At 32.0% G+C, this 71,150-nt stretch overlaps 2 protein-coding genes and 2 long non-coding RNA genes across 5 annotated transcripts; 2 read left to right on the forward strand and 2 right to left on the reverse strand.

Moving 5' to 3' along the window:
* Positions 1-647: 647 nt before the first annotated feature.
* On the forward strand, positions 648-47,224 carry LOC139785232 (uncharacterized). Its single transcript, XR_011721863.1, has 2 exons — positions 648-986; positions 46,875-47,224. It is a non-coding gene; the product is annotated as an uncharacterized lncRNA (long non-coding RNA).
* Positions 47,225-53,601: 6,377 nt separating this feature from the next.
* On the reverse strand, positions 53,602-56,052 carry LOC139785233 (uncharacterized). 2 transcript variants are annotated; one of them, XM_071724403.1, is made up of 4 exons: positions 55,893-56,052; positions 55,312-55,490; positions 54,261-54,375; positions 53,602-54,163 (listed from the first exon to the last, which is right to left on the reverse strand). In XM_071724403.1, the coding sequence occupies exons 2-4, from the start codon at positions 55,478-55,480 to the stop codon at positions 54,049-54,051; spliced, it is 399 nt and encodes a 132-aa protein (XP_071580504.1). In that variant the 5' UTR covers positions 55,481-55,490; positions 55,893-56,052; the 3' UTR covers positions 53,602-54,048. The 2 variants fall into 2 exon arrangements, with proteins under 2 accessions (XP_071580504.1, XP_071580503.1); XM_071724402.1 differs by having other exon boundaries at positions 54,565-55,490.
* A 5,988-nt stretch (positions 56,053-62,040) lies between these two features.
* On the reverse strand, positions 62,041-64,889 carry LOC139785230 (kelch-like protein diablo). The gene is given in 7 exon segments (XM_071724401.1): positions 62,041-62,678; positions 62,856-63,198; positions 63,301-63,998; positions 64,080-64,295; positions 64,297-64,326; positions 64,328-64,397; positions 64,518-64,889. Coding segments are annotated over 7 exon segments (1,866 nt in total). The 5' UTR covers positions 64,835-64,889; the 3' UTR covers positions 62,041-62,486.
* A 2,516-nt stretch (positions 64,890-67,405) lies between these two features.
* On the forward strand, positions 67,406-69,684 carry LOC139785231 (uncharacterized). Its single transcript, XR_011721862.1, has 5 exons — positions 67,406-67,464; positions 67,966-68,065; positions 68,517-68,643; positions 68,927-69,001; positions 69,601-69,684. It is a non-coding gene; the product is annotated as an uncharacterized lncRNA (long non-coding RNA).
* The last annotated feature ends 1,466 nt before the right edge of the window (positions 69,685-71,150 follow it).

The raw sequence follows: 71,150 nt of genomic DNA on the forward strand, positions 1-71,150 counted from the left end.
AAAAATACAAGAATCAAGCTCAAGCGGATCATTTTCCTTTTCTTTTATCATTTTCATGATTTTTAATATCTCCTTAAATCATCATAATCTATCGCAACTTAACAATTAACTTCAGCAAAGCAAACACTCCGCTTACTTGTTATTATATATTATAGAAAAACACAAAAATTCGTCATTTTTGCGTCTACAGCATTCGAAAGTCGAACTATCTAAAATTACAATGCGTAAGCACGGTAAAAGTATGTAAAATTGAAATATATGAATATACAAATTGTTTAAGTATGTCTATAATAAATAGCTATACTTCAATAATGCATTTTAGAGCATACAGGGTGGCCCACTTAATCCGATATTCAATTCAGAAAGTGTATTGAATTTAAATAGAAAATTAAATGTATCAGTATAAGCACAGAAATACAGGATTCAAATCTCCGGGGTATTCAGGGGAAAAGCTGGAAGTAAAGAAGGATTTTGTGGGAGGAATGCCGTAACAGAACGGTGAGGGATTCGGGGGAAAAAAAGGGATGCTACTCCATCCGTAAAAATGGTGGAGGGAGAGCGAGGGGGGAGGGACACTCAAATATTTTGTGGAAACGGGAGATAAGAAAAGAGGTCCCCTGCTGCATTTCAGGGGCATGTGAGAGGGAGTGTTTTCACGTCACCCGTTGCATGACGTTATGCCTGGCGACAGCAAGAATGTCGGGTCGACATCCTTGAGCCTCGCTTGAATTTTATATTTCTATGCTGAAATACTTGTATTTTTAAAAGTGCATTGAAGTAAAATATTCGTCGAAAACGGCGAGTACTTTGCGAGATGTAGCTCGCGCATTTAGAAACGCGCTCTCGCGAAGCCATTGTCAAAATTCGCGGGTCACCCGGTACAGGGCGACAGTAGAAAATGGCGGATCCACATTCTATCGAGCGATTATCGCGCGACAGCGCGATGTCCAGCGGTCTCGAAAAATCGCCTGGCGAGTCGCGAATCCGTGAGCGTCAAGCTTCCCGCAGCAGAATCAGATAAGAATAGATAAGCACGCGTCCGCTGATAACGGCGATACGTATTACGTACGGGGAGGTGTTCGGTCCAGCGTAGATTCGGCGTAACCTCGAATTCTCCTCGTCGATTCGCGCTGCCAGATAGCGCGCCGATAGCGGGATAATTGCTGCGCACTTCGCGGCAGTTCGCGGCATATGCATGCGTCGAGAGCTCGACCGAGCTTGCGCGATGCGCAACGTGGTCACGACGTCACGTGACCAAGCGCGCCGTGCGCGAACCGATTATGAAAGATGTTTTCCCGCTCCATATAATAATAGCAATAATAAAGAGAAATTATATTGATGACCCGATGGAAATGCCCATTATGTCTATTTCTATCTAATGTTGATCGACTTTAATCTAGATTTAACTTAGTTTTTATCTTTTTCTAGTTCTGAGATTGACCTGCATTGATAGAACTATATATTGTTTATATATTAGAGCGACTCTGACCAACGACAGCTCTGATTGAGTTGACCGACGATTAATTCAATCCGTCTAAATTGCCTAAGGCAAAATTCTTAATTATATAACTTGTTCCTTGATTTAATCTCTTATCCATGTTAACAAAATAACATATTACGTGATAAGTTAATCGTCGCGATTGACGGATTTTGACGTACAAAAATGATTTTTTATTTTTGGCGGCCTTACGATAACAGCTTACGATAACGTACGCTTCTGCTATGAAAATATTATTGAATGGCGGGACTATTAATATATAACGTCAATAGTCTAAGACGCAATAAACGTGCAAACGCAGCGCCAATTGAGGAGACTTGAATCTTGAATCGCAAATTGGTAGAATAAGAGGAGGGGGAGTATCATATATATATTCCCTAAGTTCCATACTTAAATTCTCGATATATATTCCCGATACATGTCTCGAATATTATCTCAAGCATGATATGCAAGAAGGTGAGGCTAAATCAACGGAAGCTTCTCTTACCTGACATGATAACGACGTTTCAATCGGTAGTATCCACATCTTGGAATGACGGCTACGTCTCGCGATAAACAGGTCAATAAGCACCGACGATCTAAAAAGGCCTATATACCACGTGCTCCAGCAGCTGTCATGCACTATTTACGTTTCTGGAGGATCCGCAAACGGGAACCACTCGTTGTCATGAGTTCTGCCGCCCGATGGCCGATCGATAATCGGGCAGATAAAATACAAACGCGGAGTTCCGCGCGTTCCGAAAACTATTTTCCTTCGCCGTGCAGGCAATTTCCAGAAATTTTTAACTATTTTAATCTTTTTTGTGACCCAAAATACACAAAATTTGAAAATTTTAAAGAAATCAGGAAGGGGGTCGTTATACTCAATATTTAAAAATATTTCAAAAATAATGCACCGGCATACATTCGGCGGTAAAGTATCAAAGAGAATATGATCAAATAATTAAGAAATATAATCAAGGAGTTTCGGGAATCATTGAATTCTATTATAAGAATTCTTAAAATTCCAAATCCAAGGGTTCACAAATTTCGAGAATTGCCGAATTCCAAACGGTCGATCATGTTGAAAAGAGTGAGTATTACAAAAGTGAGGAAATTCACTAGAGTATCTGCGATTTCATTGGTCGAAATCACGTCGAAATCTAGTAAGACGGTTCACTTTTGTAATTTTTACCTTCTTTCGAAAGATACATGAACGACCCCTTGAATTCCTAAAATTCTTATTTTTCTTCTTTTTTAAAGGAATCAATTTAAAACGTTGAAAGTTTTAATATAAAAACATATTAGTTGCATTTGCATATTTGTGAACGCAATCGATAGAATAGAGAATTTTCTTCTCGACATTGATAGCCGTGGATTGATTTCTCGCTTTCCGACGGTCAAATGTAAAAACGTGCAAACTACAATTTGATTATATTTTATTGAATTTAAAAAATAACTTAAATTACATTTTATGCATAAATCTTTATTTTATATTTGACACAACTTTTTACGCTATATTTATAGAAAAAATAGTTTTGAATAAAATGTGCTTAAAATAAAAAAAAAATGTTTTTTCAATGAATTCATACATGCGGCGTCTTTTCTTTAAATCATTTTCTCAATCGTTTATCTTCTTTTTAAATCTTAAATTTATATCTATAAGCGAAATTAAAGACTCAAACGAATTTGTAAATATTTTTTTTATTGTTCCTTTTCTTATAATTTTAATTCTATGATTAGATTATTTTATATATCACACATTATTACATTAACACATTATACTTATTTCTACTTGCGATTTACAGTTTACACTTGATAAGGATGTCTCTTGACATAGTCAGCCAAGACATTCTCCAGATACTAAACTCCAGATAGACACATGTTTTTCCTTGATCTGTGCAAAGAAGTCGCAATTGTGATGCATCACATGAATTGCTCTCAATTTAGGATGCTGCTCAACAATTGCGGAACTAGCTAACTGTCGCAAGTATAGTTCTTTTACATCTTTGCACAGTGTCAGCTCGTTGAAATCATCATGGTGATCTACCAAATTGATTTCTTCCAAGCGTTGACAGGAAGAAAACAATCTATGGAACAAATGTCTGTCGAGTGTGCCATCGTTCCTGTAACAAAAACCATACTATTACTACGGTTCAATCGCAAAGAAAAAAAAACAACAACCGTTCATGATGTTTGCAAGAGATGTAAATTTCGAAAACATACAAATTTCAATAAAGAATTAAAGAATATGATAATATGCATTTAAAAAAATATAGCGCACACTTACATCCATAAAATATACAGTTTTCGTAAATTTTTGCATTCACAGAGGTCATCAATATTTCGCGACGAAATAATACCTCCCGATATATCTAAAATTTCCAAGTCTGGACACGAATTTCTCGCCTGCATCGTAATTGCGTCTGCATCTAGATCTTCTGTCACGCCGGGCAAAAGTAAGACACGCATTCGTGGAGTTTTTTCCAATATTTTGCAAACAGATTTGGATGTTATAAACGTCATTCTAAGGTCCAAATGTTCTAGACCTTTTAGATTTCTGACGTACGAGAGGCCTCTGTCTGTTAATACACCTCGACATGCAGCGAGATCCAATACTAAAAAATAATATATACACACATATATATATTGATCATATCCAATTTACCTGTAATCTTAACAATTCACATTTATTTAATTACCTCTCAAATTTTTACACATTCTCGAAATTTTAAATAAAATATGTTCATTGACAGAATCGCAGTCTCTTAACCGCAGGTGAGTTAAAAACCTGCCAAATTTTTTCATTAATCTTAATAAATGATCAGTAGAAATCCCACTTGATGTCAAATCCAATTGTTTTACAGATTTACATGTGGATGCGAAAAAAGATATAATGTTGTGGACGTGAGTAAAATTTTTATATTGTATATTACGTAAATTTAAACATTTAAATTTAAAGAGACTATGATCCCGTGTTATTCTTCTGAGGCGTTTATCTACTGCGTAGATATGGCTCAACGAACTCATATCTAGGTTTTTAAAAATTTTTAATATTATTTCGTCCTGCAAAAATAAAAAATAAGATTTCAATACATGAGATTACATGTGGTGGCCGCGTGTGCTCCTACCAAAGATGGCACCACACTAATCAACCACGTTTTCTCGCGAGCGCTCGACCGCGACGACTTAAAGATATAAACAAATTCGACAACAATATTCATTGCCCCGATCGACGCTCTCACCGACGATCTCGTCGGACGACAAGAGCTGTCGGCGGGGCATGTACATACGTGTGGAGAGTCATACCATCGCGATCCGCAGAGAGTCGCATGGTATTGTTGGGGACTCATATTCTACACGTTCAACATTACTTACTACTCTCCATCATCAGCCACGACAACTATATATTATCCCCAACTATACATTTAAATAAATATACAAAAAATAAAATTTCTTTGAGTGCTTACTGGCAACGCAGAAAATGTCGTACAAAGTGACTGCTTCTTTGCTATAGACTCCGTAGAGAGTTTAATGGATTTCAGAGAATTATTTCTCTCAGATTTAGATGTTATTAACGTCATTCTAAGGTCCAAATGTTCTAGACCTTTTAGATTTCTGACGTACGAGAGGCCTCTCGTACAAGATGTATTGCTGTAAATAAAATTAGAACAAATTATTCTTCTGAGGCGTTTATTTGTTGCGTACATATGGCTCAACGACCTCATATCTAATTAAATTAAATTAAATTAAAATTGTGAATATTCTGATGGCTTTTTCAAATGGTTCGTGTAATGGTTCGTGTAATGCTTAGATGTATTAATACACGAACCATTTGAAAAAGCATTTGAATAATGCAGAATCTAAGCATTACACGAACCATTACACGAACCATTTGAAAAAGCATTTGAATAATGCAGAATCTAAGCATTACACGAACCATTACACGAACCATTTGAAAAAGCCTTCAGAATATTCACAATTTTAATTTAATTTAATTTAATTAGATATGAGGTCGTTGAGCCATATGTACGCAACAAATAAACGCCTCAGAAGAATAATTTGTTCTAATTTTATTTACAGCAATACATCTTGTACGAGAGGCCTCTCGTACGTCAGAAATCTAAAAGGTCTAGAACATTTGGACCTTAGAATGACGTTAATAACATCTAAATCTGAGAGAAATAATTCTCTGAAATCCATTAAACTCTCTACGGAGTCTATAGCAAAGAAGCAGTCACTTTGTACGACATTTTCTGCGTTGCCAGTAAGCACTCAAAGAAATTTTATTTTTTGTATATTTATTTAAATGTATAGTTGGGGATAATATATAGTTGTCGTGGCTGATGATGGAGAGTAGTAAGTAATGTTGAACGTGTAGAATATGAGTCCCCAACAATACCATGCGACTCTCTGCGGATCGCGATGGTATGACTCTCCACACGTATGTACATGCCCCGCCGACAGCTCTTGTCGTCCGACGAGATCGTCGGTGAGAGCGTCGATCGGGGCAATGAATATTGTTGTCGAATTTGTTTATATCTTTAAGTCGTCGCGGTCGAGCGCTCGCGAGAAAACGTGGTTGATTAGTGTGGTGCCATCTTTGGTAGGAGCACACGCGGCCACCACATGTAATCTCATGTATTGAAATCTTATTTTTTATTTTTGCAGGACGAAATAATATTAAAAATTTTTAAAAACCTAGATATGAGTTCGTTGAGCCATATCTACGCAGTAGATAAACGCCTCAGAAGAATAACACGGGATCATAGTCTCTTTAAATTTAAATGTTTAAATTTACGTAATATACAATATAAAAATTTTACTCACGTCCACAACATTATATCTTTTTTCGCATCCACATGTAAATCTGTAAAACAATTGGATTTGACATCAAGTGGGATTTCTACTGATCATTTATTAAGATTAATGAAAAAATTTGGCAGGTTTTTAACTCACCTGCGGTTAAGAGACTGCGATTCTGTCAATGAACATATTTTATTTAAAATTTCGAGAATGTGTAAAATTTGAGAGGTAATTAAATAAATGTGAATTGTTAAGATTACAGGTAAATTGGATATGATCAATATATATATGTGTGTATATATTATTTTTTAGTATTGGATCTCGCTGCATGTCGAGGTGTATTAACAGACAGAGGCCTCTCGTACGTCAGAAATCTAAAAGGTCTAGAACATTTGGACCTTAGAATGACGTTTATAACATCCAAATCTGTTTGCAAAATATTGGAAAAAAACTCCACGAATGCGTGTCTTACTTTTGCCCGGCGTGACAGAAGATCTAGATGCAGACGCAATTACGATGCAGGCGAGAAATTCGTGTCCAGACTTGGAAATTTTAGATATATCGGGAGGTATTATTTCGTCGCGAAATATTGATGACCTCTGTGAATGCAAAAATTTACGAAAACTGTATATTTTATGGATGTAAGTGTGCGCTATATTTTTTTAAATGCATATTATCATATTCTTTAATTCTTTATTGAAATTTGTATGTTTTCGAAATTTACATCTCTTGCAAACATCATGAACGGTTGTTGTTTTTTTTTCTTTGCGATTGAACCGTAGTAATAGTATGGTTTTTGTTACAGGAACGATGGCACACTCGACAGACATTTGTTCCATAGATTGTTTTCTTCCTGTCAACGCTTGGAAGAAATCAGTTTGGTAGATCACAATGATGATTTCAACGAGCTGACACTGTGCAAAGATGTAAAAGAACTATACTTGCGACAGTGTTAGCTAGTTCCGCAATTGTTGAGCAGCATCCTAAATTGAGAGCAATTCATGTGATGCATCACAATTGCGACTTCTTTGCACAGATCAAGGAAAAACATGTGTCTATCTGGAGTTTAGTATCTGGAGAACGTCTTGGCTTATCAAGTGTAAACTGTAAATCGGAAGTAGAAATAAGTATAATGTATTAATGTAATAATGTGTGATATATAAAATAATGTAATCATAGAATTAAAATTATAAGAAAAGGAACAATAAAAAAAATATTTACAAATTCGTTTGAGTCTTTAATTTCGCTTATAGATAAATTTAAGATTTAAAAAGAAGATAAACGATTGAGAAAATGATTTAAAGAAAAGACGCCGCATGTACGAATTCATTGAAAAAACATATATTTTTTTTAATTTTAAACACATTTTATTCAAAACTATTTTTTCTATAAATATAGCGTAAAAAGTTGTGTCAAATATAAAATAAAGATTTATGCATAAAATGTAATTTAAGTTATTTTTTAAATTCAATAAAATATAATCAAATTGTAGTTTGCACGTTTTTACATTTGACCGTCGGAAAGCGAGAAATCAATACACGGCTATCAATGTCGAGAGGTAAATTCTCTATTCTATCGATTGCGTTCACAAATATGCAAATACAACTAATATGTTTTTATATTAAAACTTTCAACGTTTTAAATTGATTCCTTTAAAAAAGAAGAAAAATAAGAATTTTAGGAATTCAAGGGGTCGATCATGTATCTTTCGAAACAAGGTAAACAAGTAGAAACCTGCACATTGCTTCCTCTATGAGGAAGCCTGTTTTTTTATGCATAATTATTAGTAAATATTTATTAATTTGGCTTTCTCATAGAGGAAGTAATGTGTAGGTTTCTACTTGCACACTTAAAAACTATAAGGAAGCAATGTGCAAGTTTCTACCTGCTCGCTTAAACAAGTTTCTACTTGCACACTTAAAAACTATGAGAAAGCAATGTACAAGTTTCCACTTGCACACTTTAAAACTATGAGGAACCAATGTACAAGTTTCTACTTACACATTTAAAAACTATGAGGAAGCAATGTGCAAGTTTCTACTTGCACACTTAAAAACTATGAGAAAGCAATGTGCAAGTTTCTACTTGCATACTTTTTTTTATGGATAGAATATCATTAAAGATAGATTGGTGTTGAATTTGGCAATGATCGGTGAAGGGGTCACCAATTTTTGCCTAAAAAGTGTACAAGTCATACACGTAATCTTATATATAAAATATCATTAAAGGGAGGTTGTTTTGAATTTGGCGAAGATTAGTGAAAGGGTTACCGATTTCTGCCTAAAAAATGTATAGGGTAGACCGAGGCAAATCGGATTACTAATTAGCACGATAAAATAGCTCATTTAAAATAAAACACTAACGAAAATTGTCTTAAAACTTATATTAATCCGATTCGCCTCAATCTACTCTTAGTTATTTGATGGATAGAGTATCATTAAAGGAAGATTGTTATTTAATTTGGCGAGGATCGGTGAAGGGATTACCGATTTCTGCTTAAAAAGTGTATAAGATGTACATGTAATTTTATATATAGAGTATTATTAAAAGAAGGTTGTTTTGATTTTACGAGGTAAATGGGTTACCGATTTCTGCTTAAAAAATATGTAATGATTTCTGCTTAAAAAATGTGTAAGTTATTTGATGGATAAAGTATCATTTAAGAAAGGTATTGAATTTGGCGAGGATCGGTGAAGGAGTTACCGATTTTTGCTTAAAAAGTTACTTCATTAGTTATACATGTAATTTTATATAGAGTATCATTAAAAAAAGATTGGTATTGAATTTGGCGATAATCGGTAAAAAGGTTCTTTCTTTATACTGAATTTTTCAAAATTTTAAATGCCTTTAACTCAAGAACTGATCAATCAAATCTTAAAGAATTATATATGAAATAAGGGTAAAAAAGACTGAAGAATATAATAAAATTAGAAATAGTCCAATATTTCAAAATTTACAAAAGTTAGAGCAACCAGGGGCATTTCTAAAAAAATTCAAAATTTTATAAAGAAAGAACCTTTTTACCGATTATCGCCAAATTCAATACTAACCTTCTTTAATGATACTCTATATGAAATTACATATACAACTTATACATGTAACTTTTTGAGCAGAAATCGGTAACTCCTTCACTGATCATCGCCAAATTCAATACCTTCCTTAAATAATATTCTATCCATCAAATAACTTACACATTTTTTAAGCAAAAATCGATAACCCTTTCACGTACTCTCGCAAAATTCAAAACAACTTTATTTTAATGATACTCTATATAAAATTACATGTACGTCTTATACACCTTTTAAGCAGAAATCGGTAATCCCTTCACCGATCCTCAAAAAATTCAAAAATTTAAAAAAAAACCCCTTTACCGATCATCGCCAAATTCAATACTAACCTTCCTTAAATGATACGTACTCTATCAATTAAAAAAAAATTCAGCCCGATATCTCAATATTTGCGAAAGTTAGAGCAACCACGGACATTTCTAAAAAAATGCAAAATTTTTTAAAAAAGAACCCCTTTACCGATCATCGCCAAATTCAATACCAACCTTCCTTGAATGATACTCTATCGATTAAAAAAAAATTCAGACCGATATCTCAATATTTGCGGAAGTTAGAGCAACCACGGACATTTCTAAAAAAATGCAAAATTTTTTAAAAAAGAACCCCTTTACCGATCATCGCCAAATTCAATACCAACCTTCCTTGAATGATACTCTATCGATTAAAAAAAAATTCAGACCGATATCTCAATATTTGCGGAAGTTAGAGCAACCACGGACATCAAGTCCGCACATACACACACACATACACACATACGGACATTTTTTTAATGCAATATTTCGACGTTTTAAAACACTCTGAAGATATTAGCATCAAAAACTCACAAAACAATCTTTTCTTTGGTTTCTTCTACCCCCATTTCATATATAATTCTTTTAAATTTGGTTGATTATACCCAACTTTATACGCAATCAAAGATTCATATACGAAATTTACGAAAACAAAGCTTCCTCTATGAGGAAGCAAAATTACAAAAGTGAACCGTCTTACTAGATTTCGACGTGATTTCGACCAATAAAATCGCAGATACTCTAGTGAATTTCCTCACTTTTGTAATACTCACTCTTTTCAACATGATCGACCGTTTGGAATTCAGCAATTCTCGAAATTTGTGAACCCTTGGATTTGGAATTTTAAGAATTCTTATGATAGAATTCAATGATTCCTGAAACTCCTTGATTATATTTCTTAATTATTTGATCATATTCTCTTTGATACTTGATACGGCGAATGTATGCCGGTGCATTATTTTTGAAATATTTTTAAATATTGAGTATAACGACACCCTTCCTGATTTCTTTAAAATTTTCAAATTTTGTGTATTTTAAGTCATAAAAAAGATTAAAATAGTTAAAAATTTCTGGAATAAATGTTGATTGTCGATTTTTCCTACGTTTTTTCCTCTTCAGCGAGTTATAAAAAGCAGAAAAAAATTTCTTTTTGTAAAAAAGGTGTAAAAAAAGATATGATATTATGAATAAATCTTAGAAGATGTATTGCGGCAAATAATATTGGAACATTCATTATTAAGGGCCCTTAATAATGAACATTATTTTGTTCCAAAATTATTCGCAGTGATACATCTTCTAAGATTTATTCATAACATCATATCTTTTTTTGCACCCACATGTAAATGTTTACAGCCTTGTTTAGAATGCTGTTGGTACCAGAATTGAGTAAAAGAAATTTTTTTCTGTTTTTTATAACTCGCTGAAGAGGAAAAAACGTAGGAAAAATCGACAATCAACATTTAGTATAGCGTCAGTTCGTAAAAAAAATTTATTTTTTGGCCGAATCTGGTATTAATCTTCACAACACTTATACAGATTAAGAATATGTTTGGTTTTTTTCTCTTCAGATACACACAACGTCCGCAACACTGGTCGTCAATCAGAGGCGCATCATTATGCCCGAGCGTACAAAACCACATGTTTTTCTTTATTTTCCAACAAAATTTAAACATGTTTTTAAAGCAACAATAAATATGTGTAAAAATTTTCAGAAAAACAACTCGAACAGTTTTAAATTTATTCTATTCTAAAAATCACCTTTAAAAACAGCTTTCTAGACAAGAATACCCCCTAAAAAAATAAAAAAAATTGAATATTACTTAATGATTATAATACCTTCTACAGATTAATTTTGATGTCCCTATCAATTGCACGGCATCTAGCCGTGATGAATATTTTAAAACGCTGGACATAAATTTTAGCCTTATTGTTTTGGTTTTAAAGTTGCACGGATGCGATAAGGATGGGGAAAATAATCTCGATGTCGGGGGTACATTCTGAGGAGGCCCATTCCACAATTGAAACCACTTATTATTAGAATCTTGAGCCGAAATTTGAATTACGCTTCCAGGATTATATACTTCATTAGACACTCTGATTGGATATACAGCTTCTCGAAACTCGAGATCTTCAAAACAAAAAAATTTAATTATAATCCTTTCTGAACACAAACGTATCTTTTTGAACAATATCTTATTTATCAATTCAAATTATGTATACATACAAATATAATTATAACGGCTGTTCCTATGATTTTGTGGTACATAATTATCCTGCCATGGCGATCCTGAGATATCGAAACCATAAGTTCTCTGTGCAAGAAAGTTGTGCATAAGTTAGATTACGATTACATTCTACTAAACAATAACACACGTAATAATATCATCAGAAAACACGTACCATGACTAATGTTTCCAAAAAATCTCCATAATTCGGAAAATTGGTAGGTGCTCCAATTACGTTTCTAGATGTTTCGGCTAAACTTCTATTATTATCATTATATCCTGCATAGGCATCATTCACAAATTGATAGATGAAATCAACGCCATCCATTATATGCTAAAAAAAATAACTACATTTAACAGTAATTAACAACGATTCTTAAGATTAGTAATAAATAAATTTTATGTTTTTATATTTATTATTAAGGAATAAAGATGACTTTGTATTATACCTTGACGGAAGTATTTTACTGAAAATACTTCCGGTCGGTACAAAAGTAATGCCTTCAAATTTTTTTCTCAGAAAATTTTATTCCTGGCAGGAACTTTAATATCTTACAACTTTATGGTGCACATTTATTATTTTTTTACATAATCATCTTTTTTTATACACTTTTACCGTATATGAATAAGACGCTGTATACCCGCGGCGGTAAAAATCTTTGCTTTTATTCTTAAGGGCTCAATTAGCACTTTTCTTTAGCTCATCGTCCTTCATCTGTAGAATATTTAACCTGATAAAAATCTGAATAAGGTTTTTCTTCTTCATGATAATTAGCCCCAAACACAAGTTTTAGGTTTGATCGCCACCATCGGTCAGTAAGCAGTCCGGGTGCATTTCCAAGGTATTTTCGGGCTCACTGCATATGGAATATGGATGAGACGGGAATTACAACCGTTCAGACACCGAATAGAGTCATCGGACGTCGAGGAGTGAAACAAGTCGGGCGAGTGACTTCTGCGGAAAGAGGAACCCTTGTAACTATTTTTTAATAATGTTTCGCATAAAAATTTTAAATAAATTTTTATATTTTTCTCTTAAAAAACAATTATTGCATGTATCCTATTATTTTTTAGGATTAGATGTACGTATATGTATTGAAAATGCAGTGCAGACTGTTATACCTCGGCATTTTTGAGATTTCAATTTTTCCACCGTTGTCGTTTTTGCTCTATACCGGTTAAACAAAGCGACGTAGACAAAAATTTCCTATATACATTTTGTAGCTAAAAGTTCACTCTTTACAGTGGTATACCACTTTTAACTACAATTATTTATTTTGTTGTTAAAAATCGGCACCGAAAAAAAATGGTTTGTTTAGCCCCGGTCTCCCCTACCATAAAGATGTAAGATTAAACTTATGTAAACGCCGAAGTTTTCCAGGAATAAAATTTTCTTAGAAAAAAATTAGAAGGCATTACTTTCATACCGACCCTCGTATGTGTCTGTGAAGTTGGCATATCATTTTCCAGCAGATCAAAAATAAAAGGGAGTTCTTGTCGCGTGCAGTCGAGTTCTATAGTTCCTGATACTTTTTAGTAATAGTTCTGGTGATTTTACCCAAAAAACAGTCGATTCCTTCCTTATAGTTTTTAAGTGTGCAAGTAGAAACCTACACATTGCTTCCTCTATGAGGAAGCCAAATTAATAAATATTTACTAATAATTATGCATAAAAAAACAGGCTTCCTCATAGAGGAAGCAATGTGCAGGTTTCTACTTGTTTACCTTCTTTCGAAAGATACATGATCGACCCCTTGAATTCCTAAAATTCTTATTTTTCTTCTTTTTTAAAGGAATCAATTTAAAACGTTGAAAGTTTTAATATAAAAACATATTAGTTGTATTTGCATATTTGTGAACGCAATCGATAGAATAGAGAATTTACCTCTCGACATTGATAGCCGTGGATTGATTTCTCGCTTTCCGACGGTCAAATGTAAAAACGTGCAAACTACAATTTGATTATATTTTATTGAATTTAAAAAATAACTTAAATTACATTTTATGCATAAATCTTTATTGTATATTTGACACAACTTTTTACGCTATATTTATAGAAAAAATAGTTTTGAATAAAATGTGTTTAAAATTAAAAAAAAAATATGTTTTTTCAATGAATTCGTACATGCGGCGTCTTTTCTTTAAATCATTTTCTCAATCGTTTATCTTCTTTTTAAATCTTAAATTTATATCTATAAGCGAAATTAAAGACTCCAACGAATTTGTAAATATTTTTTTTATTGTTCCTTTTCTTATAATTTTAATTCTATGATTAGATTATTTTATATATCACACATTATTACATTAATACATTATACTTATTTCTACTTGCGATTTATAGTTTACACTTGATAAGGATGTCTCTTGACATAGTCAGCCAAGACATTCTCCAGATACTAAACTCCAGATAGACACATGTTTTTCCTTGATCTGTGCAAAGAAGTCGCAATTGTGATGCATCACATGAATTGCTCTCAATTTAGGATGCTGCTCAACAATTGCGGAACTAACTAACTGTCGCAAGTATAGTTCTTTCACATCTTTGCACAGTGTCAGCTCGTTGAAATCATCTTGGTGATCTACCAAATTGATTTCTTCCAAGCGTTGACAGGAAGAAAACAATCTATGGAACAAATATCTGTCGAGTGTGCCATCGTTCCTGTAACAAAAACCATACTATTACTACGGTTCAATCGCAAAGAAAAAAAAACAACAACCGTTCATGATGTTTGCAAGAGATGTAAATTTCGAAAACATACAAATTTCAATAAAGAATTAAAGAATATGATAATATGCATTAAAAAAAACATAGCACAAACTTACATCCATAAAATATACAGTTTTCGTAAATTTTTGCATTCACAGAGGTCATCAATATTTCGTGACGAAATAATACCTCCCGATATATCTAAAATTTCCAAGTCTGGACACGAATTTCTCGCCTGCATTGTAATTGCGTCTGCATCTAGATCTTCTGTCACGCCGGGCAAAAGTAAGACACGCATTCGTGGAGTTTTTTCCAGTATTTTGCAAACAGATTTGGATGTTATAAACGTCATTCTAAGGTCCAAATGTTCTAGACCTTTTAGATTTCTGACGTACGAGAGGCCTCTGTCTGTTAATACACCTCGACATGCAGCGAGATCCAATACTAAAAAATAATAAATACACATATATATATATATATTGATCATATCCAATTTACCTGTAATCTTAACAATTCACATTTATTTAATTACCTCTCAAATTTTTACACATCCTCGAAATTTTAAATAAAATATGTTCATTGACAGAATCGCAGTCTCTTAACCGCAGGTGAGTTAAAAACCTGCCAAATTTTTTCATTAATCTTAATAAATGATCAGTAGAAATCCCACTTGATGTCAAATCCAATTGTTTTACAGATTTACATGTGGATGCGAAAAAAGATATAATGTTGTGGACGTGAGTAGAATTTTTATATTGTATATTACGTAAATTTAAACATTTGAATTTAAAGAGACTATGATCCCGTGTTATTCTTCTAAGGCGTTTATCTACTGCGTAGATATGGCTCAACGACCTCATATCTAGGTTTTTAAAAATTTTTAATATTATTTCGTCCTGCAAAAATAAAAAATAAGATTTCAATACATGAGATTACATGTGGTGGCCGCGTGTGCTTCTACCAAAGATGGCACTACACTAATCAACCGCGTTTTCTCGCGAGCGCTCGACCGCGACGACTTAAAGATATAAACAAATTCGACAACAATATTCATTGCCCCGATCGACGCTCTTACCGACGATCTCGTCGGAGACAAGAGCTGTCGGCGGGGCATGTATCATGTGTTGAGTCATACCATCGCGACCCGCAGAGAGTCGCATGGTATTGTTGGGGACTCACACTCTATACTAACTCTCAACTTATACTTACTGGAAGTGCAAAAAGAGTTGTGCACTGTGATTGATCTTTAATTTCTGAAGAGACTTTGATAAATTCTGCATTCAAATAATTTCTCAAATAATTTATCCCCAAATTTTAATAAATTAACGGGAAATAAAACTCTTCAAATTATACTTACTGGAAGTGCAAAAAGAGTTGTGCACTGTGATTGATCTTTAATTTCTGAAGAGACTTTGATAAATTCTACATTCGAATAATTTCTCAAATAATTTATCCCCAAATTTTAATAAATTAACGAGAAATAAAACTCTTTAAATTATACTTACTGGAAGTGCAAAAAGAGTTGTGCACTGTGATTGATCTTTAATTTCTGAAGAGACTTTGATAAATTCTACATTCGAATAATTTCTCAAATAATTTATCCCCAAATTTTAATAAATTAACGAGAAATAAAACTCTTTAAATTATACTTACTGGAAGTGCAAAAAGAGTTGTGCACTGTGATTGATCTTTAATATCTGAAGAGACTTTGATAAATTCTGCATTAGAATAATTTCTCAAATAATTTATCCCCAAATTTTAATAAATTAACGAGAAATAAAACTCTTCAAATTATACTTACTGGAAGTGCAAAAAGAGTTGTGCACTGTGATTGATCTTTAATTTCTGAAGAGACTTTGATAAATTCTGCATTCGAATAATTTCTCAAATAATTTATCTTCAAATTTTAATAAATTAACGAGAAATAAAACTCTTCAAATTATACTTACTGGAAGTGCAAAAAGAGTTGTGCACTGAGATTGATCTTTAATTTCTGAAGAGACTTTGATAAATTCTGCATTCGAATAATTTCTCAAATAATTTATCCCCAAATTTTAATAAATTAACGAGAAATAAAACTCTTCAAATTATACTTACTGGAAGTGTAGAAAGAGTTGTGCACTGTGATTGATCTTTAATTTCTGAAGAGACTTTGATCAATTCTGCATTCGAATAATTTCTCAAATAATGGTGATTCATTCCCTTAGATGTAACACTGCGAATAATATTATACCAAATTAATTTTCATTATTAAGGGCGGAGGGTATTCTTGAAATGCTGAAAGAACTGTAAAGGCGGAGAAAATATCCGTGATGTCGCAGTAACAATCTAGACATAATTTAGTCTAATTGCTTTGGTTTTAACGTTACGTCGTTGTGAGAGTTGGTACCAGAACTGAGTACAACAAAATTTTTTTTCTGCTTTTTATGACTCGCTGAAGAAGAAAAAACATAGGAAAAATCGACAATCAACATTTAATATGGCGTCATTTTGTAAAAAAATTTTTTTTTGCCGAATCTGGTACCAATCTTCACAACACTTATACAGATTAAGAATATGTTTGTTTTTTTTCTTTTCAAATACACACAACGTCCGCAACACTGGTCGCCAATCAGAGGCGCATCATTGTGCCCGAGCGTACAAAACCATAAGTTAAATTTCTTTATTTTTTCCAACAAAATTTAAACATGTTTTTAAAGCAACAATAAATATGTGTGAAAATTTTCAGAAAGAAAACTCGAACAGTTTTAAATTTATTCTATTCTAAAAATCACTTCTAAAAACAGCATTCTAGACAAGAATACCCCCTTAAGAAAATAAAAAAAGATTGAGTATTACTTATAATTAATGATTATAATACCTTTTACAAATAATGCAATATTCAAGAAATTTCTTTTGAAGATCGAGTATATCCATGTGTGCATTTTTATAATCAGTTATCATCGGTGTTAAATTATGAATATCCTGATGACAAGGATACTTGCAGTTGATGCGTTTTAATAGATCAGTCAAACTCTGTTCAGGTTCTTTTGGACAGATTAATTTTGACGTCCCTATCAATTGCACGGCATCTAGCCGTGATGAATATTTTAAAACGCTGGACATAAATTTTAGCCTTATCGTTTTGGTTTTAAAGTTGCACGGATGCGATAAGGATGGGGAAAATAATCTCGATGTCGGGGGTACATTTTGAGAAGGCCCATTCCACAATTGAAACCACTTATTATTAGAATCTTGAGCCGAAATTTGAATTACGCTTCCAGGATTATATACTTCATATATAGACACTCTGATTGGATATACAGCTTCGTGAAACTCGAGATCTTCAAAACAGAAAATTTAATTATAATCCTTTCTGAACACAAACGTATCTTTTTGAACAATATCTTATTTATCAATTCAAATTATGTATACATACAAATATAATTATAACGGCTGTTCCTATGATTTTGTGGTACATAATTATCCTGCCATGGCGATCCTGAGATATCGAAACCATAAGTTCTCTGTGCAAGAAAGTTGTGCATAAGTTAGATTACGATTACATTCTACTAAACAATAACACACGTAATAATATCATCAGAAAACACGTACCATGACTAATGTTTCCGCAAAATCTCCATAATTCGGAAAATTGGTAGGTGCTCCAATTACGTTTCTAGATGTTTCGGCTAAACTTCTATTATTATCATTATATCCTGCATAGGCATCATTCACAAATTGATAGATGAAATCAACGCGATCCATTATATGCTAAAAAAAATAACTACATTTAACAGTAATTAACAACGATTCTTAAGATTAGTAATAAATAAATTTTATGTTTTCATATTTATTATTAAGGAATAAAGATGACTTTGTATTATACCTTGACGGAAGTATTTTACTGAAAATACTTCCGGTCGGTACAAAAGTAATGCCTTCAAATTTTTTTCTCAGAAAATTTTATTCCTGCAGGAACTTTAATATCTTACAACATTATGGTGCACATTTATTATTTTTTTACATAATCATCTCTTTTTATACACTAAATAAGTGGATATATGTGCATAAATAAAATAATTTATTTTGTGCAATAATTAGTATACAATAAAAATTACCCCTTAAAGTGTATACGTTTTTTTCGGTACATTCTAAGCGTATACGTGGGGCTGTCACATTCAACGCTATTTTTCCTTACCCTAAAGTATTTTAAAAAATCTAAAAAAATTTATGAAATATCTGTCTACATTGTAGTTGACGATTGTATAGTTATTTTGAGATAAACATCGTTATATTTAATATCTTCTAATAGGCTTGCAAGTTTTACAGTTACGAGCAGATATATCACTTTGGCTCGGACGCTGTAGACCCACGTATACACGTTAAGGGTTAAATGTTTCAACAAAGGCTGTGAAAGCTATTATTTATATAGATAAAGCAAATTATAATTTTAAAAGGAAAAATTTAACAATAGTATATTGTGCACCAAGGTGCACACGATATTTTTCACATCTTTACGGAAATGTTCGACTTTTGAATGCCTGTAGAATGTGTGCGTTTGGTGTTCCATTCGTACAGTTTATACGCGCTTATCGTTAAATAGAAAGAGAAAAATAGAGTGATGCGGGGTCCAGGGGCAAAGCCCGGCCCTTGGGAAAATATACTTTAAATTTAATTAAAGTTCTTAAAAGTAATCTTAAAAATTTAAGAGTTTACTTAAGAAATTTTTAGGTAAATTAAAGTGTGTAAAAGGTTAATCTAAAGTAATTTAAGAAATTTTAAAGTATTTCAAAACTGACTGTAAAATAATCTTAGAAAACCAAAGGTTTTAAAAACTGACTTTAAAATAGTATTCTGATACTCTAAAGGAATGGAAAAGTAGCTTTAAAGTAATTTTAATAAATCTTAGGTAATTATAAGAAAACATTAAACTTTAAAGTTTTTTTATAAATCTCGATCTTAACTTAAAAGTTACATGAAAGCAAACTTTTAAGAAGATTTATTTCATGTGGTTAAATCTTCAAGGTTTAAAGTTATAAAGTTAAAGTTATAAGTATTTTAAAGTTATAAGGTTTACAGTTATAGAGGATAACTTTTAAGTTATTTTCTTTATTATTATTTCTATATTGCATCTGGAATTTTTAAAGTGCTTTAATACTTACCTTAAAATTTACTTATCCCTGAAATAATTATTAAACTAAATTTGTTTCTTAAGATAATTTTTGAAAAATTATATATTTGCGCTGGTTATGACATATGTAGACTATATATAACACTTACATTAAATTAAGAAGTAGTCTACCACGTAAGGCAGTTGGCTCACGATCCCCAGAGGTCCCGAGTTCGAATCCCACCAAGGTAAGTGTTTTTTCAAATACGAGAAAATATTTATAATCATAGACTGCATCTTAAGAAACAAATTTAGTTAAAAAATAGTAATAAAATTTCGAAATAAATAATTTTTTTTTGTCGGGTGAATATTCGTTTTTCCTTTAGCATTTTAAGAGCAGGACTGCATCTTAAGTCTAGTGTCTCATGGTTGGAGGATATTCCTCTAGATTTTAAAATATCTTCTTGAGACCGTATTTAAGAGGAAAATCCTCTAAAATCAAGCGGAAGCCATTAAACGACAGAAAATTTTTTTTGGGGTGTTCTTTGAAGTAAGTTGCCTTAGGGCCGATATCACAGTCTCCGATTAACGTGATTTTCTGATTAAACTCACTCTGCATCTCTTTCTAACTATCTCCCTAGAAAGAGATCCAGAATGAGTTTAATCGGAAAATCACGTTAATCGGAGACTGTGATATCGGCCCTTATAGTTATAAGATTACCTTAAACAATAGTTTTAAAGTGTCCAAATTTACCTTTAATTTTTTTTAAGTTTTTCTTTAAAGTAAGTTTTAAGATTTTTTTAAAAGATTTCTAAGGTAAATTTTCCCAAGGCCCACACATAATACAAAATTAAAATGACAAAAATTTCAAACAACCACCCGCTATGCCTTATGGAAAGTATCAGTTTTCTTCCCTAGGGAGGAGAGTAAGCCCTGGCGTAAAATTGGCCACTCTCGCCTCTCTCTAGGCATGGAAGTCGAACATTTCCGTAAAGGTGTTGTGAAAAATATCGTGTGCACCTCGGGTCGAAAGCTTTTTCAGACTCGTCTGAATAACGCTACTTTCTCCCCTTGGTGCACAATATACTATTTGTTCAAACGTTTCTTAATGAAACTATGTATACATTCAAGAAACGTACGTGAAACTAATATGTACTACCTGGGCGTCTTATTCACAGATGGTAAAAGTGTATAGAAAGAGATGGTAAATATGTGGAAAAATAATAAATGTGTACCATAAAGATGTAAGATTAAACTCATGTAAACGTCAAAGTTTCAGAAATAAAATTTTCTTAGAAAAAAATTAGAAGGCATTACTTTCATACCGACTCTCGTATAATAAAATTTACTGAAATTCTTTCTCAATTGATCTCATTTTATTGTTATTCATCAATATTTCAGTAAAAATCTAGTTTTTTTTCAGTTAAATTCAGTAAATTTTATGATACCTAACATAAAAGAAATTTTATTACTTTTCAATAGTATAATTTGAATTTCCTTATATTTCAAAATAAATAATAATTTTCTTTATAAAATGTAATATGTAACACTGTGAAATATAAGGAAAATTAAATTATATTATTGAAAAACAATAACAAAATTTCTTTTATGTTAGGTATTATGAAACTTATGGAATAATAATGAATTGGGGTCAATGGAGAGAGAATTTCAGTAAAATATTTCTATCAGGGTAGGGGGAAATGGGGCACATTGATACATGGGGAACATTGATACAGTCATCATATCTCTGCATGAGAAACATCTAAGAAGGTCGCGTATTCATGCATATATGGCGTTATGATACACGAATAACCTAACCAAATTTTGTACGCGAGCAGTAGCCACTTGATGAATGACAGGTATAAACGTGTTTTGCGTACTCTCAGGTAAATATTTTCAAAAGTCTTTGAAGCGTGATTTTTCACATTAATCTGATTAATACTAAATAAATATTTCGTCAAAAGTAAGAAACAGTATATCTCTTACTAATTTGTTGAAAATATTGACATGACTTTGTATTATTTTCGGCTGAGAATATATTTTATTATGTATGACGCTGTGGGGCACATTCGTACACTGACTCATGGAGCACTTTGATACATATCAATATGTATCTATGTAGTTTATAATATTAAGTAAGATATTTTTATTTTATTTTAGACGTAAATGGTAAGAACGTACTAAAAAAAAACCGATAGGGTCTATATTGATGAAGATGCCGTAAAATTGTTAATTCCGTATAAATAAATATCTCTATATCTCTATATACAATAAACATAGCTTGTTTTAATAATAATCCAATTTATTTCTGAATAATATTAATATAGATCACTGAGAATCAGTGCCCCATGCCCGTATCATTGTACCCCGCATATGAGACACATTGATACAAATTTCATTTTTTACAAAAAATGTTATAACATTTCTTATTATTAACCTACAGCAAAAAGGCAATCAAAACACGTAAGTAGAAGGACAAGCCTTTAAATTTAACCTATTACATTTATCTTAATCTATCTGCAAAGTTATTTATTTAACTCTTGAAAAAAATCGTATCAATGTGCCCCACTTCCCCCTATATATGGTAGAACTAGCTGTAGGGTACTTTTGTGGAATTTTATCATTTAGATTTAAATATGCCTAGCAGCATTCGTTATAAATCGCATTATATTTTCGCATTGTGTAATATAAACAATTAGAAAATTGAAACAGTAGATGTTAATCGGATTTTGGGTAATTTGAAGATTTTAATCTACCAATAAAATAATTATAAGACATATTTTACTTAAAATAATTCTAAGGTAACAGCACACGTAAAGATTCGTAGGGCGCGTTCCGTTTCACGCATAATATGCATAACCCTGCTTAAAAGATCCGATAGAATTAGATTTAAAAAAGTCTATATAACCCTATCGTGTTTTTGGTTCATAAATATCAGATAACAAATCTGATATTTTTGATAAATGTTCTATCATTTTTTATAATATTTAGCATATAACCTAGTAATCGTTCATCGATATAAATAAAGATACAGTTAAGAAACGATAGGAATAGATAAGTTTTCTAATGTCTGTGAAGTTGGCATATCATTTTCCAGCAGATCAAAAATAAAAGGGAGTTCTTGTCGCATGCAGTCGAGTTCTATAGTTCCTGATACTTTTTAGTAATAGTTCGGTTGATTTTGCCAAAAAAAGTCCATTGAAAAAATTATCTGCTAGTTTTTCGAAATCTCGGAGTTCCGGTTTATTTAAAATATTTTTCGAACAGTTCTGAGCATACTGAAGCATTTTCTAAAGAGTTCCCGACACTAGCAATGTTGTATAATTGTTTAAAAAATTAATACCGCCCAAAAACCGAGTACTTAGAGAGAAAAGAGTGATATGCTGTACGAAATGTAACAGTTCCGGTTTATCTAAAATATTTTTCAAATAGTTCTGAACATACTAAAGCATTTTCTAAAGAGTTCCCGACACTGGCAATGTTGTATGATTGTTTAAAAAATTAATACCGCTCAAAAACCGAGTATTTAGAGAGAATAGGGTGATATGCTGTACGAAATGTCGCAGTTCCGGTTTATCTAAAATATTTTTCGAATAGTTCTGAATATACTAAAGCATTTTCTAAAGAGTTCCCGACACTGGCAATGTTGTATGATTGTTTAAAAATTTAACCGCTCGGCTTTCGAGCGGTATTAATTTATAAGAAAATCATACAACATTGCTAGTGTCGAGAACTCTTTAGAAAATGCTTTAGTATGTTTAGAACTATTCGAAAAATATTTTAGATAAACCGGAACTGCGACATTTCGTACAGCATATCACTCTATTCTCTCTAAATACTCGGCTTTCGGGCGGTATTAATTTATAAAAAAATTATACAACATTGCTAGTGTCGGGAACTCTGTAGAAAATGCTTCAGTACGCTCAGGACTATTCGAAAAATATTTTAGATAAACCGGAACTGCGACATTTCGTACAGCATATCACCCTATTCTCTCTAAATACTCGGCTTTCAGGAGGTATTAATTTATAAAAAATTGTACAACATTGCTAGTGTCGGGAACTCTGTAGAAAATACTTCAGTACGCTCAGAACTATTTGAAAAATATTTTAGATAAACCGGAACTGTTACATTTCGTACAGCATATCACTCTTTTCTCTCTAAGTACTCGGTTTTCGAGCGGTATTAATTTTTTAAACAATTATACAACATTGCTAGTGTCGGGAACTCTTTAAAAAATGCTTCAGTATGCTCAGAACTGTTCGAAAAATATTTTAAATAAACCGGAACTCCGAGATTTCGAAAAACTAGCAGATAATTTTTTCAATGGACTTTTTTTGGCAAAATCAACAGAACTATTACTAAAAAGTATCAGGAACTATAGAACTCGACTGCATGCGACAAGAACTCTTTTTTATTTTTGATCTGCTAGAAAATGATCTGCTACGGGAAGTTAGCAGATCATTTTTTCGATCGACTGTTTTTTAGGTAAAATCACCAGAACTATTACTAAAAAGTATCAGGAACTATAGAACTCGACTGCATGCGACAAGAACTCCCTTTTATTTTTGATCTGCTGGAAAATGATATGCCAACTTCACAGACATAGTTTTCTATAGCAGCCGAAATGTGAGTCCGATTGAAACGATAGTTTATCATAAAAGTAGATAAATTTTCAATAAAGTTTGAATCTGTTTCTATCATTTTCAATCGGTTTTTTAAAGCAGGGAATGCATTACTTATCCTTATTGTCGGCAAGCCTTTATACCAAATGTTAAAAAAGGATAAGTAATGCATTATGCGCATCATGCGTGAAACGGTACGCACCCCTAGTAAATTCCAGAAAAAATGCATGTCATTCACATTTTCGGTCGGAGATATATATTTTTATATTTATATTGAATTAGATTTAATTGTTCGTTAACTTTCAAAATAGCCAACTTCTATTGGCTATTCTGAAAAGTTAACGGTCGGTTAGAAGTTAACAAACGTTGAAAATAGTGGCCTAATAGAAAAATGTATGCAGAGTTGTATCACTGCAGTATAAGGGGTCAGACACAATAAAAGGATTAAGGAACAAAAGTTAGAAAGCCTGTTTTTTTCAGCTGAACTTCTTGCATGATTCATCTTTTCTCTTTTTCTCTCCAACATGAAAAGAAAAGGAGAACATATAAAGAGCTAGAAGAACCATGTAAATTTCAGACGCTTAACATCTCTCTCAATTATTGAGTTGGAGATCAGTGTTTTTGCATACAGTTCACGAATTTAGTTGGCTACATATATACTGTATAAGATGACTTATAAGTCATTTTTGAAGTTTAGCCACAATTTCGATTTTTTTAAAACAATGTCAAATAATTCATTGTGTACAGGGGTGCGTACACAATGAAACTAGCCTTTTTTAACAATGAACCACATGTTTTATACAGTGAATTGTTAGTGTTATTTTAGTCTTACTATATGTTTTAAAATGTTTATTTAGGGAAGAGATAATTATAAGACATGATAAATAAGGTTATATAGGATAGTATGACTTTAAATTAAAGCTAACTTAATTATATATGTTATCAAGAAAAACTCTATTTTTAATCAACATATACATTATATATGTTATGTTTTTATTATTTAAAACTTACAATCAAAATTATTATTTTTAATCACACTTTTTTTCACTTACATTATTATTTATTGTAGCAACTAGTCAGTTTAATAAGACTTATAACACAGATAACTGTGTTAAAAAACAAAATGGTTCATTGTAAAGTTTACAATGTAAACCATATAACATTTTTTACGATAATATCCAAAAAATACGGTAAAATAATGCACACACACACAATTGAAAAAAGTTGCTTACAGAATTACAAAGCCAAATATACACACAAAATTATAGAATAATGAAAAAAATTATAGATATAACAACAAAAACATGAAAAATACGTAAAACTTACGAAAAAAACTTAGTTTGTCACCCAAAAATCACAAAATGTGGTCTCAAACAGCCGTCCTTTGCACGATTTGTCAGCCGAAGACCATGCTTGATGCAGCTTGATAGCTAGCAAAAGAATGCGCTCGTGGGAAATTCGCAATTAAGGTAAAGGGCCTAGGTAGGAAAAAGTGGAATGGGAAAGTCTTATAGTGGGAGAGTAGCTCATCATCAAATAGGCCCAAGGAGCGCCAATGCGCGTATAATGCGCTTTGAATATATATTAAACTTTGCATTAAATGCGGGTCGTAAATGCACATTTAAAGCGCATATTTGCCCCGCATTATATGCGCATTTAATGCATATTATGGCAGCGCATACCAAAAAGTGCACCTACGCTCACTAATGCAACTCACTAATTGATCGAAAAGCCCAATCGGACAACTAGTGAACTCTGTACTATATTGGAATGCTCACTACAATGTTTAGACTTCAGGGGGGGGGGGTGTGGGTAAACCTCGGTTCGCGTGAAAAGTGTATGCGTGAACTATTTCGGGGCTACCGCACCCGCCCCGAAAGCAGGGGGGGGGGTGTGGGTGAACCTCGGTTCGCGTGAAAAGTGTATGCGTAAACTATTTCGAGACTACCGCACCTCCCCCGAAAGCAGGGGGGGGTGTGGGTGAACTTCGGTTCGCGTAAAAAGTGTATACAGCAGAACAGTTAAATATTAGTAAAGCGCGTCATCTTACCTATGTGGATTATCACATAGGTATTATTTATGTATTCTGCTATAAGTATATAATAAAAATATAAAATTATTCAATAAAACCAGTATATATTCAATTTATAACATCCCGTACAATTATGAAGGTCTTCGTATATTTTTTATCATTTCATCTTAAAAAATAGCTTTATCATAGGAGTCGCCAAAATTCCTTTTAAAGGCTTTCATTTCAACTCAAAACGAAGCTTTTCACAAAGTTTCATCGAAATCGGAGGTCGGGCGTTTTCGGAACTCCACCCTAAAACTCTTCAAATTATACTTTCTGGAAGTGTAGAAAGAGTTGTGCACTGTGATTGATCTTTAATTTCTGAAGAGACTTTGATAAATTCTGCATTCGAATAATTTCTCAAATAATTTATCCCCAAATTTTAATAAATTAACGAGAAATAAAACTCTTCAAATTATACTTACTGGAAGTGCAAAAAGAGTTGTGCACTGTGATTGATCTTTAATTTCTGAAGAGACTTTGATAAATTCTGCATTCGAATAATTTCTCAAATAATTTATCCCCAAATTTTAATAAATTAACAAGAAATAAAACTCTTCAAATTATACTTACTGGAAGTGCAAAAAGAGTTGTGCACTGTGATTGATCTTTAATTTCTGAAGAGACTTTGATAAATTCTGCATTCGAATAATTTCTCAAATAATTTATCCCCAAATTTTAAAAAATTAACGGGAAATAAAACTTCAAATTATACTTTCTGGAAGTGTACAAAGAGTTGTGCACTGTGATTGATCTTTAATTTCTGAAGAGACTTTGATAAATTCTTTTCTTTCTCGCCGTATCTTCATGTCTGAAGAGTCGTGACATTATGGTCATGTACAGTGGCGAACCACCGTCTTCCAACAATGGCGGTCTTCCGCTTCTCGGAGGTTAGTCCTCCGGAAAATTTTACGCTGAATGAAGCCATAATGTTCTCTTGGGATAAATGTGAAGGTGGTTTCCCGTTTCCTTCCTTCATGGACCAACGGTTTAACGTCTCTTTCCGAAAGACGGTAGCGCCGATATCTCCTCTTTCCCCATCATACCCGTCAACGGGGCAGGTGAGGGCGAGTCCCCTCTTAGGAGGGAGAAATCGACTTGATGGCGTCCCCCGAAAATTCCGAGGAGGCGCACATCCTGTAGCCCCCGCCGCCTGCTACTAGACCCACCACGAATCACCGGGAAAAAAACCCCACCAGGATTTTGTGTACCCGGCTGGGATCGAACCCGGATCACCGGAGCGTGAATCCAGCGTCTAGCATAGGAGACCACTGACTCGCTAACATAAATTCGAATAATTTCTCAAATAATTTATCCCCAAATTTTAATAAATTAACGAGAAATAAAACTCTTCAAATTATACTTACTGGAAGTGTAGAAAGAGTTGTGCACTGTGATTGATCTTTAATTTCTGAAGAGACTTTGATCAATTCTGCATTCAAATAATTTCTCAAATAATTTATCCCCAAATTTTAATAAATTAACGAGAAATAAAACTCTTCAAATTATACTTACTGGAAGTGCAAAAAGAGTTGTGCACTGTGATTGATCTTTAATTTCTGAAGAGAATTTGATAAATTCTGCATTCGAATAATTTCTCAAATAATTTATCCCCAAATTTTAATAAATTAACGAGAAATAAAACTCTTCAAATTATACTTACTGGAAGTGTAGAAAGAGTTGTGCACTGTGATTGATCTTTAATTTCTGAAGAGACTTTGATAAATTCTGCATTCGAATAATTTCTCAAATAATTTATCCCCAAATTTTAATAAATTAACGAGAAATAAAACTCTTCAAATTATACTTACTGGAAGTGCAAAAAGAGTTGTGCACTGTGATTGATCTTTAATTTCTGAAGAGACTTTGATCAATTCTGCATTCAAATAATTTCTCAAATAATTTATCCCCAAATTTTAATAAATTAACGAGAAATAAAACTCTTCAAATTATACTTACTGGAAGTGCAAAAAGAGTTGTGCACTGTGATTGATCTTTAATTTCTGAAGAGACTTTGATAAATTCTGCATTCGAATAATTTCTCAAATAATTTATCCCCAAATTTTAATAAATTAACGAGAAATAAAACTCTTCAAATTATACTTACTGGAAGTGCAAAAAGAGTTGTGCACTGTGATTGATCTTTAATTTCTGAAGAGACTTTGATAAATTCTGCATTCGAATAATTTCTCAAATAATTTATCCCCAAATTTTAATAAATTAACGAGAAGTAAAACTCTTCAAATTATACTTACTGGAAGTGCAAAAAGAGTTGTGCACTGTGATTGATCTTTAATTTCTGAAGAGACTTTGATAAATTCTGCATTCGAATAATTTCTCAAATAATTTATCCCCAAATTTTAATAAATTAACGAGAAGTAAAACTTTTCAAATTATACTTACTGGAAGTGCAAAAAGAGTTGTGCACTGTGATTGATCTTTAATTTCTGAAGAGACTTTGATAAATTCTGCATTCGAATAATTTATCAAATAATTTATCCCCAAATTTTAATAAATTAACGGGAAATAAAACTCTTCAAATTATACTTACTGGAAGTGCAAAAAGAGTTGTGCACTGTGATTGATCTTTAATTTCTGAAGAGACTTTGATAAATTCTGCATTCGAATAATTTATCAAATAATTTATCCCCAAATTTTAATAAATTAACGGGAAATAAAACTCTTCAAATTATACTTACTGGAAGTGTAGAAAGAGTTGTGCACTGTGATTGATCTTTAATTTCTGAAGAGACTTTGATAAATTCTGCATTCGAATAATTCTCAAATAATTTATCCCCAAATTTTAATAAATTAACGGGAAATAAAACTCTTCAAATTATACTTACTGGAAGTGTAGAAAGAGTTGTGCACTGTGATTGATCTTTAATTTCTGAAGAAACTTTGATAAATTCTACATTCGAATAAATTCTCAAATAATTTATCCCCAAATTTTAATAAATTAACGAGAATAAAACTCTTCAAATTATACTTACTGGAAGTGCAAAAAGAGTTGTGCACTGTGATTGATCTTTAATTTCTGAAGAGACTTTGATAAATTCTGCATTCGAATAATTTCTCAAATAATTTATCCCCAAATTTTAATAAATTAACGAGAAGTAAAACTCTTCAAATTATACTTACTGGAAGTGCAAAAAGAGTTGTGCACTGTGATTGATCTTTAATTTCTGAAGAGACTTTGATAAATTCTGCATTCGAATAATTTCTCAAATAATTTATCCCCAAATTTTAATAAATTAACGAGAAGTAAAACTCTTCAAATTATACTTACTGGAAGTGCAAAAAGAGTTGTGCACTGTGATTGATCTTTAATTTCTGAAGAGACTTTGATAAATTCTGCATTCGAATAATTTCTCAAATAATTTATCCCCAAATTTTAATAAATTAACGAGAAATAAAACTCTTCAAATTATACTTACTGGAAGTGCAAAAAGAGTTGTGCACTGTGATTGATCTTTAATTTCTGAAGAGACTTTGATAAATTCTGCATTCGAATAATTTCTCAAATAATTTATCCCCAAATTTTAATAAATTAACGGGAAATAAAACTCTTCAAATTATACTTACTGGAAGTGTAGAAAGAGTTGTGCACTGTGATTGATCTTTAATTTCTGAAGAGACTTTGATAAATTCTACATTCGAATAATTTCTCAAATAATTTATCCCCAAATTTTAATAAATTAACGAGAAATAAAACTCTTCAAATTATACTTACTGGAAGTGTAGAAAGAGTTGTGCACTGTGATTGATCTTTAATTTCTGAAGAGACTTTGATAAATTCTGCATTCGAATAATTTCTCAAATAATTTATCCCCAAATTTTAATAAATTAACGAGAAATAAAACTCTTCAAATTATACTTACTGGAAGTGTAGAAAGAGTTGTGCACTGTGATTGATCTTTAATTTCTGAAGAGACTTTGATAAATTCTGCATTCGAATAATTTCTCAAATAATTTATCCCCAAATTTTAATAAATTAACGGGAAATAAAACTCTTCAAATTATACTTTCTGGAAGTGTAGAAAGTGTTGTGCACTGTGATTGATCTTTAATTTCTGAAGAGACTTTGATAAATTCTACATTCGAATAAATTCTCAAATAATTTATCCCCAAATTTTAATAAATTAACGAGAAATAAAACTCTTCAAATTATACTTACTGGAAGTGCAAAAAGAGTTGTGCACTGTGATTGATCTTTAATTTCTGAAGAGACTTTGATAAATTCTGCATTCGAATAATTTCTCAAATAATTTATCCCCAAATTTTAATAAATTAACGAGAAGTAAAACTCTTCAAATTATACTTACTGGAAGTGCAAAAAGAGTTGTGCACTGTGATTGATCTTTAATTTCTGAAGAGACTTTGATAAATTCTGCATTCGAATAATTTATCAAATAATTTATCCCCAAATTTTAATAAATTAACGAGAAATAAAACTCTTCAAATTATACTTACTGGAAGTGCAAAAAGAGTTGTGCACTGTGATTGATCTTTAATTTCTGAAGAGACTTTGATAAATTCTGCATTCGAATAATTTCTCAAATAATTTATCCCCAAATTTTAATAAATTAACGAGAAATAAAACTCTTCAAATTATACTTACTGGAAGTGCAAAAAGAGTTGTGCACTGTGATTGATCTTTAATTTCTGAAGAGACTTTGATAAATTCTGCATTCGAATAATTTCTCAAATAATTTATCCCCAAGTTTTAATAAATTAACGAGAAATAAAACTCTTCAAATTATACTTACTGGAAGTGCAAAAAGAGTTGTGCACTGTGATTGATCTTTAATTTCTGAAGAGACTTTGATAAATTCTGCATTCGAATAATTTCTCAAATAATTTATCCCCAAATTTTAATAAATTAACGAGAAGTAAAACTCTTCAAATTATACTTACTGGAAGTGCAAAAAGAGTTGTGCACTGTGATTGATCTTTAATTTCTGAAGAGACTTTGATAAATTCTGCATTCGAATAATTTCTCAAATAATTTATCCCCAAATTTTAATAAATTAACGAGAAGTAAAACTCTTCAAATTATACTTACTGGAAGTGCAAAAAGAGTTGTGCACTGTGATTGATCTTTAATTTCTGAAGAGACTTTGATAAATTCTGCATTCGAATAATTTATCAAATAATTTATCCCCAAATTTTAATAAATTAACGGGAAATAAAACTCTTCAAATTATACTTACTGGAAGTGCAAAAAGAGTTGTGCACTGTGATTGATCTTTAATTACTGAAGAGACTTTGATAAATTCTGCATTCGAATAATTTATCAAATAATTTATCTCCAAATTTTAATAAATTAACGGGAAATAAAACTCTTCAAATTATACTTACTGGAAGTGTAGAAAGAGTTGTGCACTGTGATTGATCTTTAATTTCTGAAGAGACTTTGATAAATTCTACATTCGAATAAATTCTCAAATAATTTATCCCCAAATTTTAATAAATTAACGAGAAATAAAACTCTTCAAATTATACTTACTGGAAGTGTAGAAAGAGTTGTGCACTGTGATTGATCTTTAATTTCTGAAGAGACTTTGATAAATTCTGCATTCGAATAATTTCTCAAATAATTTATCCCCAAATTTTAATAAATTAACGAGAAATAAAACTCTTCAAATTATACTTACTGGAAGTGTAGAAAGAGTTGTGCACTGTGATTGATCTTTAATTTCTGAAGAGACTTTGATAAATTCTGCATTCGAATAATTTCTCAAATAATTTATCCCCAAATTTTAATAAATTAACGAGGAAATAAAACTCTTCAAATTATACTTACTGGAAGTGTAGAAAGAGTTGTGCACTGTGATTGATCTTTAATTTCTGAAGAGACTTTGATAAATTCTGCATTCGAATAATTTCTCAAATAATTTATCCCCAAATTTTAATAAATTAACGAGAAATAAAACTCTTCAAATTATACTTACTGGAAGTGCAAAAAGAGTTGTGCACTGTGATTGATCTTTAATTTCTGAAGAGACTTTGATAAATTCTGCATTCGAATAATTTCTCAAATAATTTATCCCCAAATTTTAATAAATTAACGAGAAGTAAAACTCTTCAAATTATACTTACTGGAAGTGCAAAAGAGTTGTGCACTGTGATTGATCTTTAATTTCTGAAGAGACTTTGATAAATTCTGCATTCGAATAATTTCTCAAATAATTTATCCCCAAATTTTAATAAATTAACGAGAAATAAAACTCTTCAAATTATACTTACTGGAAGTGCAAAAAGAGTTGTGCACTGTGATTGATCTTTAATTTCTGAAGAGACTTTGATAAATTCTGCATTCGAATAATTTCTCAAATAATTTATCCCCAAATTTTAATAAATTAACGAGAAATAAAACTCTTCAAATTATACTTACTGGAAGTGCAAAAAGAGTTGTGCACTGTGATTGATCTTTAATTTCTGAAGAGACTTTGATAAATTCTGCATTCGAATAATTTCTCAAATAATTTATCCCCAAATTTTAATAAATTAACGAGAAATAAAACTCTTCAAATTATACTTACTGGAAGTGCAAAAAGAGTTGTGCACTGTGATTGATCTTTAATTTCTGAAGAGACTTTGATAAATTCTGCATTCGAATAATTTCTCAAATAATTTATCCCCAAATTTTAATAAATTAACGAGAAATAAAACTCTTCAAATTATACTTACTGGAAGTGCAAAAGAGTTGTGCACTGTGATTGATCTTTAATTTCTGAAGAGACTTTGATAAATTCTGCATTCGAATAATTTCTCAAATAATTTATCCCCAAATTTTAATAAATTAACGAGAAATAAAACTCTTCAAATTATACTTACTGGAAGTGCAAAAAGAGTTGTGCACTGTGATTGATCTTTAATTTCTGAAGAGACTTTGATAAATTCTGCATTCGAATAATTTCTCAAATAATTTATCCCCAAATTTTAATAAATTAACGAGAAATAAAACTCTTCAAATTATACTTACTGGAAGTGCAAAAAGAGTTGTGCACTGTGATTGATCTTTAATTTCTGAAGAGACTTTGATAAATTCTGCATTCGAATAATTTCTCAAATAATTTATCCCCAAATTTTAATAAATTAACGAGAAATAAAACTCTTCAAATTATACTTACTGGAAGTGCAAAAAGAGTTGTGCACTGTGATTGATCTTTAATTTCTGAAGAGACTTTGATAAATTCTGCATTCGAATAATTTCTCAAATAATTTATCCCCAAATTTTAATAAATTAACGAGAAAGTAAAACTCTTCAAATTATACTTACTGGAAGTGCAAAAAGAGTTGTGCACTGTGATTGATCTTTAATTTCTGAAGAGACTTTGATAAATTCTGCATTCGAATAATTTCTCAAATAATTTATCCCCAAATTTTAATAAATTAACGAGAATAAAACTCTTCAAATTATACTTACTGGAAGTGCAAAAAGAGTTGTGCACTGTGATTGATCTTTAATTTCTGAAGAGACTTTGATAAATTCTGCATTCGAATAATTTCTCAAATAATTTATCCCCAAATTTTAATAAATTAACGAGAAATAAAACTCTTCAAATTATACTTACTGGAAGTGCAAAAAGAGTTGTGCACTGTGATTGATCTTTAATTTCTGAAGAGACTTTGATAAATTCTGCATTCGAATAATTTCTCAAATAATTTATCCCCAAATTTTAATAAATTAACGAGAAATAAAACTCTTCAAATTATACTTACTGGAAGTGCAAAAAGAGTTGTGCACTGTGATTGATCTTTAATTTCTGAAGAGACTTTGATAAATTCTGCATTCGAATAATTTATCAAATAATTTATCCCCAAATTTTAATAAATTAACGAGAAATAAAACTCTTCAAATTATACTTACTGGAAGTGTAAAAGAGTTGTGCACTGTGATTGATCTTTAATTTCTGAAGAGACTTTGATAAATTCTACATTCGAATAATTTCTCAAATAATTTATCCCCAAATTTTAATAAATTAACGGAGAAATAAAACTCTTCAAATTATACTTACTGGAAGTGTAGAAAGAGTTGTGCACTGTGATTGATCTTTAATTTCTGAAGAGACTTTGATAAATTCTACATTCGAATAATTTCTCAAATAATTTATCCCCAAATTTTAATAAATTAACGAGAAATAAAACTCTTCAAATTATACTTACTGGAAGTGCAAAAAGAGTTGTGCACTGTGATTGATCTTTAATTTCTGAAGAGACTTTGATAAATTCTGCATTCGAATAATTTCTCAAATAATTTATCCCCAAATTTTAATAAATTAACAAGAAATAAAACTCTTCAAATTATACTTACTGGAAGTGCAAAAAGAGTTGTGCACTGTGATTGATCTTTAATTTCTGAAGAGACTTTGATAAATTCTGCATTCGAATAATTTCTCAAATAATTTATCCCCAAATTTTAAAAAATTAACGGGAAATAAAACTTCAAATTATACTTTCTGGAAGTGTACAAAGAGTTGTGCACTGTGATTGATCTTTAATTTCTGAAGAGACTTTGATAAATTCTTTTCTTTCTCGCCGTATCTTCATGTCTGAAGAGTCGTGACATTATGGTCATGTACAGTGGCGAACCACCGTCTTCCAACAATGGCGGTCTTCCGCTTCTCGGAGGTTAGTCCTCCGGAAAATTTTACGCTGAATGAAGCCATAATGTTCTCTTGGGATAAATGTGAAGGTGGTTTCCCGTTTCCTTCCTTCATGGACCAACGGTTTAACGTCTCTTTCCGAAAGACGGTAGCGCCGATATCTCCTCTTTCCCCATCATACCCGTCAACGGGGCAGGTGAGGGCGAGTCCCCTCTTAGGAGGGAGAAATCGACTTGATGGCGTCCCCCGAAAATTCCGAGGAGGCGCACATCCTGTAGCCCCCGCCGCCTGCTACTAGACCCACCACGAATCACCGGGAAAAAAACCCCACCAGGATTTTGTGTACCCGGCTGGGATCGAACCCGGATCACCGGAGCGTGAATCCAGCGTCTAGCATAGGAGACCACTGACTCGCTAACATAAATTCGAATAATTTCTCAAATAATTTATCCCCAAATTTTAATAAATTAACGAGAAATAAAACTCTTCAAATTATACTTACTGGAAGTGTAGAAAGAGTTGTGCACTGTGATTGATCTTTAATTTCTGAAGAGACTTTGATCAATTCTGCATTCAAATAATTTCTCAAATAATTTATCCCCAAATTTTAATAAATTAACGAGAAATAAAACTCTTCAAATTATACTTACTGGAAGTGCAAAAAGAGTTGTGCACTGTGATTGATCTTTAATTTCTGAAGAGACTTTGATAAATTCTGCATTCGAATAATTTCTCAAATAATTTATCCCCAAATTTTAATAAATTAACGAGAAATAAAACTCTTCAAATTATACTTACTGGAAGTGTAGAAAGAGTTGTGCACTGTGATTGATCTTTAATTTCTGAAGAGACTTTGATAAATTCTGCATTCGAATAATTTCTCAAATAATTTATCCCCAAATTTTAATAAATTAACGGGAAATAAAACTCTTCAAATTATACTTTCTGGAAATGTAGAAAGAGTTGTGCACTGTGATTGATCTTTAATTTCTGAAGAGAATTTGATAAATTCTGCATTCGAATAATTTCTCAAATAATTTATCCCCAAATTTTAATAAATTAACGAGAAATAAAACTCTTCAAATTATACTTACTGGAAGTGCAAAAAGAGTTGTGCACTGTGATTGATCTTTAATTTCTGAAGAGACTTTGATAAATTCTGCATTCGAATAATTTCTCAAATAATTTATCCCCAAATTTTAATAAATTAACGAGAAATAAAACTCTTCAAATTATACTTACTGGAAGTGCAAAAAGAGTTGTGCACTGTGATTGATCTTTAATTTCTGAAGAGACTTTGATAAATTCTACATTCGAATAATTTCTCAAATAATTTATCCCCAAATTTTAATAAATTAACGAGAAATAAAACTCTTCAAATTATACTTACTGGAAGTGTAGAAAGAGTTGTGCACTGTGATTGATCTTTAATTTCTGAAGAGACTTTGATAAATTCTGCATTCGAATAATTTCTCAAATAATTTATCCCCAAATTTTAATAAATTAACGAGAAGTAAAACTCTTCAAATTATACTTACTGGAAGTGCAAAAAGAGTTGTGCACTGTGATTGATCTTTAATTTCTGAAGAGACTTTGATAAATTCTGCATTCGAATAATTTCTCAAATAATTTATCCCCAAATTTTAATAAATTAACGAGAAATAAAACTCTTCAAATTATACTTACTGGAAGTGCAAAAAGAGTTGTGCACTGTGATTGATCTTTAATTTCTGAAGAGACTTTGATAAATTCTGCATTCGAATAATTTCTCAAATAATTTATCCCCAAATTTTAATAAATTAACGAGAAATAAAACTCTTCAAATTATACTTACTGGAAGTGCAAAAAGAGTTGTGCACTGTGATTGATCTTTAATTTCTGAAGAGACTTTGATAAATTCTGCATTCGAATAATTTCTCAAATAATTTATCCCCAAATTTTAATAAATTAACGAGAAATAAAACTCTTCAAATTATACTTACTGGAAGTGCAAAAAGAGTTGTGCACTGTGATTGATCTTTAATTTCTGAAGAGACTTTGATAAATTCTGCATTCGAATAATTTCTCAAATAATTTATCCCCAAATTTTAATAAATTAACGAGAAATAAAACTCTTCAAATTATACTTACTGGAAGTGCAAAAAGAGTTGAGCACTGTGATTGATCTTTAATTTCTGAAGAGACTTTGATAAATTCTGCATTCGAATAATTTCTCAAATAATTTATCCCCAAATTTTAATAAATTAACGAGAAATAAAACTCTTCAAATTATACTTACTGGAAGTGCAAAAGAGTTGTGCACTGTGATTGATCTTTAATTTCTGAAGAGACTTTGATAAATTCTGCATTCGAATAATTTCTCAAATAATTTATCCCCAAATTTTAATAAATTAACGAGAAATAAAACTCTTCAAATTATACTTACTGGAAGTGCAAAAAGAGTTGTGCACTGTGATTGATCTTTAATTTCTGAAGAGACTTTGATAAATTCTGCATTCGAATAATTTATCAAATAATTTATCCCCAAATTTTAATAAATTAACGGGAAATAAAACTCTTCAAATTATACTTACTGGAAGTGCAAAAAGAGTTGTGCACTGTGATTGATCTTTAATTTCTGAAGAGACTTTGATAAATTCTGCATTCGAATAATTTCTCAAATAATTTATCCCCAAATTTTAATAAATTAACGAGAAATAAAACTCTTCAAATTATACTTACTGGAAGTGCAAAAAGAGTTGTGCACTGTGATTGATCTTTAATTTCTGAAGAGACTTTGATAAATTCTGCATTCGAATAATTTCTCAAATAATTTATCCCCAAATTTTAATAAATTAACGAGAAATAAAACTCTTCAAATTATACTTACTGGAAGTGTAGAAAAGAGTTGTGCACTGTGATTGATCTTTAATTTCTGAAGAGACTTTGATAAATTCTGCATTCGAATAATTTCTCAAATAATTTATCCCCAAATTTTAATAAATTAACGAGAAATAAAACTCTTCAAATTATACTTACTGGAAGTGTAGAAAAGAGTTGTGCACTGTGATTGATCTTTAATTTCTGAAGAGACTTTGATAAATTCTGCATTCGAATAATTTCTCAAATAATTTATCCCCAAATTTTAATAAATTAACGAGAAATAAAACTCTTCAAATTATACTTACTGGAAGTGCAAAAAGAGTTGTGCACTGTGATTGATCTTTAATTTCTGAAGAGACTTTGATAAATTCTGCATTCGAATAATTTCTCAAATAATTTATCCCCAAATTTTAATAAATTAACGAGAAATAAAACTCTTCAAATTATACTTACTGGAAGTGCAAAAAGAGTTGTGCACTGTGATTGATCTTTAATTTCTGAAGAGACTTTGATAAATTCTGCATTCGAATAATTTCTCAAATAATTTATCCCCAAATTTTAATAAATTAACGAGAAATAAAACTCTTCAAATTATACTTACTGGAAGTGCAAAAAGAGTTGTGCACTGTGATTGATCTTTAATTTCTGAAGAGACTTTGATAAATTCTGCATTCGAATAATTTCTCAAATAATTTATCCCCAAATTTTAATAAATTAACGAGAAATAAAACTCTTCAAATTATACTTACTGGAAGTGCAGAAAGAGTTGTGCACTGTGATTGATCTTTAATTTCTGAAGAGACTTTGATAAATTCTGCATTCGAATAATTTCTCAAATAATTTATCCCCAAATTTTAATAAATTAACGAGAAATAAAACTCTTCAAATTATACTTACTGGAAGTGCAAAAAGAGTTGTGCACTGTGATTGATCTTTAATTTCTGAAGAGACTTTGATAAATTCTGCATTCGAATAATTTCTCAAATAATTTATCCCCAAATTTTAATAAATTAACGAGAAATAAAACTCTTCAAATTATACTTACTGGAAGTGCAAAAAGAGTTGTGCACTGTGATTGATCTTTAATTTCTGAAGAGACTTTGATAAATTCTGCATTCGAATAATTTCTCAAATAATTTATCCCCAAATTTTAATAAATTAACGAGAAATAAAACTCTTCAAATTATACTTACTGGAAGTGCAAAAAGAGTTGTGCACTGTGATTGATCTTTAATTTCTGAAGAGACTTTGATAAATTCTGCATTCGAATAATTTCTCAAATAATTTATCCCCAAATTTTAATAAATTAACGAGAAATAAAACTCTTCAAATTATACTTACTGGAAGTGCAAAAAGAGTTGTGCACTGTGATTGATCTTTAATTTCTGAAGAGACTTTGATAAATTCTGCATTCGAATAATTTCTCAAATAATTTATCCCCAAATTTTAATAAATTAACGAGAAATAAAACTCTTCAAATTATACTTACTGGAAGTGCAAAAAGAGTTGTGCACTGTGATTGATCTTTAATTTCTGAAGAGACTTTGATAAATTCTGCATTCGAATAATTTCTCAAATAATTTATCCCCAAATTTTAATAAATTAACGAGAAATAAAACTCTTCAAATTATACTTACTGGAAGTGCAAAAAGAGTTGTGCACTGTGATTGATCTTTAATTTCTGAAGAGACTTTGATAAATTCTGCATTCGAATAATTTCTCAAATAATTTATCCCCAAATTTTAATAAATTAACGAGAAATAAAACTCTTCAAATTATACTTACTGGAAGTGCAGAAAGAGTTGTGCACTGTGATTGATCTTTAATTTCTGAAGAGACTTTGATAAATTCTGCATTCGAATAATTTCTCAAATAATTTATCCCCAAATTTTAATAAATTAACGAGAAATAAAACTCTTCAAATTATACTTACTGGAAGTGTCAGAAAGAGTTGTGCACTGTGATTGATCTTTAATTTCTGAAGAGACTTTGATAAATTCTGCATTCGAATAATTTCTCAAATAATTTATCCCCAAATTTTAATAAATTAACGAGAAATAAAACTCTTCAAATTATACTTACTGGAAGTGCAAAAAGAGTTGTGCACTGTGATTGATCTTTAATTTCTGAAGAGACTTTGATAAATTCTGCATTCGAATAATTTCTCAAATAATTTATCCCCAAATTTTAATAAATTAACGAGAAATAAAACTCTTCAAATTATACTTACTGGAAGTGCAAAAGAGTTGTGCACTGTGATTGATCTTTAATTTCTGAAGAGACTTTGATAAATTCTGCATTCGAATAATTTCTCAAATAATTTATCCCCAAATTTTAATAAATTAACGAGAAATAAAACTCTTCAAATTATACTTACTGGAAGTGCAGAAAGAGTTGTGCACTGTGATTGATCTTTAATTTCTGAAGAGACTTTGATAAATTCTGCATTCGAATAATTTCTCAAATAATTTATCCCCAAATTTTAATAAATTAACGAGAAATAAAACTCTTCAAATTATACTTACTGGAAGTGCAAAAAGAGTTGTGCACTGTGATTGATCTTTAATTTCTGAAGAGACTTTGATAAATTCTGCATTCGAATAATTTCTCAAATAATTTATCCCCAAATTTTAATAAATTAACGAGAAATAAAACTCTTCAAATTATACTTACTGGAAGTGCAAAAAGAGTTGTGCACTGTGATTGATCTTTAATTTCTGAAGAGACTTTGATAAATTCTGCATTCGAATAATTTCTCAAATAATTTATCCCCAAATTTTAATAAATTAACGAGAAATAAAACTCTTCAAATTATACTTACTGGAAGTGCAAAAAGAGTTGTGCACTGTGATTGATCTTTAATTTCTGAAGAGACTTTGATAAATTCTGCATTCGAATAATTTCTCAAATAATTTATCCCCAAATTTTAATAAATTAACGAGAAATAAAACTCTTCAAATTATACTTACTGGAAGTGCAAAAAGAGTTGTGCACTGTGATTGATCTTTAATTTCTGAAGAGACTTTGATAAATTCTGCATTCGAATAATTTCTCAAATAATTTATCCCCAAATTTTAATAAATTAACGAGAAATAAAACTCTTCAAATTATACTTACTGGAAGTGCAAAAAGAGTTGTGCACTGTGATTGATCTTTAATTTCTGAAGAGACTTTGATAAATTCTGCATTCGAATAATTTCTCAAATAATTTATCCCCAAATTTTAATAAATTAACGAGAAATAAAACTCTTCAAATTATACTTACTGGAAGTGCAAAAAGAGTTGTGCACTGTGATTGATCTTTAATTTCTGAAGAGACTTTGATAAATTCTGCATTCGAATAATTTCTCAAATAATTTATCCCCAAATTTTAATAAATTAACGAGAAATAAAACTCTTCAAATTATACTTACTGGAAGTGCAAAAAGAGTTGTGCACTGTGATTGATCTTTAATTTCTGAAGAGACTTTGATAAATTCTGCATTCGAATAATTTCTCAAATAATTTATCCCCAAATTTTAATAAATTAACGAGAAATAAAACTCTTCAAATTATACTTACTGGAAGTGCAAAAAGAGTTGTGCACTGTGATTGATCTTTAATTTCTGAAGAGACTTTGATAAATTCTGCATTCGAATAATTTCTCAAATAATTTATCCCCAAATTTTAATAAATTAACGAGAAATAAAACTCTTCAAATTATACTTACTGGAAGTGCAAAAAGAGTTGTGCACTGTGATTGATCTTTAATTTCTGAAGAGACTTTGATAAATTCTGCATTCGAATAATTTCTCAAATAATTTATCCCCAAATTTTAATAAATTAACGAGAAATAAAACTCTTCAAATTATACTTACTGGAAGTGCAAAAAGAGTTGTGCACTGTGATTGATCTTTAATTTCTGAAGAGACTTTGATAAATTCTGCATTCGAATAATTTCTCAAATAATTTATCCCCAAATTTTAATAAATTAACGAGAAATAAAACTCTTCAAATTATACTTACTGGAAGTGCAAAAGAGTTGTGCACTGTGATTGATCTTTAATTTCTGAAGAGACTTTGATAAATTCTGCATTCGAATAATTTCTCAAATAATTTATCCCCAAATTTTAATAAATTAACGAGAAATAAAACTCTTCAAATTATACTTACTGGAAGTGTAGAAAGAGTTGTGCACTGTGATTGATCTTTAATTTCTGAAGAGACTTTGATAAATTCTGCATTCGAATAATTTCTCAAATAATTTATCCCCAAATTTTAATAAATTAACGGGAAATAAAACTCTTCAAATTATACTTACTGGAAGTGTAGAAAGAGTTGTGCACTGTGATTGATCTTTAATTTCTGAAGAGACTTTGATAAATTCTACATTCGAATAATTTCTCAAATAATTTATCCCCAAATTTTAATAAATTAACGAGAAATAAAACTCTTCAAATTATACTTACTGGAAGTGCAAAAAGAGTTGTGCACTGTGATTGATCTTTAATTTCTGAAGAGACTTTGATAAATTCTGCATTCGAATAATTTCTCAAATAATTTATCCCCAAATTTTAATAAATTAACGAGAAATAAAACTCTTCAAATTATACTTACTGGAAGTGCAAAAAGAGTTGTGCACTGTGATTGATCTTTAATTTCTGAAGAGACTTTGATAAATTCTGCATTCGAATAATTTCTCAAATAATTTATCCCCAAATTTTAATAAATTAACGAGAAATAAAACTCTTCAAATTATACTTACTGGAAGTGTAGAAAGAGTTGTGCACTGTGATTGATCTTTAATTTCTGAAGAGACTTTGATAAATTCTGCATTCGAATAATTTCTCAAATAATTTATCCCCAAATTTTAATAAATTAACGAGAAATAAAACTCTTCAAATTATACTTACTGGAAGTGCAAAAGAGTTGTGCACTGTGATTGATCTTTAATTTCTGAAGAGACTTTGATAAATTCTGCATTCGAATAATTTCTCAAATAATTTATCCCCAAATTTTAATAAATTAACGAGAAATAAAACTCTTCAAATTATACTTACTGGAAGTGCAAAAAGAGTTGTGCACTGTGATTGATCTTTAATTTCTGAAGAGACTTTGATAAATTCTGCATTCGAATAATTTCTCAAATAATTTATCCCCAAATTTTAATAAATTAACGAGAAATAAAACTCTTCAAATTATACTTACTGGAAGTGCAAAAAGAGTTGTGCACTGTGATTGATCTTTAATTTCTGAAGAGACTTTGATAAATTCTACATTCGAATAATTCTCAAATAATTTATCCCCAAATTTTAATAAATTAACGAGAAATAAAACTCTTCAAATTATACTTACTGGAAGTGTAGAAAGAGTTGTGCACTGTGATTGATCTTTAATTTCTGAAGAGACTTTGATAAATTCTGCATTCGAATAATTTCTCAAATAATTTATCCCCAAATTTTAATAAATTAACGAGAAGTAAAACTCTTCAAATTATACTTACTGGAAGTGCAAAAAGAGTTGTGCACTGTGATTGATCTTTAATTTCTGAAGAGACTTTGATAAATTCTGCATTCGAATAATTTCTCAAATAATTTATCCCCAAATTTTAATAAATTAACGAGAAATAAAACTCTTCAAATTATACTTACTGGAAGTGCAAAAAGAGTTGTGCACTGTGATTGATCTTTAATTTCTGAAGAGACTTTGATAAATTCTGCATTCGAATAATTTCTCAAATAATTTATCCCCAAATTTTAATAAATTAACGAGAAATAAAACTCTTCAAATTATACTTACTGGAAGTGCAAAAAGAGTTGTGCACTGTGATTGATCTTTAATTTCTGAAGAGACTTTGATAAATTCTACATTCGAATAATTTCTCAAATAATTTATCCCCAAATTTTAATAAATTAACGAGAAGTAAAACTCTTCAAATTATACTTACTGGAAGTGCAAAAGAGTTGTGCACTGTGATTGATCTTTAATTTCTGAAGAGACTTTGATAAATTCTGCATTCGAATAATTTCTCAAATAATTTATCCCCAAATTTTAATAAATTAACGAGAAATAAAACTCTTCAAATTATACTTACTGGAAGTGCAAAAAGAGTTGTGCACTGTGATTGATCTTTAATTTCTGAAGAGACTTTGATAAATTCTGCATTCGAATAATTTCTCAAATAATTTATCCCCAAATTTTAATAAATTAACGAGAAATAAAACTCTTCAAATTATACTTACTGGAAGTGCAAAAAGAGTTGTGCACTGTGATTGATCTTTAATTTCTGAAGAGACTTTGATAAATTCTACATTCGAATAAATTCTCAAATAATTTATCCCCAAATTTTAATAAATTAACGAGAAATAAAACTCTTCAAATTATACTTACTGGAAGTGTAGAAAGAGTTGTGCACTGTGATTGATCTTTAATTTCTGAAGAGACTTTGATAAATTCTGCATTCGAATAATTTCTCAAATAATTTATCTCCAAATTTTAATAAATTAACGGGAAATAAAACTCTTCAAATTATACTTACTGGAAGTGTAGAAAGAGTTGTGCACTGTGATTGATCTTTAATTTCTGAAGAGACTTTGATAAATTCTACATTCGAATAAATTCTCAAATAATTTATCCCCAAATTTTAATAAATTAACGGGAAATAAAACTCTTCAAATTATACTTACTGGAAGTGCAAAAAGAGTTGTGCACTGTGATTGATCTTTAATTTCTGAAGAGACTTTGATAAATTCTGCATTCGAATAATTTATCAAATAATTTATCTCCAAATTTTAATAAATTAACGGGAAATAAAACTCTTCAAATATACTTACTGGAAGTGTAGAAAGAGTTGTGCACTGTGATTGATCTTTAATTTCTGAAGAAACTTTGATAAATTCTACATTCGAATAAATTCTCAAATAATTTATCCCCAAATTTTAATAAATTAACGGGAAATAAAACTCTTCAAATTATACTTACTGGAAGTGTAGAAAGAGTTGTGCACTGTGATTGATCTTTAATTTCTGAAGAGACTTTGATAAATTCTGCATTCGAATAATTTCTCAAATAATTTATCCCCAAATTTTAATAAATTAACGAGAAATAAAACTCTTCAAATTATACTTACTGGAAGTGTAGAAAGAGTTGTGCACTGTGATTGATCTTTAATTTCTGAAGAGACTTTGATAAATTCTGCATTCGAATAATTTCTCAAATAATTTATCCCCAAATTTTAATAAATTAACGAGAAATAAAACTCTTCAAATTATACTTACTGGAAGTGTAGAAAGAGTTGTGCACTGTGATTGATCTTTAATTTCTGAAGAGACTTTGATCAATTCTGCATTCGAATAATTTCTCAAATAATTTATTCCCAAATTTTAATAAATTAACGGGAAATAAAACTCTTCAAATTATACTTTCTGGAAGTGTAGAAAGTGTTGTGCACTGTGATTGATCTTTAATTTCTGAAGAGACTTTGATAAATTCTACATTCGAATAAATTCTCAAATAATTTATCCCCAAATTTTAATAAATTAACAAGAAATAAAACTCTTCAAATTATACTTACTGGAAGTGCAAAAAGAGTTGTGCACTGTGATTGATCTTTAATTTCTGAATAGACTTTGATAAATTCTACATTCGAATAATTTCTCAAATAATTTATCCCCAAATTTTAATAAATTAACGAGAAATAAAACTCTTCAAATTATACTTACTGGAAGTGCAAAAAGAGTTGTGCACTGTGATTGATCTTTAATTTCTGAAGAGATTTTGATAAATTCTGCATTCGAATAATTTCTCAAATAATTTATCCCCAAATTTTAATAAATTAACGAGAAATAAAACTCTTCAAATTATACTTACTGGAAGTGCAAAAAGAGTTGTGCACTGTGATTGATCTTTAATTTCTGAAGAGACTTTGATAAATTCTACATTCGAATAATTTCTCAAATAATTTATCCCCAAATTTTAATAAATTAACGAGAAGTAAAACTCTTCAAATTATACTTACTGGAAGTGCAAAAAGAGTTGTGCACTGTGATTGATCTTTAATTTCTGAAGAGACTTTGATAAATTCTGCATTCGAATAATTTCTCAAATAATTTATCCCCAAATTTTAATAAATTAACGAGAAATAAAACTCTTCAAATTATACTTACTGGAAGTGCAAAAAGAGTTGTGCACTGTGATTGATCTTTAATTTCTGAAGAGACTTTGATAAATTCTACATTCGAATAATTTCTCAAATAATTTATCCCCAAATTTTAATAAATTAACGAGAAGTAAAACTCTTCAAATTATACTTACTGGAAGTGCAAAAAGAGTTGTGCACTGTGATTGATCTTTAATTTCTGAAGAGATTTTGATAAATTCTGCATTCGAATAATTTCTCAAATAATTTATCCCCAAATTTTAATAAATTAACGAGAAATAAAACTCTTCAAATTATACTTACTGGAAGTGCAAAAAGAGTTGTGCACTGTGATTGATCTTTAATTTCTGAAGAGACTTTGATAAATTCTACATTCGAATAATTTCTCAAATAATTTATCCCCAAATTTTAATAAATTAACGAGAAGTAAAACTCTTCAAATTATACTTACTGGAAGTGCAAAAAGAGTTGTGCACTGTGATTGATCTTTAATTTCTGAAGAGACTTTGATAAATTCTGCATTCGAATAATTTCTCAAATAATTTATCCCCAAATTTTAATAAATTAACGAGAAATAAAACTCTTCAAATTATACTTACTGGAAGTGCAAAAAGAGTTGTGCACTGTGATTGATCTTTAATTTCTGAAGAGACTTTGATAAATTCTGCATTCGAATAATTTCTCAAATAATTTATCCCCAAATTTTTTAAAAAATTTAACCGCTCGGTTTTCGAGCTGTATTAATTTTTTAAACAATCATGCAACATTTCCAGTGTCGGGAACTCTTTAGAAAATGCTTTAGTATGTTCAGAACTATTCGAAAAATATTTTAGATGAGGGAGAAAATGCTTAAGATTGTAAGTGTCTTTTCTCTTTTTGTTAACTGTTATGATTGTTGTAGAAGGGACGCTGAGTCTGGAAGGGAGGAGCGACAGGAGACAGAGGAGACGAGACAGAAGGAAGATGAGAGGAAAAGCTTTCAAAGGAAAACTGATGGAAGGAAAGGGAGCGAAGAGCTACAGGAGCTAGAAGGAGCAGAAAGAAGGAAATTGAGGAAGATGACAAAAGGGTTAATAAGAGAAAGGGAGGGCGGGTTAAGTATAATCTTGTGAGGTCGCACAATGGCCAGGTTATTATGGGAACAAAGGTTTTGTATAGCAGAATTTGTAAAGGTTTTTGGGAACGTTTTTACTGAAAAAAACGCCTTTCCAACCCCGAAAGGAGAGTGAAATAAAGAGTAATTGATTGAAATTGATTGATATATAATTAAGTTAGCTTTAATTTAAAGTCATACTATCCTATATAACCTTATTTATCATGTCTTATAATTATCTCTTCCCTAAATAAACATTTTAAAACATATAGTAAGACTAAAATAACACTAACAATTCACTGTATAAAACATGTGGTTAGGTTAGGAATAGCCCTCGTCGGCACAGGTCACACAAGACTCGAATTCGCAGAGTCACAGACAAGCTTGGATAATGCGAAATACTGAGTATGCTCCACCGCAGCTTCGTCTCTTCTTTATATACTAGTACCCATGTCCAGAAATTTTTAAGGAGGTTTGTTGCGAGTGGTCGGGGGGGGGGCTAGGGAAAACTTGTGGGCGTGTTTTCGTCCCATAACATTAAATTAAAATAAACATCACTACGTCTTTTAATGTTATATCTGCTGCTTGAGAAACAACATCGATTTATATGGTAATAAATATTTTCTACTCTTATTAGTCATCTCAATATTCACATAACAATGTTTCCTCCGTCTTGTTAATATCCAACAATTCATTTAAATATATAAAAGTATGCTCGTTTCAAATGTTATGTATGTTATAAGAGAAGATCTAACAAAATATCACAACGACATTATCAAATATTATAACGAGTTATTCGTAACTTATTACATGAATTTATTTTCTAATTAATTGCGTTCTAACTATAGGACAGTGTACAATATAGTTTATGACGTTTCTTACTAGCGATATAAATTACATTTTTATATCCGGGGTAAAATTTGTCATGTATAATTTTGTATAAAATACATCCATACATGTTTTCTTTCTCTTGTATCTTTGTTCATATATACAAAGAGAATAATAAATAGAGTTAAAAAATAATTGAAAGGATAATTTTCGCATTGTTTTTTTTTTACAAAAATGTGAAGTTTGAGGAAATGAGAAAGTATTGTCCATATATAATCATATATAAATGTAACAATCGTATATAAAATATGATTATATATAAAATATTGTATAATTTAATCGCAATTTTACTTTTCATAAAAAAACAATGTAAAAGTTATTTTTCCAATTATTTTTTAAGTGTTATTTTTCTTATATCTGTACGAATAAATATCATACAAGAGAAAGAAAACATATGGACATATTTTATATCATTATATATTATTATGAAAAATTTTTTCACGGATACTTGCATGAAGAAACATACGCAGAGAAAGGGGGAGAGGGGAGGACAAGAGAAGGATAGAAAAACGGACGAGTAAAAATTATTTTACACACTTTTATTAATGCGAAAAATTGCAAAAAGTTGAAGCACTCGGGCGGTGAGTTGATATGATAAAAAGCAGCGCATAAAATACAGTTCTTCCATGGATTTAAAAAAATGGTGATTTTTATCTCTTTAAATAAATTTGTTTCACGTAGATTGGAGACTCATCTTCACGTAATATGTAATAGAAATGAGAAGGAGGAATAATTTTTTGTTTTTTAATTTGCTTTCCAATTTCAAACATAGGTAATATGAATTCAGAATTTGTGCTTTCAGGTAGGCTAGGCAGCGCTAGGCAGTTAATCGGCAGTTTCTTGAGCACATTGCTTTCTACATGGTGTATAGACAGACACAGAAACATATACATATACACACACAGTATATTAATTAGTTATAATTTTTGTACAATACAAACATATGTGTTGCGTGCTACAGTCTCGCTATAATCTCGCTTACAGCGAGCCAAATGCCCGCCTAACTGCATTGTACAACCTCCCTTCCTTCACTGAGAGAAATTAGTGACAACAAACATTTTGATTTGCTGCGGGTAGCAACCTTTTGTTGCAATAGCAAAAAGTTCGCTACCCGCAGCAAATCAAAATGTTTGTTGTCACTATAATGACAAATATTTGCTAATACAGCAAATCCTTTTTCTCAGTGTTCCATGTTGGTTTATATATATAAATGCGCATTTTAAATAAATTATTTGATTTATCGATTAAAGAAAAAGGTGATTGATCTTTAAATAAAGCCAATGGACACATTTATTCTTCATTTCTCGATTGGTATAAAAATTATTTTTTCTAGAGAGATTAGACAAATATAAAAAAAAACCAAACTGGAATAGAACACATTTTTAAAGAGCACGTACGAAAAAATTACTGCCTTTTTTATCATATAGCTTTTAACTGATTTGAAATGAAGTTTTTTCTCGTTAAAAATATTGAAATATATTATTCGAGTATTATATTGTCGAATATTATATTCGAGAAATCTATTTATATATTTCGAAATATATTTCTTGAATAATATTCGATAATATAATACTCCAATAATATAATTCGATGTTTTATAAATAATTTAAAGAAATCTCGAATAATATTAACTAAATTTTAATTTAAAAATATTAATTAAATTTAAAAAAAAATATGGACAAGCGTTATTTTGACGAACAAAACTTGAAGCAAAAGAAGATCATGACAAAGTCATCAGGCCGATTTAATCAAGCTATTTCTTTTTAATAGCTATGTCGCGCTACGCTTCAAGCGCGACAAAAGAGACAAATCGACGGTGCTTCAGACTCATCTCGTGCAACATCGATTCTACGCTACTCTGTGTCTCTAATACAGGGAATGCCGACCACAAAGGCGTTCGACGAGATGAATCTGGAGGGATTCGTGGACGGGGCCCGTTCGTTTACGCAAATAATACAGCTAAGTATCGATAAGTGGCATTACGAGTGGTCCATAAAAACATGACCTAATCCCCCTCGCTATTCCCTTAGCTTAATTGATGTCGACTCCTTCACTTCCGTGGCCAGTGCGAAAATGCGACTTCCGCCAACTTCAGAAAGCTCAAAAGGATGGTGGCGCGCGCGCTCAAGATCAAATGCATGCCGACAGAGAATGAACATACACTGCAGGTGAGAGCTCATTGTCAGATATAATAAGAGGAATAAGGAACAAGGAATTAAACATAAACATTGTAGTCGCATCTTTTTTCAAGACACAGCTTCTCTCTTTTTCCAAAATATAGAATTCTAGCACTTTATATGTTCTCCTTTTCTTTTCATGTTGGAGAGAAAAAGAGAAAAGATGAATCATGCAAGAAGTTCAGCTAGAAAAAAACAGGCTGAAAAATAAAAGGGCTCGATTAACACTTTTCTTTACCTCATTGTCATCTGAAAAATGGTGTTCACGAAGTGTATCTTTCAATAAGCCAAAAAGATGATAATCCTCAGGGGACGCCAGATCCGGGCTATGAAAGAATGAGGAAGGACAGTCCATTACAGTTTGGCAATTGTCTCCCTCATCCGCAGACAGGTGTTGGGTCATGCGTTGTAATGAAGAAGAAAAACCTCATTCAGATTTTTGTCAGGTTAAATATTCTACAGATGAAGGATGATGAGCTAAAGAAAAGTGCCCTTAATCGAGCCCTTAAGAATAAAAGCAAAGACTTTTACCGCACGGATATACAGTGTCCCAGGTGGCACATACACGTTTCAGAAATTTTTTGTAAGCATTTTTCCGAAACGTTTTATAACCGATTTCTAGAAACGTTTCTCATGAGTAAAAATGTCCTTTCGAAAAACGTTCGATAGAACATTTCTTTTCCGATAAAATAACGTTTAAGAAAGTATATTATAGAAACGTTTTTTTAATGATAAAGAAATTTTAAATTTCTATTTTCACGTCTTTTGAACGTGTTTATGACGTCTTTGAGACATGCGTGAGAGTGTTCTAGAAGCTTTATGCATATACCATCTATTCTTTTTCCAAGAAATTCCTGAACTGGTGCACATTCGTGCAATAAGTTAGAGTGAAATAAAATATACTTATCTCACTCTAAGGGGAGACCGGGGCTCGTTGTAACAAGGGGCAAATTCTGTTTATGTATTTATGACGAAAGAAACAATGGAAAATTTATCAAAAAATATCTCTCTTATGACATAGATACTTTTTCAAAGTTTTATTTAAATCAAACGAGTATTACAATAAAAAAAAAGAGAAAACTCTGATTCAAGAGGTGGCATCAATTCAGGAAGTTTCTTTAAAACAGAACAAACATATATATAAACGTTCTTTCAATGGCCACGTTCAGCAGAACATTTATTTTGCAACTGTTGGAAGTTTTCTAAGCTCAGATTTTTCCGATGACAAATAGATTAAGACCAATAGGACAATATTAATTTAAGTAAATAAGTGGATATATGTGTATAAATAAAATAATTTATTTTGTGCAATAATTAGTATACAATATAAATTTAACCCTTAAAGTGTATACGTTTTTTTCGGTACATTCTAAGCGTATACGTGGGACTGTCACATTCAACGCTATTTTTCCTTATCCTAAAGTATTTTAAAAAATCTAAAAAAAATTTATGAAATATCTGTCTACATTGTAGTTGACGACTGTATAGTTATTTTGAGATAAACATCGTTATATTTAATATCTTCTAATAAGCTTGCAAGTTTTACAGTTACGAGCAGATATATCACTTTGGCTCGGACGCCGTAGACCCACGTATACACGTTAAGGGTTAAATGTTTCAACAAAGGCTGTGAAAGCTATTATTTATATAGATAAAGCAAATTATAATTTTAAAAGGAAAAATTTAACAATAGTATATTGTGCACCAAGGTGCACACGATATTTTTCACAACATTTTTACGGAAATGTTCGACTTTTGAATGCCTGTAGAATGTGTGCGTTTGGTGTTCCATTCGTACAGTTTCTACGCGCTTATCGTTAAATAGAAAGAGAAAAATAGAGTGATGCGGGGTCCAGGGGCGAAGCCCCACACATAATACAAAATTAAAGTGACAAAAATTTCAAAAAGCCACCCGCTATGCCGGATGGAAAGTATCAGTTTTCTTCCCTAGGGAGGAGAGTAAGCCCTGGCGTAAAATTGGCCACTCTCGCCTCTCTCTAGGCATGGAAGTCGAACATTTCCGTAAAGGTGTTGTGAAAAATATCGTGTACACCTCGGGTCGAAAGCTTTTTCAGACTCGTCTGAAAAACGCTACTTTCTCCCCTTGGTGCACAATATACTATTTGTTCAAACGTTTCTTAATGAAACTATGTATACATTCAAGAAACGTACGTAAAACTAATATGTACTACCTGGGCGTCTTATTCACAGATGGTAAAAGTGTATAGAAAGAGATGGTAATTATGTGGAAAAATAATAAATGTGTACTATAAAGATGTAAGATTAAACTCATGTAAACGCCAAAGTTTCAGGAATAAAATTTTCTTAGAAAAAAATTAGAAGGCATTACTTTCATACCGACTCTCGTATAATAAAATTTACTGAAATTCTTTCTCAATTGATCTCATTTTATTGTTATTCATCAATATTTCAGTAAAAATCTAGTTTTTTTTCAGTTAAATTCAGTAAATTTTATGATACCTAACATAAAAGAAATTTTATTACTTTTCAATAGTATAATTTGAATTTCCTTATATTTCAAAATAAATAATAATTTTCTTTATAAAATGTATAAATATGTAATACTGTGAAATATAAGAAAAATTAAATTATATTATTGAAAAACAATAACAAAATTTCTTTCATGTTAGGTATTATGAAACTTATGGAATAATAATGAATTGGGGTCAATGGAGAGAGAATTTCAGTAAAATATTTCTATCAGGGTATATATGGTAGAACGAGCTGTAGGGTAGGTAGTCCAACAGTGAACCAGTAGTACACTATGAACCATTACGATATTTCATAAATGTAATGTTGCTGGATTGTGCTTGTTGTCATGCAACGACTCGCATTTAAACCCCTCTTCGGCTCCCTCTTCAGCTGGCAAATCGCGCAAAGGACGGCTGTTTGAGACCACATTTTGTGATTTTTGGGTGACAAACTACCCAGATAGCAAACTGTAGGCACTGTGCTAGCATAACGCATTCACATCTGCGCATAGGCGTGTCGGCATATTTGCAACAGTTGAGTCGGCATGTAAGGTGCATGTGTGGAGCACGCTCTGCCGACACATAGCGACACGATTTGTCGACACAGCATTGGCAAGCTTTGCTGGATTTGTGTAATAATAACGGCATGGAAAGAAAATACATATATAACTAGAGTTTAAGAGAGACAAACATATTTGAAAATAGATATATATATTTTTTCTTTACACTCAGAAAAAAGTGTAGCATCAGATAGTACAATTGTGAAGATCTCTTCTACAAATAATAGTACAAATAGGGACAGGGATAAATTGTAGTAAATGAGTCTAAAAAATTGTTCTAAAAAATTATTCTCAGATTGTCTGAAATCAATTGACAAACTGTTTAAGACTGTAAAATATTATAATATTAATTCGCACGTTTGTTTCACAGAATCACAGTTTTTGTGTTTGCATGTGACAAAATAAATTTGCTACAAAATTGTAGTTAATCGGTGTATTTCATATTTTCTATTACATTACAATTTAAAGTTACTTATCTGACAAAATAAGGTCTACAATATTGTGTTAACTTTTTCCGAGAGATTTTTCTCTGTGTATTATGTGTAATGAAACACTTTTATATCAGGTAATAATAAAATCAAATACATACGCCAATACAAATTTCTTTGCCGGTGGAATATATCATCGGTTTTCTCTGTGTTATTAAATAAAAATATTATAATTTCTTTATTAATCGCGCTGTTCTGCTCATTCTACTAAAGAAATATATTCTGAATAGTAAAGTAGTCACAATTATATTGATACAGGCATACCTAAATATTTTAACATCTTTGCTGCGATTTATTAATACTAATTATAAACTAATTCGTTCTCGCTATTTGAGGCATTATCATCAGTTTCATCGCTACCATCAGTAATGCCATAGTTACTCCCGCCGTTTACCCGCGCTTGCTTGAATTTCTTCACGTTGACATTCAGAGCACTTGGCAGAAATCGCAGTAATCCTTTTCGGCAGATCTTGTAATTGCCGTATAATGTCCCTACAATAACATAATAACATTAACAAGTTTAAAAAAAAGTATCTTTACATAATGCAGTACACAATGCAATATTCAATAAACAACATAATATTCTCACTGGATATCCCTTCGAATTAGAAACAGATCGTCATCGTTTGGCGACTTTTTTGACGGAGTTGTCAATTGTAACGGTGGAATATTATTCGTAGTTTTGTGGATACGAGTTTTTGAATCTGAAAATTTAAATTGAGGTGTCCAGTGATTATAGTTCAATAATTATACTTTACTTAAAATTTTACTTAAAAATTTTTGATATTAGATATAAATAATAGGATAATTATTATTTCGAAACTTGTGATCATGAAGAAAGAATTTGTTACGATAAATAAATTCAGATGATAAATACGATAAATGTTTCTTACTCTTTAAAAATGAGTCAGAGGAAGCATCATTGGATTGAGGTAAAAAAGTCGATGTGTGATTACGGTGAGACTCTGATTCGTTCATACGTTCCGTTTGGAAAAATGAAAAAATGGAACGGTTGCTACAGTAGGAGGAAGTTTGGCGTTTATTCTGAAGTTGAGGAAATGACATTGAGGCACGGTTAATATGAGAACCTACATGGGCAATGCGGTCAGGTGATGAATGTGGAGTCAGAGAACGGTTCCTGTGAGAATCTACATGGGCAGTACGGTCAAGTAGTAAATGTGGAGTCTGAAAACGACTCCTGTGAGAATCTACATGAGCAGTGCGGTCAAGTGGTGAATGTGAAGTCTGAGAACGATTCCTGTGAGAATCTACATGGGCAATGCGGTCAGGTGATGAATGTGGAGTCAGAGAACGGTTCCTGTGAGAATCTACATGGGCAGTACGGTCAAGTAGTAAATGTGGAGTCTGAAAACGACTCCTGTGAGAATCTACATGGGCAGTGCGGTCAAGTGGTGAATGTGAAGTCTGAGAACGATTCCTGTGAGAATCTACATGAGCAGTGCGGTCAAGTGGTGAATGTGGAGTCTGAGAACGGTTGCTATGTGAAACTAACTTGGTCAAAGGAAATTTACAATGAGAGGAAGAATTAACGTTTAGTAAAGGTTGTGACAATGACTGTTTTGACGTAAGGGTGTTTTGAATATGTTCATTCTGTTTCGGTCGTTTTAAGAAAGAACGACCAGCCAATGATTCGAGTTGTTGAATATCATCCTCAATAGGTCCTGAGTCGTCCAATAAACGCCTTCGGCTAATAGGTGGCTCGTTCTCAGATAAAATAAACTCATCATATGGGATCATATCTGCAAAACGCGCTGGCGGCTTTGTATTCCTGGTTGCTCGTCGTTTCATTCTGTCCAATCTGAGAAAATATAATATGATCACATAGCCATACATATTCACAATAATGCAAATAGAACTATCTTTCTACATGCAACAATCCCAGGTAGCACATATTAGTTTCATATACGTTTTTTGAACGTATACATAGTTTCATAACCGTAAAGAACCGTTAAGAAACGTTTGAATAAAAATGTTTTTGAAACCATGATTTAAGAAACGTATTTTTTACGTTTCTACAGTTAACAAAAATACCTAATATTTGTTAAATTTTTCCTTACAAAATTATAATTTGCTTTATCTATATATATAATAGCTTTAATAGCCTTTTTTGAAACATTTAAATTTATATTGCACTAATTATTGCACAAAATAAATCATTTTATCCATGCACATATATCCACTTAAATTAATTTTGTCCTACCGGTCTTAATCTATTTGTCATCGGACAAATCTGAGCTTAGAAAACTTCCGACAGTTGCAAAATAAACGTTCTGCTGAACGTGGCCATTGAAAGAACATTTATACGTGTGTTCCGTTTTGAAGAACTTCCTGAACTGGTGCACATCAGTAATGCAATTAAGTTAAAGTGAGATAAATATATTTTGTTTCACTTTAACTTATTGCAGAATGTGCACGAATGTGCACTAATGTGCACGAATTGCACGCATGATGTCTCAAAGACGTCATAAACACGTTCAAAAGACGTACAAAGTAGGAATTTTAAATGTCTTTATCTAAAATGTCCTTATCATTAAAACAAAACGTTTCTATAATAGTTTTTTAAACGTTATTTTATCGGAAAAGAAACGTTCCATCAAACGTTTTTCGAATGGACATTTTTACTCATGAGAAACGTTTCTAGAAATCGGTTATAAAACGTTTCGGAAAAACGCTTATAAAACATTTCTGAAACGTGTATGTGCTATCTGGGTAAGTTTTTTTTCGTAAGTTTTACGTATTTTTCATGTTTTTGTTGTTATATATATAATTTTTTTCATTATTCTATAATTTTGTGTGTATATTTGGCTTTGTAATTCTGTAAGCAACTTTTTTCAATTGTGTGTGTGTGCATTATTTTACCGTATTTTTTGGAGATTATCGTAAAAAATGTTATATGGTTTACAATGAACCATTTTGTTTTTTACTACAGTTATCTGTGTTATAAGTCTTATTAAACTGACTAGTTGCTACAATAAATAATAATGTAAGTGAAAAAAAGTGTGATTAAAAATAATAATTTTGATTGTAAGTTTTAAATAATAAAAACATAACATATATAATGTATATGTTGATTAAATATAGAGTTTTTCTTGATAACATATATAATTAAGTTAGCTTTAATTTAAAGTCATACTATCCTATATAACCTTATTTATCATGTCTTATAATTATCTCTTCCCTAAATAAACATTATAAACATATAGTAAGACTAAAATAACACTAACAATTCACTGTATAAAACATGTGGTTTATTGTTAAGAAAGGCTAGGTTCATTGTGTACGCACCCCTGTACACAATAAATTATTTGACATTGTTTTAAAAAAATCGAAATTGTGGCTAAACTTAAAAAATGACTTATAAGTCATCTTATACAGTATATATGTAGCCAACTAAATTCGTGAACTGTATGCAAAAACACAGATCTCCAACTCAATAATTGAAAGAGATATTAAGCGTCTGAAATTTACATGGTTCATTGTTGGACTACCCTATATAGTTAGGACCTCTATTAAGCTGGACCCCCCACCAGCGCAAATCAAGTTCGCACTAGGTCAGAAATTTAGTGCTATTTAGGTGCTAATTAAGTGCCCTAGTCCGAATTTTGGTGCTCGAATCGTTTAGCAGAAAATCGCGTAAAAAATGGAGGGGGGGGGGTCCAGCTTGCCATTAAGCTGGTCGACCCCCCCATATCAGAAAATGGTCCTATATAGAAAACAAGTACACTATAATTTAGTGCTAATTAAATGCTCTAAGATAATGATAAAATATTGACAGATTATAACATTTATTTAAATATACCACTATATATTGAGCACAGTACCGTCGTGGTCGACACAAACACTTAAAAAATTTGCTGCATTAATATATTCGTTATTAAAATGATTGAAAACATATATTATCAAAATATTCCCAAATTTCAGTTTATTGCTAACAGTAAAACAATTATGATAATTAACTTAGACCAGCCGTTGGCGCTAAGCACTAAGTTCCGTCACCTGATCGTCTACGAATTAGTTGCTGATTATAGTATTAAAATAATTCTCAGACATTGTACTTTAAAAGGATATCACGATTCAAATTTAGTGCTACCTGCATAGCGTTGAAATTAATTAATTAATCAATGGAGCGCGCGCACAGCGCTCTGTAATTCGTTACAGAATCATCAAAGAATTAGGTGCTCGCGTGATTATGGTGCCGAAATAATCCTGAAACATTGTACTTTAACAAAATATCACGATTCGAAGCGCGCCGCGCTCCATGGATAAATTAATTAATTTCAACCCTATGCAGCTAGCACTAAATTCAAATCGTGGTATTTTCTTAAAGTACAATGTCTCACGATTATTTTGGGATCATAATCACGCGAGCACCTAATTCTTTGACGATTCTGTAACGAATTATAGAGCGCTGCGCGCGCGCTCCATGAGTTAATTAATTAATTTCAACGCTATGCAGCTAGCATTAAATTCGAATCGTGATATCTTCTTAAAGTACATTGTCTCACGATTATTCTGGGACCATAATCACGCGAGCACCTAATTCTTTGACGATTCTGTAACGAACTTTAGAGCGCGGCGCGCGCGCTTCGCGGATAAACTAATTAATTTTAACTCATGGAGCGCGCGCGCAGCGCTCTAAAGTTCGTTACAGAATCGTCAAAAAATTAGGTGCTTGCGTTATTATGGTCCCAAAATAATCCTGAGGCATTGTACTTTAAGAAAATATCACGATTCGAATTTAGTGCTAGCTGCATAGCGTTGAAATTAATTAATTAACTCATGGAGCGCGCGCACAGCGCTCTGTAATTCGTTACAGAATCGTCAAAGAATTAGGTGCTCGCGTGATTATGGTCCCAAAATAATCGTGAGACATTGTACTTTAAGAAAATATCACGATTCGAATTTAGTGCTAGCTGTATAATGTTGAAATTAATTAATTTATCCATGGAGCGCGGCGCGCTTCGAATCATGATATTTTCTTAAAGTATAATACAATGTCTCAGGATTATTTCGGGTTACTGCAGGATTACTGCAGGTGAGAGCTCATTGTCAGATATAATAAGAGGAATAAGTAACAAGGAATTTAACATTGTAATCGCATCTTTTTTCAAGACACAGCTTCTCTCTTTTTCCAAAACACAGAATTCTAGCTCTTTATATGTTCTCCTTTTCTTTTCATGTTGGAGAGAAAAAGAGAAAAGATGAATAATGCAAGAAGTTCAGCTGAAAAAAACAGGCTTTCTAACTTTTGTTCCTTAATTCTTTTATTGTGTCTGACCCTTTATACTGCAGTGATACAACTCTGCATACATTTTTCTATTAGGCCACTATTTCCAACCTTTGTTAACTTCTAACCGACCGTTAACTTTTCAGAATAGCCAATAGAAGTTGGCTATTTTGAAAGTTAACGAACAATTAAATCTAATTCAATATAAATATAAAAATATATATCTCTGACCGGAAATGTGAATGACATGCATTTTTTCTGGAATTTACTAGGGGTGCGTACCGTTTGACGCATTTATGCGTGAAACGGAACGCACCCCTAGTAAATTCCAGAAAAAATGCATGTCATTCACATTTCCGGTCAGAGATATATATTTTTATATTTATATTAAATTAGATTTAATTGTTCGTTAACTTTCAAAATAGCCAACTTCTAGATCACGTGCGAATCTTTACGAAAGATCGTATCGTGTGCTGTTACCTTAGAATTATTTTAAGTAAAATATGTCTTATAATTATTTTATTGGTAGATTAAAATCTTGAAATTACCCAAAATCCGATTAACGTCTACTGTTTCAATTTTCTAATTGTTTATATTACACAATGCGAAAATATAGTGCGATTTATAACGAATGCTGCTAGGCATATTTAAATCTAAATGATAAAATTCCACATGCCCATTCAATATATGACACTTTCTTGTAGTGTAGCTTAATTAAAAAATAAATATATACGATAATAATCATGCAGCTTGACAGTGAGCAAAAAAAAAGTACGAATATGTGTGCAATGCTGGGCCCAAGGTCGTAGGCAATATTAAGGGCGCCGATGCGGGCGTTTACCTCAGCAATTCGTGGGCTGGTTCCGCGCTCTTCCAGGACGACGATCAAATCGAATGTAGTTGCGGCTTCAGCGCCGTGGTGAATCGTCGACTCGCGCACCGAGCGGGTCTGTTCTACGAAGATGAGATGGAGATTACGGGCGTCGCCGAAGCACAGGAAGAAGAAGCACACAAAAGCACCACAGACTATGCAGCTTGATAGCTAGCAAAAGAGTGCGCTCGTGGGAAATTCGCAATTAAGGTAAAGGGTCTAGGTAGGAAAAAGTGGAATGGGAAAGTCTTATAGTGGGAGAGTAGCTCATCATCAAATAGGGTCTGTTTTCTATTGCTGAACTGGCTGCACTAGTTCAGAGTTTATCTTTTTCCTTTTAATGATATAAAGTAAAAAAGATAAACTCTGAATTAGAGCAGCCTGTTCAGCAATGGAAAACAGACTCATAAATATTTTTAACCAAAAATCACGTTCTTTCCTTAAAAATATATATGTCGGAAAAAATTAATTCTGGGATACCCTATTTATAGCAGATGTAGGAATTAAACAATAACGCTACGCGTAATGGTTCGCGCAATTTCTAATGCGCACTTTCTTTAATTTATTGATAAAGAACAGGAAAGAAATCCTATATATGACTCTTCCTTTGTACTGAACAGTTATACAGAACAAGTTTTTGATCTCGTTTAGTAAGATGAGAAAACAATATATTTGCATTATAACGCTTCGTGATTGCTTTACTCAGGATTAAGTACTACGCGCGCTAATCGATAACATAATCACTTTTAATATTTCTTGTTTACGGGAAACGTCTAGTTAAAATTCGGTATAAGACAAGATTCGGTCTCTTACGTATTTTTGACACAAGTTAAAAGTAATTTGCTAATACTATGCATATAAAATATTGTGGAAATAATATTACATTCTCCTGGTATATATAGCTGCAACTTTGTCAGAATTAATTAAACAATATTGGGTACTGAACACTTATATTTGAACTTCATTTTACGACAATTTGTACCATTGTAACGTTTAATTTGGTTAACTGAACAGCAACTTCTCCTCTATCATGGTATCATGAGTTTAGAACTTAAATATGAATGGACTATGCAGAATAGTCCAGCAGTTAATTGAGAAATGCGTTAATGAGCCATCGTAGAACTCGAGAGAATTGGAACAATCATCTTCGGAGCAATCGATTGCTTAGAAAGAATTACATTACATCATCAATATGTCCTTACGCTAGACATGCATTTTGCTGCCTTTCAACAATCTCATACATGTAACAGCGACAGTTTGTAAGCGCTTTTGCCGTTTATCATCCCAGTAATTCTTACATTATCATTTGATTTTCACCAAAATAAATCACAAGCAATTATCATTGTTAATATAATATTGGTCGCCCTTAGCCAATTCTGCTAATTCTTATAATTACAACGAATGTTACATTATGAGATTATTGATCAATGATCCCTATCACCATTTTGTACGAAAAGGTTACTCCTCTGTAGAGATTTACAAACGTATGTAACAGATGATGTTGGTTAAATGGCGCCTTCTTGTAGCAACGCGAAGAAAACGATTTCGAGAAAGCCGTGTTTAAATAATTTATAATCTCAAGTATTCATATTGCTTTTTCTCGAGCGTGCATCTTGGCATTTGTCACAAATCGTCAGTAACATAATAAATGCATCAAATACATTGGATGTACGAATTATTCACAAAGTTTAATAGAAAATGTGATGTAACTTGATATTTCTTTACAAGAGAATGTAAACTGTACTTATCACGGTTCTCAATATCTCAATATTCTCTGGTTGAAATTCAGTCTTATAAACAAAAGGAGTTATCTACATACTTAAAGCAGAGTATCTTTACAGAGAAAGAGAGAGAGAAATCATTATGTCTTATATTACATTCTTGAATTATTGGGTACAGAAACGACCCTTTGCAATTAAATTAAAACTCTACTGAAAACTTAAGCTTTTATTTCGATTATTTACCGAAGATTGGAAGATGTAAATGTCTTTTTAAAACACATATGTTTCTGGCGAATGTTAGGGAAGAGATTTTGCCTTTCTTTTTTTTCATATAATAAAATGTTTGAAACTTTGTGTGTATACAATAGTTGCAATGCATTTTTTAAATAATACTTTAGACATTTAAATCTAAAACAGCTGGAATTTATTATTGCAAAATACAATAAAATATAATACATGAACAAAGAATCTTATAAAATAATGTGATGTAATAAAAATGTAAAACATTTTTTAAATAATACTTTAGACATTTAAATCTAAAACAGCTGGAATTTATTATTGCAAAATACAATAAAATATAAATACATGAACAAAGAATCTTATAAAATAATGTGATGTAATAAAAATGTAAAACAACGGCAGTAAATCGATAGAATATTTGCATTTTTTTCCATAACGTGATCTGTGCGCTGAATTGAGCGAAGAGCTATCTCGAAATTAATAATAAATTAAATAAATTAAATATAGAAGATCGATGCAAGATGATCTCGTGGAATTTCAGAGAAAGGCAAAGTCTTTTTACAAAAATGCATACATTACTTATATAATGCTCATCGATCGGCGGTAGCGTTTTCTAGTACTAGTTATAACAGGAACCGATACAGGAGCCGGAGGTGTTACAGGCGTAACTGGCGTTATCGGTGTAAGAGGAGTTAAAGGAGTTTCAGCCATTTGGGCTGAAGAGGGGGGCCTGAGCTACCAAATGTAATTTTCGGTTTGTGGAGCTCGCATTACTCCCACGCCTCCGCCAAGCCTCCTGTAATTCATACAACCACATAGTTTCCATTGATTCTGTTCCGGATCGTATACTTCAATTGTTTTCAGATACGCAGTTCCGTCGAATCCGCCTACCGCATACAATTGACCGTTTACTACCGCTAGACCCACCTGAAATACACGATGACGATTGTTAAAATCTGATTTATCATTTTATAATTGCGGTTAAATTTTGAAATAATTCAAATATTGATGTTGTCTATTACACGGACAAATCATCTAACTGCTCTTTCATATATTTTCATGTTTTAAGATATCTATAATCCTTATAAACAAAAAAAAACTTACTCCACTTCTCCTAGATGTCATCGCTACTATAGGACTCCAGGAATTCGTATGCGGATTATAACGTTCCGCGCTGGAAAGCTCCATACAATCGTCTCGTCCTCCCACAGCATAAATTACATTATTAAATACAGCACAGCCTAGATGTTTACGTCTCGTAGACATCGGGGACACTTGGGACCATTTGTTCTGTCTTGGATCGTATCTTTCGACCGTATTAAGAGGTGACTGTCCATCAGACCCGCCGATGGCATATAAATAACCTCCGAGCACGGCAACCGCCACTCCCAACCTTCTGGTAGTCATTGGCGACACTTTAGACCATTTGTTTTCTTTAGGATCGTATCTGCGAAGTTAAATATATCGTTACAAAGTGCTAATACACTATTTTACATATTTGTATATGTATTTGAACATTTGTCAGAAAATAATTAACATAGATACTTACCTTTCCACGTGATTAAGGCATTGCACTCCATCCTGGCCGCCAACTGCGTACAGAAATCCATCCAATACAGCAACACCCACGCTGGTCCTGCAGGAAGTTGTAGGAGCGACGTCGCAAGACCACTGATTCGTTTGTGGGTCGTATCGCTCGATGCTATTTAAGTAGCTTTGTCCGTCATGCCCGCCGACCGCGTATAACAAGTCATTTAACACCGCTACGCCCACTCCGCATCTCCGTTTGCTCATCGGTGCGACCATTTTCCAATCGGCAGTATTAGGATCAAATCTCTCAACGCTGGCAATAGCGTCACCTGAACACCATCCACCAACAGCGAACAACACCTCCCCCCGTCTTGTAGGTTTCCTGGGTCTCGTCCTAGGTCCCTGCATCAATGGTCTTTCTTGCGGCAAAAGTAGGTAATTCTTCGCTTCATCCACGAGATCTCTGCAAGCATCATCAGAACGAACCAATAGATCCGATCCGACGGTGCCGACTAAAAATTTTGGGCTGAGTAGTGGCAGTCGCACGTGCTGTAAGACTTGTGCCAGATGTTGCCTTCTCTCCGTGACATTGTATTTCACCCAATTCATCACGGCGCTAAAAACCTGCTCCTCCGTACGTACGTTTAATTCATCCGATGAAATAATGTCTACCAACTGTCCGACAGGTAGCAACAAAAATTCTTCGCTCTCCATTACCTACAAAGTATATAATAAAAGCAATAATATCTCTAAATCGGAAAGTAACAACTAACGCCATATTTCTTGAACGTGTCATACCTCTTGGAAATTATGTTGAGTAAATTTATCGGCAATACGCAGAAGTTCGCGGCACGAGTGGGTATCCGCGAACGCCCGAATACCCAAGCAATTTGATGGATCTAATTGGCGTTTGAGAAATTCGCAACATATATCTTGAATTTCTGCTAATTGAAGAAGGCACGCTGCTGGAAGGAGAGTTTGAACATTAGCTTCTTCGACGATAATGTGAGAAGTTGTAACAGAAGTCTATGAGTAACTCCATAGCCATTTTCGTCTATGTCGCGTATCGTTACTTCAGTCTGTCTAGATTCCGCCAGCTCCCCAGTAAACATGGCCCTGAAGAATAGAGAAAGAGAGACATAGAATTTGTCATAAGATTACGCAATTCGCTGCATACGTTTAAATACAAAGAAAAAAAATATCAAACGCGCGTTTGCGCCATTATATTATTATTACCTGAAGTATGGGCTACATGCTGAAAGGATGACGCGATGGGCGAATATCTTTCTGGAGCCGACATTGAGAACAACGTCGCACAGCTCCCGATGACGACGTAGAACATTAAGCTCGGTTAGCGTCGCGCGAGGATGCTTCTCAGAGGTATGACTGAGGCGTGCTGGGGAGGGAGCGCGTTCCACGACTATTTCACCCATCCTCTGCGAGGATGGGGCGCCCGCAGCCACTCTCCCCGAGGCACCCCTAGTCCCCCCGGCTAGCTGGAGGCGCAGCGGGGGTGACGCCCAGCCCCACACGGAATCTATCTGCAACACCATTCACCAACCACCGCAGGTCTCAAATGTGCCTGCAGCAGGTCCCCTAATGTTGTGGTTCCCTAGAGCGACAAGATGTAACTTAATGTCATGTGTAAATACATATTCCTAAGTAAATAAGATATTTGTTAATTATTGCTTGTGTAGATTAAAGTAATTTGAAGTAAGATACTGATAAAAATTAGGAAAGAGGGTTAAAAAAAAATACATACATAAAACATATTCTAACTTCTACGAGAGGTACCAAGGCTTTATATAACCATGTGAATCATTCAGAGCAGTGATAAGTGCGATCCTTCTTTGAAATAGCGTGTGTGTAGACGGTGTCTCATCTGACATCGCTTTATGTTTCTTTCTAGCAAATATATCTCCAGGCATACCAGATTACATTTTTGTGATTTGAAAGCCTTCACACATTGTAGTTAAAGCTTCTGAAAGCTCGCATGCACTCCACATTCAAAATCCAAACAAACATAAAGAGAAATGTGTGTATAGACGGCAGCTTCCCACTGAAATTTCCAGGGAATGGACAATGCAAAGTGCGAGAGACCGAGACGAATGTTTACGTCGCGGCCACGATCGAAAACAGGCTGCGAATGTAACGTCTCGCGATATCTCTGGAGCACCCTCGCACCTCATCATAAAAGAGGTTCGTGAGGGACGCAGGTGCAAGAAGCATGTCGCTCGCGAGGAATGTGTGTGCAGCGGAGATCAGATTACCGCAGGTGTGTACGCACTTTCGTTCGCTTTCCTCGGACCGCCAGGCGATATCAATGAGAGAGGGAGGGAGAGAGAGAGAGAGAGAAAGAGAGAGAAATAGAGCTGTCAAAGCTCTGTGTGCTCGCGGTCTTCGGTTTCGGTGCTCGCCGACGTTTTTGTGTCAGCGTGGCTGCCCGTCGCGTAACATCGGACGATTCGGACGTCGCCGACGGCGCCGTTGGCGTTTGCGATCGTAGTCAAAAACACACTGCCGCACTGCGAACTATCACGAGGATGCTCTCATTTTGACGTTTTCCCGTGACGATGCATCACGGTGCGCGTCCTCTCGTACCCCCAACCGCTGTCGTGAACTCGCCTCGACTCGACCCAACTTCCATAAGATAGAGGGTGGAGAAGGAGGCACACTCTCGCACTCGATATCGCAATTATGCCGAGTCTCGATATTTCGATAATCGAATACTTCGATAGAATGTGAATCGATCCAGACAGCACAAAATATTTATGATAAATATATTTATAAATATTTTAATAATTTATTTTCCAAAAATATGTAGTAAATATTTCATAAAGATTTTGGAATAATACAAACATTATTACTAACAATATGTAAAATATATTTTAGAAATATATTGAAAAATATTCTTGTATATAAATTGAAATGTTTTTTGATATTCTTTAGCAATATAATATAATATTTATTATAAACATTTCAATCCATGTTAGATATATCTCTGTGACAAATATTGAAATATTATTTTTGGAATATTCCATTTGACTTGCATAGTATCACACGTGATACAAGATCAAAGTTTCATATTCAAATATCTCGTCATTATTATAGTAGAACGTGATGAATACGAAACAAATTGATTTCGGGACGACTGGCATCGCAATTTATTAATTAGTAAGTAAAACCTATATCAACCCTGTGTATTTATTCCTTATAATACATTTAACATTTAACCATCGCGTAGATTCGGCATTCGCACATTGACGATCTATTAGAACGCATATTTCGCAAGACTTATTCGGCCGAAGATGTTTTTGCGGTGAATATTCAATAAAGTGATTATACGATATATAGGTATTGCAAATATTGCAGATATCAACTTTCAAAAATTACAATATCAACTTGTATATTTACTAATATCTAATATCAGGATCATAAAGCAAAAAATGACTGCTATATGAAGCAAGCGTTATAGCATTTATTGTTGAAATGAGAAAACGCGAAAGTAAAAAACGGGACGCGTAGTGACGCCGCGCGCGCGGCGAGGGCGCTTTTTTGACGCGTGAAGTTGCCCGCGCGGAAACGAAGCCGCCGCCATATTGATTACGTTCTCCTTCCATTTCCAGAAGGCGGCCGACACGGAACGGATCGGCTCCCGAACGAGTGGCGTCGCGGCTCATTTTAATCGGTAAGTATAACACATATTAACCTTGTATGCATTATATTCACTGCGGTATCTATCGCGCAGTATAGATTTATAGCTCGGGTGTGATATTTCCTGAAAATACGTAATACGTATTCCGCGGTACTTGTTCGGCCGAAAGCGCGCATCGCGTCGCGCGAAGCAATCGCGAAATTGACGATCGAATTTTCGAGTGTCGCGAATATCGCGGATATTTGCCAAAAATATTAATACGCTATTCGCTAGAAAATATGTAAAATAACAATCGCAATAATAGGCGAGCTTGTAATATTTGATTTTCAAGTTTGGAAAATTCCTGATCGCGAAGTTGAGAGTGGGATGTGTAGCGACGCCGCGCGCCGCGGCGCCTATCGGCGTGAGAAGTTGACCGCGCGCGAGAAACGAAGCGCCACCGCCATATTAATTACGTTCTCCTTTTCCAGAACGCGACGAATACGAGACGGATCGGTTCTGGAACGAGTGGCATGACTTATTTAATTGGTAAGTATGTAACATGCATTAACTTTGCATTTCACATTTATTGCAATATCTATCGCGAAGTATAGATTCGGCGCTCGGATATTAATATCCCAGCGAGAAATGACCCATCGAATCGACGTCGATTCGATGGGTCATTTCTCGCTGGGATATATGATAATCCGTTCGAATGCGTATTTCGAAAGCCTTGTTCGACCTATTGTAAGATCTATCGCGCGAATCAATCTAGTGACGCCGCGTCGCTTTTAGCACCCGAAAAACCTTTTACGTCATCTTACATTTCGTTGCACTTTTATTTGAAATATCGTTGATATATATCGAGAATGTGCCATAATTTCTTCTACATTTATTTCTCCGCTGTCGCAATATAATTAAGTACGCGTCGCGTGTGATTAATATATGTCGAGAGTATCATACAAAGTATATGGCAAAGCCGCGCGATGATTGTATTGTAGTGATTACTTTAATCGCGTTCAATTGCAATAAATATTTTATTTGTTTCAGGAAACAGATGTGAGTGCCGAAGAAATAACAGTGCGGAAAGAAGGGATAAGAGCCGGAGCCGAGAGGAAGCGAGGACCAGATGTAACAATTAAATAGCGAGGTGAGCATTTCATAATCTATAATCTTCTATTAATTGTTATAACTGATAGAAATAAATATTTATTTGCGCAGTATTGTTTTCAGATCACTGTGTAATATAATAATGTATTGCATGTTTAATACATTGTTTATAAATAAAATATCTTGGATCATATTTTGAGATTTTGTAATATTTAATAAATTATTTATGGACATAATTAATATTAATAAATATGTATAAATTATTAATTGTTAATATATATAAAATATTTTTAAATAATTAAAATTTATAATAGTTTAAATTATATCTAAAAAAACATAGTTGATATCTAAAAAAACATTTTTATTAAGACCTTATTCTTTTATTAAATATTTATTTAAATTACGAATAAAGTAATACTTGAGTATAAAGTTGTTCTTCCATATATTTATTTTAGACATTATTTTTATTTGAATTTTTTTGTATGTCACAGATCAGTCATCTTGTATATGTATAACTCGTCTATTGTGTAATGCAAATAAAAAAGAGGGTCTGGATGATAGAACTCGAGAGGAGGTCTATGATGAGAACTATCGATGTGCCGGCGGAGTAACCTTGCGGTAAGCATTATTGTTTACTTGTGTAACATTAGTTGTTTTATTATAATAATTTAAAGATAATAATTAGAGAAAAAAATAATCTGAAACTAAATTATTCCTATACAGATCCTTTTGAAAAAAATATATCTGATAACTATATTATGATTTTGAAAAATTTATAATTATTTTGATGATTAATTTAATTAAAAAGCCGTAACAAAATTCTATGCATGTAACAATTATCTTTTGAATTATTGATTATTTTTGAGCGCCGTTTTAATTGAATCTTATATTTGTATTACAGAATTATCGTAGCTATGGCTGACAACTCCACTGTCGATCGGTGAGTGACAAACAACGAAACAACATTATTAATAAGGTAATGAATCTACGAAAATTGTATAAGATTATATTTACATATAATTATAATTGTACTAAAATAAATACAGAACTACATGGATCCGTTATCTTAAAATAAATGGGCTATAAATGTTTATGACAGATATTTTATCTCGGACTTGTTTTGTATTACTTATTAATTTGGTGTGCTAAAATGTGCTTGAGGCTGCACTCGCACAGGTACACAGAAAGAATAAATAGAGAGTAATGATTATATTTAACTATTTATAAAAATAGAATTAAAATGAGGATCAAATACGTTTAAAAGTTATTAAACTATACTTGTTTCAAATACATTAAAAATAATATATCGAATTTGTTGACTTAAAAGAATGTAGAAGTAAAATTTTTCTTTCCTAGACAATAAAACTCAGACAACAGAAATCAGAAAAAGATACTTATATCTAGAGTTGTATCTTACAATTCATAAAAATAAATAGTTAAAGAGCTTATTTTTCTAAAGATCTTTTTCGGAAAACGTATAATTATTGAAATAAAAATATCTACTTGAATAATAAATAAGAAGTTTGATGCGCGTAAGAATTATTTAATATCAAATCATTTATTTATATGCTTCAGAAGAAAACGATGCGGGAAGTGTCGCATCGAGGGAGCTGACAACCCGAGAGGACAGTCTGAGAGGAAGAGGAGGCCTGGGAGAGGCGTCAGGTGCCAGCGGAACAACTTTGTGGTAAATATTATTTTTTATTTTGTATAAAAGTATTTTTTTGTTTATCCTTTTTGTTTCACCATAATTTAGAAATAATAGTTAGAAAAAGAGGAGTAATTTAATAGTTTATAAAAATTGATTCTTGTAAAGATTATTTTCAAAAAATGTATAATTATTTAAATAAATATCTAATTAAATAATGAATAAAAAGTTTGTTGCCATAGAAATTATGTTTTAAAATATTGGGTTTTTTTAAACACCGTTTTAATATGAATTTTATATTTGTATGTTACAGAATCAACGTAGCTACGTGGCAGATATAATTCCGCGGTTGCGCATCGGGGTCGGTGAGTGATAATTAACATATTTATTGAAATAACAGATGTGTGGCAATTAAATTGTTAAATATACGTATCATATGTATCCAGAAATGTATGCAATTTGATAACAAAGTATTGCTTCTTAAGATGAAAATTATGGGCATAGCACGGACATACACAAAGACTTTATTGGCAGTGCCAGAAAATGTATATGCCAAGTAGTTCCAATGTTGAAATAGGTGCGAGTGGCATATCAAGCAGTCCAGTAAAACGGTAAGAGCCTAAGTAGAATGGCTGATTCATAATTTTAAGACAATTAATGTTTTATGTTTTAAATCTTTGTTTTTATAATAGTAACACACAATACTTGTCTTGTGTGACACAAGGGATATTGTGCGTTACTAAAAAAAAGATTTAAAGCATAAAATATTGTCTTAAAATTATAAGTCAGCCATTCTGCTTAGGCCCTAACAAGCAAAACGCCGCGGCGCTGGCGTAGCCGCTCTCAGGTTTCTCTCTGGTTCCAATATTCACTGTCGTTAACTAAAATGTTTAGTGTACGCGACGTAACTATAGATTTTATTGAGAGTGCATATTGGAACGCAGCCCAGAGAGAAGCCTTTTCTCTGACGAGGGGCCGATTTTACTATCTTCGGTTAACTCGGCCAATTAATTTTAAGAATTGTCGCTGTATATAAAGCTTAAACTGATCATCTCTATCCTAATTTCTTGGCTGTCAAAAACCTATATGCTATTGCCACGTAGAAGCTTGCAAATGTTTGAAAAGCATGTGAGCTTGTAGTTTTCTTCTGCTGTTTTGTTGCGAGACAGTTTTTGAAGTTACTGTTGATAATTCTGGGGATTTAATCGGGGCCACTATTTCCAACGTCTGTTAACTTCTACCGACCGTTAACTTTTAAGAATATGAAAATTTAATTGGATATTTCGAAAGTTGACGGTCGGTTAGAAGGTGAAAAACTGGCCTTCGGCCGATTACGTTAACCGGAGGTAAATAAGAGAGAGCGTTAACATTATCGATTGTCGATACAAACTTTTCGACCGTCAACATATAAATATCTGAACACCTAAATTTATAATATTGCAATAGTAAATTTATGATTTTTTATTATATAATACTT

This window comes from Temnothorax nylanderi, unplaced genomic scaffold, assembly GCF_030848795.1.
Source record: "Temnothorax nylanderi isolate EJ_2023f unplaced genomic scaffold, tnyl_v1.0 TNYL_tig0760_pilon, whole genome shotgun sequence".
NCBI classification, from domain to species: domain Eukaryota; kingdom Metazoa; phylum Arthropoda; class Insecta; order Hymenoptera; family Formicidae; genus Temnothorax; species Temnothorax nylanderi.

Coding starts and splice junctions, on each gene's coding strand:
- LOC139785233 (XM_071724402.1), bottom strand. CDS start 55,480: ATGAAACGACGAGCAACCAGGAATACAAAGCCGCCAGCGCGTTTTGCA. Junction 54,376..54,564: donor CTCTGACTCATTTTTAAAGA/GTAAGAAACATT, acceptor TTAAATTTTCAG/ATTCAAAAACTCGTATCCAC. Junction 54,164..54,260: donor CTAATTCGAAGGGATATCCA/GTGAGAATATTA, acceptor ATGTTATTGTAG/GGACATTATACGGCAATTAC.